Raw genomic sequence first — 72089 nt, forward strand, 5'->3', positions numbered from 1 at the left:
GGGGAGTGAGGCTCACGGGGGGGGGGGGAGTGACTCGCGGCGCGTCAGAACAGAGTTATAGTAATATTGGGAGAGAGGAGGTATTATTAATTCAAACTTAATATTTTCTAACAGCAAACGGGTTTTGACAATTGATTCTATTTCTCGTTTACGTTCACGCTAGCTGCTGGGAGAAGATTTGTAAAGAGAGGGAATGACACTGGGAATTCAGTGTGTTTACGGTAATACAAGTGGGAAAGTATTATTAACACTTTCTCTACTGTTTTCTTATAACAAGAGACATTAGAGTATTTCACTACAGAAGATTTCTCGGAAGGAATAGTCTCACTGGATTTCTGCAAGGGCGTCACTCGTGAGTCTGATTCACCAGAACTTTCTGCACTCGTCCTTACTCATCCACCCGTGCTTTCACTTGCCCCGATATTCAACACACATTAAGTCACTGTATCATTGTTATACTAGTTTGGGACAACGTCACACTTAACCTAAGTCAATTCACTAGTTCTGGGGCAACACCACACTTATCATGTTTCACTCATATGGTGGGGGCGGCGGGGAGACACGCCGGCGACAACTCGGCCGGGATAGGGGCACCGCCAAGGGGGGGCGTGGCGAGAGGGCACGGGACGACTCGCAGGGGCGTCCTCTCGCGTCCAGGGCTGCAGGTGGCGAAGGGGCCCGCAGTCTCCGGGCTAGGCTCAGGGGTGTGGCCTTCAGGAATGGGGCCGAACAGGTCCAGAAATCTCTGGCTCAGGTCTCGGCCGGAGGTGGAGGTCTTACGCCGCCTTGTAGGCGTGGAGAGATCACGCCCGGACGTCCTAGGGAGGGCCTGGAGTGACTGAGGACTGCGGTCCCCAGAGTCGAGGGGCGCCGTCAGGGAGGGGCTGCGGCACTGACCTGAACTAGGGTCCGTCAGGTGGGTCTTCTCTAAGGCCAGGCGTAGGGAGCGGAGGCCAGGGGAGACCGTAAGGCCTTGCTGCGGTTCTCCGGTACTGGAGGTCCGGGCTCTTGTCTCACGCTGGGGCGTTGACACTATCAACACCTCCCTTTGGCCGTGGGGCCCGGCATTTGGCCGTGGCTGCCCAGGGGCACGACTAATCGGTCCCAAGGCCCGGCAATCGGCTGTGGCCTGGGTAGGGAAGTCAGCGCGCCTCTGGTCACCTCCTGAGCAGGAGTAGGCCGTCTACTTCTGCAGGAAGGAGGAGCAGCAGTAGGCCGTCTCAGGGGCAGTGCCTTCGGAGCGGCAATTGGCCGTCTGGCGAAGGTGGGAGTGGCAGTAGGCCGTCTCCTTCTGCGGGAGGGGGGGCGGCAGTAGGCCGTCTCAGGGGCAGTGCCTTCAGAGCGGCAGTAGGCCATCTCCTTCGGCAGGAGGGAGGAGCGGCAGTAGGCCGTCTCAGGGGCAGTGCCTTCAGAGCGGCAGTAGGCCGTCTCCTTCAGCAGGAGGGAGGAGCGGCAGTAGGCCGTCTCCTTCGGCAGGAGGGAGGAGCAGCAGTAGGCCGTCTCAGGGGCAGCACCTTCAGAGTGGCAGTAGGCCATCTCCTTCGGCAGGAGGGAGGAGCGGCAATAGCCCGTCTCAGAGGCAGCGCCTTCAGAGCAGCAGTAGGCCATCTCCTTCGGCAGGAGGGAGGAGCGGCAATAGCCTGTCTCAGAGGCAGCACCTTCAGAGCAGCAGTAGGCCATCTCCTTCGGCAGGAGGGAGGAGCGGCAATCGGCCGTCTAAGGGGCAGCACCTTCAGAGCGGCAGTAGGCCGTCTCCTTCGGTGAGAGGGAGGAGCGGCAATAGGCCGTCTCAGGGGCAGTACCTTCAGAGCAGCAGTAGGCCGTCTCCTTCGGCAGGAGGGAGGAGCGGCAATCAGCCGTCTCAGGGGCAGCGCCTTCAGAGCCGCAGTAGGCCGTCTCAGGGGCAGCACCTTCAGAGCGGAAGTAGGCCGTCTCCTTTGGCAGAAGAGAAGAGCGACAGTAGGCTGTCTCAGGGGAAACACCTTCAGTGCGACGCTTGGCCAACTGATGAAGGCGGGAGCGGCAGTAGGCCGTCTCCAGAGGGGCGCTGTCAGGAGCTGAAATATCAGCTCCACCCCGGGCTGACTTGGTGACCCCCCTTTCCGAAGGTAGTGTCTTTTTCCTCCTAGGGCGACGGTGGGGCGGCTGGGTGTTATAGGGGCGCATGGCCCGGGCTGACGTGTTGTTGTTACATGGAGTTTTGGGGTTCGGCTGTGGCTACTCTGTGGGGTCCGTGTGGGGGTGTTGGTGGTTTCCCGGGGGCACTGTGCTCTAAATCACGCATTTCAATATCCAACTGATAAGTCGCCTCCTGACCTCATTCCCTGCAACCCAGCAAATCAACGTGGTAAAGAAGTTTCCCACAAATGCTCCAGCTCCCCCAGTCAAGCCAAGCCCACCCATGCCCTACACCAGCCCCACTCCAGCACCCAGCCTACCTAGAGCACACCCCACCCACCGATGCCCCAGTCACATGGAGAACCCCAACCTCATCCTAGTCAACCCTTGGGAGTTCTCTGCCTGCAGCTCCCGATGCCCCCTGCATGACATCAGGGACCAGCTAAAGGCTGCCAGATGGAAAATCACCACCCCGGGCAGGCATAAAGTCTCTTCTCTAGATAATGAGAAGCTGGACAACGAACCTGGCCCCGTGGAGGAAGCCGAACCCAGGGAGCAGGAGTCGGAGGAAGAAGAAGGAAGTCCCCAACAGTTGGATTTTTAGGACCGCCCCCGCACCTTCCCACAGTGCCGGGGACCACTTCCCCCAAATAACCACCACCCAGTTTACCACAAAATGAAGCTGAACAGGGTAAAAGCCATATTGCTGGTCGACATGGAAGCGGCCAGATCCTGTTTGTATAGCCACCACTTCTCCCGTCACACATCGACCTTTGGCCCGCTATTCCCGATGGCTACTAACCCGGTGGATGCAGAGGGTGGCCCCCTGCCGATCCGTAGGGAAACACAGGCCCTGCGCGTTGACACCCATCAGCTTGCATCGGTGATGCACAAATTTCTTGTGTTCGACTCTTCCTGCCGAAATCATGACAGCTATCTGAGGGTTGGACGACCTGCTGCAGAAGCTGGGCGCCACCATCGACTGCCAGAATAGACAGCTCCAGTTCCGGAAATCCCCCGGCCCCCCCCCCTCCCACGAGGGCCGTCTGCATTTGCACGCCACGGCCCTGGCAGGAAGACTCCCCGCTCCCCCTCTCCCCCCCTCTTGCCCCCCTTCCCCCTCCCTCTACCCCCTCCCTCCTCCCCTCCTTCCCTGCCGCCGCCTCCTCGGCTGTCACTATCCCCCCTCATCACGAGGCTTGGGTGCCCCTTAACCGGCCCTCAGGTACCTCCGTTCTGTTCTCCCCCCTCCTTCTGCCCAGAACCGTCTCGGCCTGCCTCCTGCCCCCAACCTTCCTTCCCCCTCATCACTCGACAGTCCGGATTGCAAATCTTGCTCCCTTGCCCCTCACCCTCCTGAAAAGGCTCGTAATCGGAGAGATGGAAGAAACCGAGCCGTGTGCCCCTTCCCCATCCCGCTCCCCAGCCCCTCTGCCCCCTATCCCCAACCATCTCTCCGCCCACCAATCCGACACCCTCCGCCGCCTTCTCCTGGACTTCCAGGACCTATTTGTGGCAGAACCTGCCAACACTGGACATACCACCTACCTAGCTCAAGAGATCCATATGATGGGCCCACCGATCTGACAGCCATCCCAGTGGAAAAACCCCAAGCAACAGGAAGAGGAAGAGTACCAGGTGCAGATGATTGAAACTGGAGTCGTCTCCCCCTCTACCAGCCCTTGGTCCTCCGACATCATCCTCGTGAAGAAAAAGGATGGCACAATGCAGTTCTGCGTCGATTACCGCCAGCTAAATGACGTCACTATCAAGGACGCAACTCCATTCCTGCAAATAGGCGACTCCCTAGACTCCCTATACGGCGTCTCCTGGTTCTCCACCCTCGACTTCCAGTCAGGGTACTGGCAGGTCGTGGTGCAACCAGAAGACAGAGGCAAAATTGCGTTTTCCACCAGCAACGGGAAACATTATGAATTTTAATGTTTACCTTTCGGCCTCTGTAATGCCCCTGCCACCTTTTCCAGACTCATGGAATCCGTCCTCAGTGGCCTTATGTGGGAGATCTGTCTGGCATACTTGGATGACGTCATCGTGTTCAGCCAGACCTGGGCCGACCACCTGCAATGCCTCCGCCGGGTTTTTTCCCAAATGCGACAGGCAGGCCTCAAACTCCAGCCCTCCAAGTGCGATCTGGCCGCCAGAACCGTCTCATTCCTACGGCGTCATCTCCCAGGCTGGCATATCTCCTGACCCCAACAAACTCCGTGCCATGATGGACACTCCCGCACCCAATGATGTCCATGGAATCCAAGCATTCCTCGGCCTGACTTCCTACTACCGCCATTTCGTGAAGGGATTCACACACATCACCAAGCCCCTCCACGAGCTGACCCGAAAGGGAGAGCCATTCATCTGGACAGACAAGAGATGAGCCGCCTTCCAACAACTTAACCCGTCATGTCCCGAGGTTTTCCGCACCTCCGACATTCCCCAGCCCCGAGGTATTTTCGAAATAATTTTTTTGGGCTTAAACCTCCGCTTTTGGTGAGAAACATCGAAAATTCATAGAGAAATCACTCACCTGAGGTTTAAAAAACTCAATCCAGGTAGGAGTTCCTCCTTACCTGACTGGGTTTTCTAACATGCTGGCACCAAAGAAATCGAGTTCTATGGCAGGGTAACTATTTTATCCACTCATAATCGGTATTTATTTATTTACTTGGTACGAATTTATATGTAGTATGAGAGTATATTGGTTTTCAAGCAGTAATATAGGCATTATAAGCATTGTTTCACTCACTAACTAATCACCATTCATGACCTTTGTTTCCCACATTACCTGATCATCATTTCTGACTGTTTCTTCCTGTAATGCTATGTAAACCTTGTCCTCCACATTGTCATCGATTGGGGAATCACTCTGGCCTTGAATGTCTATTGGCCAGGTCACTGATAACAGGTGAATTGCCGAGACAATGGCGTGAGGGGGAGAGGGGGGAGGTTATGCGGTGTAAGGCATTGTCCCTGCTTGTCATCTTGTAGAGGAATAGAGGAAGGTGTCCCGTGTATAAATACGAAAAATCACTTGTGAAAATTGAAAATTGTGCCAATTAGGGACCTTTCAATTGCACAACGTACTGGTACATCGCCTGGACTGGCAAATGCAAATCGTTGTAACGTACCCATACGTCAACGAGATGGGGCGGGATAAGGATAAGTTCGTATCCGCCCCTGTCGTTGCTTTCCCCGACTACACCCTTCCATTTCGGCTCTACACAGACATCTCCCTCATTGCAATCGGGGCTGTGCTGGTGCAAGTCCAAGAGGGCAGCAAACACATCATCGCCTGTGCCAGTCGTACCTTAAATCAGGCGGAGAAGAATTACGCCGCCACCAAGAGGGAGTGCCTAGGTATTGTCTGAACACTCGAGCACTTCTGGGTGTACTATCAGGGACCCAGATCACCATCATCAATGATCACCAGTCCCTCCTGTGGTTGCAACAGTTCGACACCCACAACGCACAGCTCATCACGTGGCGCGAAACTCTGGAGGAGTTTAACTGTGAAATCTCGTACCGCCCCGGCAAACTCCACATCAACGTGGATGCCCTTTCCCAACGCCCTATCAATGCCGCCCAGCCGGGGGCCGACCTCCTCCAACAATGGCATTGGAAGGAAAGGCCACCCTGGATTCCTCAGCCCTTCTTCAAAAAGTTGTACCGCCAAGGCGGCTATCTGCTAACTCCATCTAGGCATATCATCTTGGCCCCCGACGCTGCCTTAGACGCCCATCAACACCTGCACACCCACAACGGCATTCACCTGGGCACGAAGAAACTCCTACAGATTAGGTGAGCCATAAAAAACTGCAAGCAATTATGGGAAGGGAACGAGGGTCACTGGAGTGTTTACACGACCCTACTCTACCACCTCAAGCAGTCTGGCGTTCACAGTTCCCTTCATCCCAGACGTTTTCGCTGATGTTTACATGCTAATGCAACACGCATCCTACTTTTGTTAATTCTTACACGAATCATAGCAAATCACAGGATGGGTTTAGGGGAAAAAATAATAATAATAATAAAAAAATAAAAATAAAAATAAAGCCAGGTGAGCCAGACAAGTCTTTTCATATATGTAAGAAAAAGAAATTGATTTTAGAACTTTGAAAAAATGGTCCCAATGCCGACCATGGGAGCATGCAAATGTCTGAACCCACAGCCACTAAGGGAGCTAAACATATGTTTTACTTTAAGCAGTAAAAGCACCTTACCAGATCAGTTCTTCCTGATAGTCTGTTATATTTCTCAGATTATTTCTGGGTTGGTAAATACAGTAATGTTTCTTATTAAATCTGTTTCCCCATCGTTTTTAGCTGTTCTGGTGTGGCAACTCTAGTTTCTTTCGTTAACATAGTGGCGCAAAGGACTGTTCTTCCCTAAGTGTTTAACTAAACCTGGCCTAATTGAGCTTATCTGTACCCAATAATTTAACCTAACCTAACCTCCAGTTGGGAAATTGGGAAACGATATCCACCTCTGAACACGTTGAGTTTCTTCCACTGAGCTGGAAACGTTCATAGAGGAAAGTGACGATAATAACAGGGAGGAAATTTTTCTGCAAGAAAAAGTAATTTGCTAAACTGAAAATTGTCGGAAAATTACAGAAACAAGCTGGAGGATTATGAATTGAATTGGTAAGGTCTTCCTGCTGCTTAAAGTGTACAATGAAAGACACAAGTATCTTCCCATAGTCTGACGAATATAGTGTGGAAAAATCGAACCATTTGAAACACACATTTATAGTAGAAACAGGGTTTTCATTGTATTTCGCCTGGTGTAAATTTTCTTCAGACTGAACTGTAAAGATAGTTTTGTCTTTCAATCTGACAGTTTTTGTTTCCACCAGATTAATCGTGATTACAGACTATTCAGGCACCTCTTCACACCATAGAGTCTGGATAATCGGGCTATCTCTGTATTTCCTTTCATATTGAGTATCAATTTTTGTATCAACGAGACAGATATTTTCGTACTGTGGAATTTGTCCTATATTCATCGCTTTTGTACCATCAAAAATTTGTACTTCGGGTTTTCGTATTTTGAAGACTCACTGTACGCAATAACCAAAGGATCACCACATATCTATCTATCTATATAGACAGAGAGATATACAGTGATCCCTTGGTTATCTCACTCAAGGCTATAGTGGTTTTTGTTATCACTGCTAGATGAAAATCTGCACTCCTTCTCTTATCATGCATTCCTCAGCTAAAAATGCAAAATTATCAAACAACTGAGCTGGTTTTTGCCGACAATGATGATGTGGCATCTGTGGTTTTTGATGGCTTTGAAGGATTCAGAGATGAGGCCTTACTTGAGGAGTTAATTCCAGGAGGTGAAGACCACTATCTCTCCACCCCTAGCCTCATTTCCATCTCAAGTCTCTATGGTAATGGACCCCAGCTATTCACAAGGGTTACGTACCAGAACCCTCCACGTATGGGTGACACAGATAATCCGTACCTTCTGCAAAAATAACTGGTTTCACTGTTTTACCTATTCCCATTACCTACAGACCCACTATAAGACCTGTAAATTCATTTTATGGCACATTAATAGTTCCTAAAAAGACAGTACAGGATGATACACAAGCCCATCTGCATACAGTGTACTGCACTCACCCATGTAATGATGATGATGATCTGAGTTTGCCATGCAGTACATGATGGACAAAATCATGAGCATTCTGTACTGCACAGTAGGATGACAGTAGTTCTTACCGAAAATATGCAAAAAAAATCACTTATGAACCAACAGGAACACCTGTTGGTGTGGAAAAAAGCAGGAAATATCTTCCTATGAATTTTTGAAATAATTTCTCAATCTGTGAATACGAGAACCTGCAAATAACAGGGGTTGACTGTAGTTGTATGTGTTTCTTCCTTATTGTGCCCTCTTCATCACTTTCTATTACTCTAAGTATGCCTACATTATGTGTGTCTTTTATTCTAAGGCCCCGTCCACACGAGCAGGCAGTGCCCAATGGGCATAGCCCACTGAATGGATATCCCTTGCTTTTTTAGCAGTGTTTCCAGATCAAGCAGTCCCCGGTGGCCACTGGCTACAACCGGGCACACCTGTGTTGTTGTCCACACAGCAGATCGGGCTGTGGTGAAGTAGTGGTTGTCCAATAGACATCGGGCAGGGGCATTTCGATGGTTTGCCTGTGGTTTCCCTGCTTATGAAGGCATCTACACTCGTGCCCACCACCCACCCTCTAAACATGAATTGGAACATGATTTAGTAACAATGTTTGCCCGTCGGGCACTGCCCGCTCGTGTGGTCGGGGCCTTACCATAACAATATGTGTGTACAGTAACTCCTCACTTATACGGACATAATAGAGCCAAAGGCATGTCCGGGCAGTGGCAACATCCGGATAATGAACACTACAGTATTCCACTACCATACCCAGACCCTACCTATACCCAACCTCCAACCTATACCTAACCTATTTGTACAGCACCTATGCTTAATACAACAGTGTTTTTCAATCATTCAGGCATATTTAAACATCAAAACACACAAAGGAATATCCAAAGTAATGCTAAACACCAAGAAAACCATGCAGAAAAACCAATGCAAAACAAAAAACACCCTACCTAATCACTACTGTATGTACATAAAGCCTCCTTATTTAGACAGTGTTTTCCAGTTATTCTGCCGTATTTTGACATCAAAACATAAATAGGATTATCCAAAATAATTTTAAACACCAAGAAAACTATTTTTTTAAAAATGAAAACCAAAAAACACCCTGCCTATACACCACTGTCAGTACCCCTCCTAATTTTGGCACTGTTTTCTGGTCAATCTGCCATATTTAGACAGGATAACACACATAGGAATACCCAAAGTAATGCTAAACACCAAGAAAACCATTAAAAAAAAACACTGAAAACCAAAAAACACCCAACCTATACACTACTGTATGTACTGTACCCCTCCAAAGTTTAGCACTGTTTTCCAGTCATTCTGTCATATTGAGACATCAAAACACACATAGGCTTATCCATATTAATGCTAAACACCAAGAAAACCATTAAAAAAAAAAAACTGAAAGGCAAAAAACACCCAGCCTATACACTACTGTATGTACAGTACAGTACCCCTCCTAATTTTGGCACTGTTTTCCAGTCACTCTGCCATATTGAGATATCAAAACTCACACAGGATTACCCATATTAATGCTAAACATCAAGAAAACAATGCATAACCAACAAAAAACCTGAAGACGGTTTGAAAATTAGTTATCTGTGACGAGTGATTGCTCCCAGGGCTCAAAAAAAAATTCCACAGCCAAATATGCAACCGGAAAAGTGGAGGGGTTCACCATCCACTCAATTAATGTAGTGCTGCTTTGGGTGTCTGCCCTTTCCTCTCTTCTACCTTTCCTCTTTTGTCATTCTTTCCTCTTTCTTCTGCCTATGGGTGACTTTACATTCCCTCTTCTGTCATTCTTTCCTTCATTCTTTCCTCTTCCTTCTGCCTATGGGTGACTCTACACTAAGTGACAAGCCAAGTGGTTTCCTGTACACCAGGAAACTATTTACTATGCCGAGTGCCTTGTGGTTTAGTGGTGATTTAGTGGGTAATTAAGGTGCTCCAATCCGACTGAGCCTGTGTAGGCTTATATCCAAGGGGTGATTGGGGTTTATTGCTCACGTAATGCCACTCAGGGATGAGTGAACCTTGTCGCTCTCATCTTAAATGTCAGGACCAACTTGCCCTGCCCCAGGCTCCTATGCTTCTCATGGGGTGACATAGGATTAGATGATGGATGGATGGATGGTATAAATGGTAAACCATCATCTTTGCTGGTGTTTATAGTATAAGAAAAGCTAATAAAAACACATAAAACTGATAAGTAAAAGTACAGAAATGCAGAAAGAATAGTGTTCAGGAGTAAAGCTTATCTTCATATAAATTCCCACCATCCTAGTGCAAAACTTTGCCAGCACCTTCCAAGAGTTAAGCATATGTCTAGATGCAGAATTTCATGAGCTTTCTCATGGATTTTGCGGAATTTCAATACGACCAACTGAGGCAAAAAACTCTGAAAACTCATGAGTCAGTCTGACCACCAAGGAGGAGGGTAGGGACTGAGGGAGTGAGGGGGCAGCCAGGAGGGTATGGAAGAGGGACAGGATAGAGGGAGAAGCAAGGCTGTGGGCAGGATTCTCCCCCTTCTGTCAACAGGCGGACGGGCACTTTTACCATACAGTTACTTGTGGCTTGTAATCTGTTAAACGTCAAGTGACCATGCAGAGACACAACTCATGGTGACCCGGAGACTTTCGACGTTCGGTAGAGGGGCAGATGGCTGCTGTCACCGAACATGTACTCGTGGCTTGTGGTCTGTCTTCGATGGTGGTGGTGGTTGGGAAAGACTTTGCGCGATACTGGATGTTTGGTTGGGATGCATATGGACATTTTGACACCGCTTGCGGGTTACAGTCATATTACTTGGGTGCTGGAGGTTCGTAGGAAGTGATCGGACGAATGCGTGGCTTTGACCATTCAGTACAGGGGCAGACAGACATTTTAGTTCTGGTTGTGGGGTACAGACTATGGTAATCCCTGTACTTTTCGGATGCCCACTTTCCGGAAACCCCACTTACCAGACATTGTGGGCCTGGCTCTTCGGAACCCAAAAATGGCCAAAAAAAGAAAAAAATCCCTCCAAAATCCGAATTTTTTTCCCACCCGTAATTTGAAATTGCCACGCGACGCCGAACAGCTGTTACACCATGGACCCTTCACCCCTTCCTTCCTCCCCCCTTCCCCCTCCCCTGTCAGCGTTGCCATTTGGTATTTTTCATTACCAAATGTGGGCCAATTTGGTAAAGAAAAATTCGTTTGGTAATGAATCAGAATAATGCAATACCAAAAGGATTTTTCACATGTGTGAGGATACACAGGATGGAGATGGTGGATTGTTTGCTCTCTCTGATTAATCTGCTAGCCTATACAGCATGAAAATAATCAACATGCTGTTAATTATACGAAGAGTGATTACATGAATTTTCACTTGTATATATAATTAGTGAAGAATAAATGCTAGCTTTACAAATTTGGTAATGAAAAGTTAAATTTGGTAATGAAAATTGAGGAGTTTGGTAATGTGGCCATTGCGATCTGGCAACTCTGTTACCCTAACATCAACAGTCACAGCCTAACTCCGATCGAGAGCAGAAGCTCATCGTAATGGAAGCCACATGTGCTCATTTTTTGTGAATAAACAGTGAATAAACTGCAAATCGTTTGCACTCTAAATTCTAATTTCTTAACACTGCACAACACTGTAAATTCCCGTGTGGTCTAGTGGCGAGGTTATTTTATTAAAAAATAATAATAACCTCGCCACTAGACCACACGGAAATTTACAGTGTTGTGCAGTGTTAAGAAATTAGAATTTAGAGTGCAAAGGATTACCGTAACTGTGGAGTGCACACTGGCAGTTGAAACTGGCGGTTGAAACTAGTGTGCTGCAATTAACAATGTGCAACAATTATAACTCACAGTGCAAAGAATTATGGTAAGTGCAGCACAACACTGGATTACTGTATGTGCTTCAAGAGCATTTTCACCACTGCCAAAACTAGAGAAGGCAGCCACAGACATGCTGTAAGTACCCTGGCTTCCTTTTCATTTATTTCATGCTTTATGTCCATTATTGGTGTGAATAGGGTCTTAAATAGGTTTAAATATGTGCTATGCATGTCCGGCAGGGAGTTATTTAGGTGGCTTTCAAAGTTAGGCTGGGTTAGGGTCCTTAAGTACCAGTCCAGGAGCCAGGGACTTGTTGTAAGTACCCAGAATGTTTAATATTGTATAAATTCAACTCTAAAACCTCATTCTCTGGTTCTTTTGCATTTATTTCAGTCTTTTATGTCCCTTATTGGTGTGATTTGGGTCTTAAATAGGTGCTATGCATGTCCAGTAGGGAGTTGTATAAGTGTTTTTCTGAGTCAGGGTAGGTTAGGGTCCATAAGTACAAGTCCAGGAGGCGGGGGCCCACTTTCCGGATGGGACCACTTTCCGGACATGCTTTTGGCTCTATTACATCAGAAAGTGGAGGGATTACTGTACTTCCTGCTCACGGTTCGAGCCCAGTGGCCGCGATACCGAATGTTTGAACGTGTCGGCTGTCCGGCCAAAGTTCACAGGGACTTTTACGTCCAGATAATAGCAAGTAAATTTAGATAATGGTTTAACAGAGCCAAGGTCCAGCATCTGGCTGAATCGGTAGAGAGGCGGTCTGCAGTTCCAGTGGACCCAGGTTCGAATCCCGACTGGGGCAGGGAACAGTTTAACCCGCCCCATCCCGACGTTTTCTGGGCAGTGGTACGCCCCAGTCCCGACATTTTTGGACCTTTTTTTTTTTTACTCAAACATCCGCTTTTGGTGAGAAACATTGAAAATTCATAGAGAAATCGCTCACCTGAGGTTTAAAATACTCAATTTAGGTACGAGTACTTCCTTACCTGACTGGGTTTTCCAACAGGCTGGCACCAAAGAAAACGAGTTCTATGGGAGGGTAACTATTTTATCCACTCATAAACAGTATTTATTTATTTACTTGGTACGAATTTATATGTAGTACAAGAGTATATTGGTTTTCAAACAGTAATATAGGCATTATAAGCATTGTTTCACTCACTAACTCATCACCATTCATGACCTTTTTTTTCCCACATTACCTGATCATCATTTCTGACTGTTTCTTCCTATAATGCTATGTAAACTTTGTCCTCCACATTGTCATCGATTGGGGAATCACTCTGGCCCTGAATGTCTTTATTGGCCAGGTCACTGGTAACAGGTGAATTGCCAAGACAATGGCGTGCAGGGGGGGGGGGAGAGGTTATGCGGTGTAAGGCATTGTCCATGCTTGGCATCTTGTAGAGGAATAGAGGAAGGTGTCCCATGTATACGTGCCAAAAATCACTCGCGAAATTACTCGCGAAAATTGAAAATTGTGCAAATTAGGGACCTTGCAATGTTGCCGCGTTAATTCACGTCGCCGGGACATGAGTGCACATCATGTGCGGACGTTAATTCACGTCGCCGGGACAGCGCAGGTTAAGGATTTGAATTTCATTAAAAAAAAAAAAAAAAAAAAAAAAAAAAAAATGCAGACTTTATTGATCTACCAGAAGACCCGCCAACATGTCGTAAAAGTACCCCCGCTAATACCTGTACACCAGTCCTGCATGAGACAGCCCTAGCATGTATTCAGTATGGACAGTGGTTGTTAGCGCCGAAGTGATGACATGTGGTGTAAGAGGACTACTGGGCCTTGGGATAGGCAACTGCCCCTGAGAAATGGGCCCTGAAGCCTTTGCCCAGAGTCGAAAAAAAAAAAAAAAAAAAAAAAAAAAAAAAAAAAGCAGACTTTATTGATCTACCAGAAGACCCGCCAACATGTCGTAAAAGTACCCCCGCTAATACCTGTACACCAGTCCTGCATGAGACAGCCCTAGCATGTATTCAGTATGGACAGTGGTTGTTAGCGCCGAAGTGATGACATGTGGTGTAAGAGGACTACTGGGCCTTGGGATAGGCAACTGCCCCTGAGAAATGGGCCCTGAAGCCTTTGCCCAGAGTCGGAAAAAAAAAAAAAAAAAAAAAAAAAAAAAAGGATACTGAGCATCTGGATAAATGAGGGACTACTGTGTATTTAGTTGGCATAAACTGTTGTAAAAGTGAAAATTTAGGTTTATGAGTGGGGTGTCCAGTACCAATTAAGGTAAATCTCACAGGTTCTGTGCTTTCATTATTGTGCAGTTTCATTATGACCCATTAGGCTCAGTACCAATTATGTGCAATAACCAATGGACACTGTACAGTATGTATATATATTATATATATATATATATATATATATATATATATCTATCTATCTATCAATCTATTTATCCACATCTATATACAGTAATCCCTGGCTTATAGCTTCTTCGTTATCATGGTTTTTGTTATCATGGCCAAATTAAATCTGTACTCCCACTCATTAGCATTCGAACAGTCAGACAGCACCTGACTGACTGTGACATGGTTCTCTTTTCACTCACCTGTCAGCTGACACAGCACAAATTTTGTAGCAACACAATGAATTTTCAGTTTTCGGTTAAAATTGTGTGGCACAAACTTTTACAGATGCATTTTTATTCAGAAACATCATGGGCAATCAGGCGACACTTATCAACAATCACAGCATGCACCTTCTCAACGTGATCATTGTCTCTTTACATGGAAGGCTGTCTAGATTTGGGATCATGTTCGGTGGACGTTCTTCTTAATTTGAACCACTGGAAACGCTTGTGACATTGCATATGGCTCAAACAATCCTCCCTGTAAGCCTCTTGCAACATTTTAAAAGTCTCCATAAAAATTTTCCTTAATTTGAAACAAAATTTCACATAAACATGTTGTTCTTCAGGTTCCTTCATTGTTCATCTTGCAACAAATTGCCAATTGCACTAAACACATGTTCACTCAAGCGTGTGTACCCTGATGACAAAGTGATGCGTGTGAAACAGCTATGGTACGTCTATTTTATGCAAAGCGTTTGCGCATTGTCCCTCCTGGGGAGTCCCCATCCCACAGTGTTGCCATACTCTGTACTGGGCAACTTAATCGCATTAGAAACAAGGCATAAATGACAACTCTCCCTCACAGCACATGACTCTCTGTCTCTCTCTCTCACTCTGCATATAGAAATTGCATTTTTTGTAATTTATTTCTATAAAAAGTCTATACAGTTTTATGAATTATTAGAATTTGAGGAAAAATCTCCTGACTGACTGTCTCTCTCCCTCTAACATTATTTTTTATTAAGACTTTGATTTTCTCCTAAAGTATGATGTTTTATTTGTGGTTTATAATTTTGATTTATTTTCCACACCACCTCTGAGGCTGAGGAAAAGCCTCCTGATGGTCTTGTTGCGCTCCTATTCAATTTTCACCACATTCCCTCCCTCCCTCCCTCCGTCTTGTCTTTTCTCCCTTATCTCCGGCCTCTCCAACCTCCCTCCCTCGCTGTCCACCTATCCCCCTTATCTCCATTCCCTTTCCCTCCTCTCTATCTCTCTGTTACTGTCTGTCTGTCAACATCATGTTTTTCTTATGAATGTGATACTTTCCAAGAATGATGTTTTATTTGTTCTCTATAATTTCAACTTTTTTTTCCACACCACCTTTTAGGTAAAAGTCAAGGCGCATTTTTTTTTATAGAGGTTTTCCCCAGGAGGCCTAATCAACAGCTTTTGAGGGAACAATTATAGGTCTTCTGTTTGCCTTCTCTTCTAAAAATACTTATTTACATTGTAAATAAGCTCTTTTTCTCTACTGTGGAGCACACGAGAGCGAGTAGCAGGAGTAAGAGCATCCATCTCAGGTGGCGGCCACAGTGGAAATGACCTGGATTAACACAGTGACTCTACCCTTTTGTGCGTGGCAACGTTGGAAAGCAACGTTGCCAAGTGTTGTGGTATTTTTAAAAAGTCATTGTTATTATTAGAAAAAAAAAAAAAAAAGAGACATTTATAACACTATATAGCCTTATTAGAGAATTAAATATATATATATATATACTGGAAATAAACTTCATTTAAAAGTAGTATATAGCTGACATGAGACAGAGAGGTGTACACGTTTGGCAGAGAGGTGGCCTAGGAAATTCCCAAGAGGGACAAAGCCTAAATGCGCTTCATAAAATAGACAGACCATAGTGTTAGACGAAAGCTTAAAGTCACTGCTATAATGCACTCCTGTCGTGATCACACAAAGCCACCTAGTTCGTGCGCTGTTTCAGAAGTTAGGCTCCTTTTTGGGCAAACCTCATGTGATGAGGCCCTACTCAAGGAGTGTCGCTGGTGAATGGGACCACTCGCTCTCCACCCCCTAGCCCAGGAATCCCTTACCTCAAGTTCATCTTGTCCATTCAAGATATGTGTACCCTGTACACTAACAGATTAGATATTCTTACTGTGTCCTTTTTCTAACCATGCCTATGTGTATTTCTGGTACAGAGATAGCCCGATTATCTGGGCTATATGGTGTGAAGGGGTGCCCAAATAGTCCAAAATCATGATTAATTCAGCAGAAACAAAACACAGGTACTTTTAGACTGATTTATTTACCAGTAAATGTACACTTTAAACAGCAAAAAGACCTTACCAATTCAATTCATATTTCTCCAGCTTGTTTCTGTATTTTTCTGACTATTTTCAGTTTGGCAAATTATTTTTTTCTGCTGAAAAACTTCCTCCCTGTTACTATTGTCACATTTCTTACGCCGTACTGTACCTACGACTATTTCCAGCGCAATGGAAGAAACTCAACATACTCAAAGGTGGATTTTGTTTCCCAATTTCCCAACTGGAGGTTAGGTTAGGTTAAATTACAGTATTAGGCACAGTTTCTGGTAGGTGGGGGTGCTCACCATCCACTCACTCGATGTAATGCCGCTCTCAGGGGTCTGTCCTTTCCTCTCCTCCATCCTTCTTTCCTTCCATCATCTGTCTTTCTTTCCTTCAGTCTTTTCTCGTCCTTCTGCCTACGGAAGACTTTACATTCCCTCTTCTGTCTTTCCTTCCTTCATTCTTTACTCTTCCTTCTGCCTATGGGTGACTCTAAACTGAGTGACAAGCCAAATGGTTTCCTGTACACCAGGAAACCATTTACTACACTGGATGGTAACCACATAACCAAATTTTGGCACCTGGTGGTTTAGTGGGTAATTATTGTGCTCGAATCGGATTTGAGCTGGTGAAGGTTTACATCCAAGGGATGGTTGGAGTTTACTGTCCACGTAATGCCACTCAGGGATGAGTGAGGCTGATCACTCTCATCTTAAATGTCAGGACCAAGTACCTAGCCCCAGGCTCCTATGCTCCTCATGAGGCAATGTAGGACTGGATGATGGATGGATGGTTAGGCACAGTTAAGCTAGGTTGGGTCAGGTAGATCAGCTAAAAACAATGGGGAAATAGATTTAACATGCAACAGATATTTATGGATATTAAACGGTTATTAAATGGATGAGAAACAGGGATGTGGAGGAAGATGAGAGATGGAAGAGAGAGTTATATGTAGAGAGGGAGAGAGAGGTGAAAAGATTAGTAAGAGAGAGTAAGAAGAGAGTCGATGACAAATTTTGAAGGAATTTTAATGTAAAGTGGAGGGAATGTAAGAAAATGTTCTGGAAAGAGGTAAAGAGAGTTAGACTGGGTGTTAAGGAAGTAAGTTGGTGTGTGAAAGATAAAAATGGTGGATTACTAGTGGAGAAAGGAGAAAAAGTGAGCAGATGAATAGAACACTTTACAAAATGCTGAACATACAGAATGAAGGCAATGTGAGTATAAGTGGCTGGGGAATGGCTGGGAGAAGGAGGGAGATAAGAAAGGAAGAAATTAGTAGGATAGAAGTTGTGGAAGCAATGAAGAAAGTCAAATTGGGGAAAGCCCCAGGAATTGATAGAGTGTGTCGTGAAATTCTGATGCATGGGGGAGAGATAGTAGTAGAATGAATGTGGAAGATGTGCAGATTGGCCTGGAGGAAGGTAAAGTCTTGGAGGATTGGAAGTCAGGTATAATTATTCCCTTGTCCAAAGAAAAAGGGGAAAAGGATGTGTGTGGTAATCATAAGGGAATCTGTCTTCTTAGCGTAATAAGAAAAGTATATGGTATGGTATTTACTGACAGAGTTAGGGAAATAACAGAGGAGTTAGCTGAAGAAGAACAGGGAAATTTTAGGAAGGGAAGAGGTTGTGTAGATCAGATACTCATTCTTTGCTCTTTTGTGTAAAAGTTTCTAGAGACGGGAATGAAGCTGTATGCGGCCTTCATGGACTTGGAGAAAGCATATGACAGGGTGGATAGAAAAGGATTGTGGTAAATTAAGAATGTGGAAGTTACTGAATGCCATGAAGAGTATGTATGAGAGTGCTAAGGCTGCAGTGCATGTGGATAGTGAACTGAGTGAATTTTTCTATTTGATGGTTGGATTGAAACAGGGATGTGTCATGTCTCCAGGGATGTTCAATCTTTATATGGACAGGATTATAAAAGAGATACAAGGTAGGGCAGTGGATGCTGAAGCTGCCCTCGTTCGAGAAAGCTGTGTCTGGAAACTCCCTATACTGTTGTTTGCAGATGATACTGTGTTGTTAAATGAAGATGAAGGCGGGGGGGACCTGCAAGGCTTGGTGAATGAGTTTGGGAGAATGTGTAAGAAATGGAATCTAAAGGTAAATGTTGAGAAGAGTAAAGTTATGGTCTTTGAGAGAAGTGAAACCACTGAATGTACAGTGAGGCTGGATGAGGAGGAAATGGAAAATGTGAGTGCATTTAAGTACTTTGGTAGTGTGATGAGTAAGGATGGAAGTTTAGAGGGTGAAGTGCTTGAAACGGTACAGCAAGGAAGAAAGGTTGCTGGTTCTTTAAAAACAGTGATAAGAAACAGGGAAGTGAGCACGAAAGTGAAAAAGTTACTGCATGACAGTATTGTGATACCAACTCTAATGTACGGAAGTGAAGCTTGGACCTTGTTGGAGGGACAGAAGTCAAGAGTGAGAGCTGTGGAAATGAGTTATTTGAGAGGAGCATATGGAGTCACAATGAGAGACAGACTGGCAAACAAAAGATGTGAAGGAGAATTGTGGTGTGCATGTGGATGTGATAGGAAGCATTAGGAGAAATACATTGAGGTGGTCAGGCCATGTAGAGAGGATGGAGAGCAAGAGACTGACAAAGAGAGTGTGTGTGAAGTGAGATGGAGAGGGGGAGAGGCCAAGGATGAGATGGAGGGATGGAGTGGAGAGGTATATGAGTCAGGTGGATGTGGGCTGGGAGTAGGGCAGTGAAAGGGCGGGGGACGGGGGGACATGGAGGCGATTTTCTTGTGGCCACCCTTTACAAGATTAAGGCATCTGGCAACAGATAGATAAATTGACATGTTATTTACCAATCCAGAAATAATAAGAAAAATACAAGAGACTATCAGGAAGAACTGATTTGGTAAGGTGCTTTTACTGCTTAAAGTAAAGCATATATTTAGCCCCCTCAAGGGCCGTGAGTTCAGAAATTTGTGTGCTCCCGTGGCTGGCCTCGGGACCATTTTTTTCAAAGTTTTAAAATCAATTTCTTTTTCTTACAGATGTGAAAAGATTTGTCTTGTACACCTGGCTTTTTTTTCCCCCTAAACCCATCCTGTGATTTGCTATGATTCATGGAAGAATTAATAAAATTAGGGCGCATGTTATATTAGCATGTAAACATATAGGCGAAAACACCTGGGATGAAGTGACAGCCTGGATGCTTGGGATGGTAGAGTAGGGCCGTGTAAACATTCCAATAACCTTCGTTCCCTTCCCATAATTGTTCGCAGTTTTTATAGCTCGCCCTAACTTAACATCACTGACACCAGTGCAATAAAGCATTGTTCAAGGCCAGTAGCTGTGAAGGGGCTATTGGAATACATTATTGTTTGTCTCACTACTCTCTCTTTCACACATACACATAGGAACAACAACAGAATGAGCAGTAAATGAACACTTAACTTGAAGGAGCAGAAATAACTGTATGTTCAGTCCGTCCGAAATGTGTTGGGAAGGGCGATATCAAACGAAGACTGTGGAAGTGAATGCTGATTTATGAGAACAAGTGGGACGAAGAAGCAATTTTTTTGTGATTTGCACATTTTTGTTCCATTTTGTCCCCTAAATTTGTGAAACTCATAAATTTTCATCTAAACATACAGTCTAAAGACCTTACCAATTCAGTTCACATTCCTCTAGTTTGTTTTCTGTATTTTTCTGACTATTTTGAGGGTGGTCAATTACCTTCTCTTGCTAAAAGATTTCCTCCCTCTCATTACCATCACGTTCCTTAAACCGTACCTACGACTGTTTCCAGCATAATGGAAGAAACTTACTCAATGTACTTTTAGGTGTATTTCATTTCCCAATTTCCCAACTGGAGCCCAGGTAAGGTAAGGTTAAGTTAAATTATTTGTTGGTTATGCTAGGTTAGGTTAGGTTAAATTATTAGGTAGTTAAGCTAGGTTAGGTTAAATTATTAGGTAGCTGAGCTAGGTTAGGTTAGGTTATCAGTTGCCTCACCAAATTCCACCCCAACACCCTTGTGATCAAGTTGTGAGCAGGAGGTGTGGGTCGGGGGTAGACTCATGCTTGTTTAGGTTACCCGTGGCTCACTCACTAGCAACCGGATGCTTGCTGTTTAAACTGGAGCTATCGTACAGATAATTTTATGTATTACTGTACCACTGAACCATTCAGTCACGGCCTGGATATATTGAAACCTGGATAATCAAGCTTTCACTGTACTTACTGTAACATTATGTATGTATATAGAGGTCTAAATTGTCATAAAAGAGAAAATTGGGGTTGAATATTGGGAGCTTATGACCTGTAAAGATAAATCCCACAAGGTCATTATTGTGAGTTTTTGTTATTCCATCCACGTTCAATACCATTTATGCGTGACAACCAAGGGATGACTGTCTCTCTCTACTTATATCTGCATCTATCTATCTACTTATTTATCTATCTATCTATCGATATACGATATTAAAACTTCATTCCCAAAACACCTAACTTTCCTCTCTGACATGTCCCTCTGCTTCAGTTTCTACATTTTCTTTTATATCTGGTTTGTCATGCTGTGACTTCTCTTTGCGTGGTGCAATGTAGAACTTGACGTCGTTGAATTTCTCTCTTTGCTGCAATATACGACCTTGGTGCTTATCAACTTCCTTTTCTATTGCCATGAAGATATTTTTCTGGAAAAAAAAAAAAAAAAAAAAAAAAAAAAAAAAAAAGCCAATTAATTATTGTGCATTTTGAACAGGTTACTGGCATGATTCTGACATTATATTCAACAAAAACTGCTAGGCTACACACAATGTCTGGCTCACAGTACCACTGTCCCATTGTTTAATTATTTTATATCACCAGCTTCAGGTATAAAACATTTTGTGCTCTTTGTGAAATATAAAAATTTTAAAGGATCTTACAACATTACATGATTCTCAGGAACCATGGGAAATCCAAACAAAGTGTCAACAGTGGCTCACCTGACAAGTACATACTCACAACAATAACAGAGTTTTGGTCCTGCACAAATGTCCTGTATTTTGCTTCCCAAACTATGACAGTATAGCTTAATAACATTCCCACATGAATTTCAACACACTGTTCCAGAAAACTTTTCACCATGTCTTCCGGTGTTCCTTTAGAAGTGATGGTTGCTTTAATCTGGAATCCTTTCTTCAGCCACTTGCCAATGCTGACCATCTTGGCATTATAATCCTTGGATGCAATAGTGCTGCTGATCTGCAACACCTTCTCTCCCTGCAGTGCAACAATACCTTTAAATGGAGTTGCTCCTAAACAGCATGCATTAGATATGAACTATACTACTATACTACCTTTAAGAACTTTAAATGGAAGTGCTATACAGTAGTGTTCTAGGGAGTACAGTACACAGTATGGCTATAATATGTTAAATTACAGTAAACTCAAATTTAGTTATGAATGAATGATTCCAGTAATGACTTTAGTATAATCTGTTCTTAATATCCTTGGCTTACTTATCTACAGTAAAAGTCCTGTAATCCGAATGGCAGGGAACCAAGAGTATTTCGAACTACCGTTTTTTTTTTAACTATGAGGAGGGACTTCCGAAAACAATTAGAAATATGTACATGATCATTAACACTTTCCAGTTCGGTGATACTATTTTCACTCATGGGAAAATTTGAAAAAGTGACCAAACAACGTTCAGAAAAAAAATGGGATAAATATATTTATGCGCTCTTTCAACTTGTACTCATCACTATCATTTTACTTTATGCAATATCATTTTCGTTTTTCTTTCGTCTTATTCTTCAAAGCCTCAGCTTTCTAACTTTAAAAACAAATCCATTAATCCAAATATTTTGAGGTGAGAAAAAGATCAGGAAAAAAAAAAAAAAATCAGCACGTGACAGGGTAGGAGGGAAGGAAAGCGTGGAGAGGGGGGAAAGTGGGAGGGTTCTGCCGGGTGGAGGAGGGTCAGACCCTGGGTTTCTCACTTGTTGTGTCACATGCTTTCGTTTAGCAGTTTTCTTTCCACCATGACTAATTGGTGTGGGAGCCATTGCTACTTTGTTTTAGTCACTTATTGCTCCAAAAATTGAGCAGAATTATCACAAGAGCATCAGACTGGGCACAGGTATAAACTGAACATGGCCATCCTCCCTACTTGCTGCCACTTTCCGCTGCTAGCTGGATTTCAACCCCACCTAGAAACATTCAGAGTACTGTGATATTCCGAGTACTGGTGGTCAAACTGAAGGACTTTTAATGTACTGGTGGTCAAACTGAAGGACTTTTAATGTACTGGTGGTCAAACTGAAGGACTTTTACTGTAGTACACTGAAATGAATGATTCCAGTAATGATTTAAGTCTATTTTTTTTCAGTATTCTTAACTTCACTTGATGTAGTACTGCCGTCTTCTTCCTTCATCATTATCCACCTTTTTGTGTCCGCATCTCTCTTTCCATTTCTCCCATCTTTCTTGCCACGTATTATTACTCCTCACTCCTTTTTAGGTGGCCTACATTGAGTGACACGCCAAACAGTTTCCTATAAGACTGGAAACCATTTCCAGCGCTGGACGGTAACCACATAACCAATCCATACATGTTCCTTACATGTCAGCAAGTGGGTTGGTGGGGGGTAAGTGCCCCTCCCCATAAAACAACTAACTCAAAGACAAATGACCATCCCTTTCGGGATGATGTGTCTGGCTACAGATAGATAGACTTATTTTTTTTTTTTTTTATGTGAGGAAGAAGGAACCAAAGGCAATGAGCCTGCAAAACTGTTCCTTCCAAGAGAAAAATAAAATACAAGAGAGAGCCAAATTCAAGATCTGATCATTTCGAGATGCCTGGACACACTGCATTTAAAAGACTGAAGATCATAGGAAGCAGGAAATACAGACAGAGGGAGACAGTTCCAGAGCTGACCTGTTGCATAAATCAAGGACTGGGAGTAACGGTTAACTCTTGCATTAGAGAGTTGGACAGAAAAGGGATGAGAGTTTGCTCCTAGACGGGTGCTACGCGCCGTCGTACAGGTGGAGGAATGCATGCAGACAGTTCAGAGGAGCGTGACCATTGAAGTAGCAATAGAAACGAGATAAAGATGCAACAGTGCGGCGAAGAGACAGAGGATGAAGGGAGTGAGTAAGAGGAGGAGAGTTCATGAGGCAAATAGCCTTTGACTCCATCCTATTGATAAGAGCTGTATGTGGGGAGGCCCCCCCCACACATGAGAGTTGTACTCCACACAGGGACGGATAAAACCCCTGTACAGAGTCAACAATTGTGCAGGGGTAAAGAAGGAACGGAGTCGGCTTAGCACACCCAATCTCTTGCAAGAAGGTTTTACAAGTGCTGTAATATGATCTTTCCAAGACAAGTCCCGAGTAAATGAAACCCCAAGTATGTTCAAGGATGATGCAGGATTAAGCTTAATATTATTAAACATTAGTGGGTATAACTGTGGAAGATTCTGTCGAGCTGATAGGTGCAAAAACTGAGTCTTTGAATCATTAAAAACAACCAAATTATTTTTACCCCAGTTAGAGATACGAGCCAAGTCAGACATTAGGTGCGCCATCTAGTAAAATACACTAAAATGAAGGTATCAGTTTATCTAATTTACTGACTTAATGGTAAATGGTTTAAAGGCTGGAATGCCTCAGTATAATAATGGCCCAACCATGTACACAGTATGGGTTTGAACTCCTATGGGTGTCAGCAGTGTTTTTGATCTTGTTAGGTTAGTGATGACCAACTGATTTCTCACTCTTGAATGTTATGAACTACATTAGCCTAATTTCCAGCCCCAACACCTCAAAGGGGGTAATATGAGTTTAGCTAACAGTAATTTTACTGAGTGGTGATTCCATGTAAAGTATACTATAAATGAAACTGAACATGTCTCTACAGTGGAAATAATACAACTAGTCATGTATCTCATCAGTTTAACTGATCACATTACCAAAAAGTTACAAATTTACATAAAATGAAAAACCGACAGGCTATTGGAGTTTAATCAGGAAAAGATAAGTCCCAGGTATAACAAATTTAATTTATGTGGCATCAATTAGAATGAATCACTCAGGGTCAACACAGCATGCAGTGAAATGTACTGCAGTAGTTTAATCAGGAAAAGATAAGTCCCAGGTATAACAAATTTAATTTATGTGGCATCAATTAGAATGAATCACTCAGGGTCAACACAGCATGCAGTGAAATGTACTGCAGTAAAGTATGATTTTTATAATCATAATTGTACACACCCTGTTCCCTACTGGAACAACACCAAAGGATTGCCATAATAATGTTTGAATACTTTTTTTTTTTCTAATGCACATCTTTCATGCACTGATCACCATCCTCATCTTCCTTCCTTCTTTGTGATGTGCAGTCCTATCATATAAAGTAATAATACCATTTCCTTTGTATAACTTCTGGAGACTCTTCCAGGCACTCTCTCTGTATCCATTGAATATTTTCATATCACTTGTTGTTACGGCTCAGCTGAGCATGAACCTGGTGGACTGCAGGCTGAAGCCTTTTCCTATAGACAATCATCCAGCAGTCATATTATCCATATTATAACTCTTATATGGTAGTGTTCTGAAACTTAAATTATTTATCCTGTATATGCTTGATAATTTTTAACAGATTTAATCTCACTCACTGAAAGTCCTCATTTCACATATAAATCAAAATCTTATACTCTGGTTGGGAAAATGTGTTGGTGATGGATAACCGTCCTGTATACATATTGGTAGGTACAGTATTATGCAGATGTATGCTCAGTATCAAAAGTTACTGCAGTGCTAATACTCAATCTCCAAACTCTCAAAACTATTATATACACTTCCCCACCCATAAACATTTTAAGGTCTGACCTTAGATGAGGAAGAAGATTTTGAGCTCATTCTGTTCTTCCTATTTAGTTCAAAGTACTGTCTTCCAGACATCAGTTTGTACGTGGCCCTGTCACTGGTCTTTACTGCAGGGTCTTCAATCTGTACCAGCTTTAGGTCTCTCTGCTTGGCAAATTTTCCTGCCTGCATAAGTGTTGTGGCTGACACCTTACCTGAAGAAAAAAATTACATAAATGTTCTAAATACAGTATTAGCAGTTCAGAAAGGGGTGGTAGATTTGAAATTGGCTCCTAATCTTTGGTGGACTTGAGAGTGACATCAGGATCTGACTGGCCATTGCAGTACAAGAGACTAAACATAAGCATGCAGAAACTTAGACAAAGGAAACAAGCTGTGTAGACTACGATGTAGACTACGATGTCTGAAAAGATTAAGACTAGAGGAGGAACCATAAACAAGAACAAAAATGGCCACTCTCAAAACAACAACAAACTTCAAACAGCATGGAAGGATACAGGTGAGACTGAATGAACTGAAAATGCTCGGACATGTAACATCTGTGATGCAGAAATGCTTGCTGAGTCTGCACAAGCAATGGAATGTGAGATATGTGAATGTCATTTTAGCATATCTTGTATCAACATCGATGAGATGCAGTGTAAAATTTGGAAATCGCTACCATCAGCCCCCTGGTATTGTGCAGAATGTAATCCCCAAATCATCAGATGCAATAATGCTGCTGAAAAACTGATAGTCAACAGATATATGGAATTTGAAAGCAGATCTTTACAGAGATTCAATATCAAAGGAAAGGCCTAGCACAGAGGAAGTTTGGGTGATAACTGAGCAAGAGTTAGGAGAAAAGCCTGGCAAAGAGGAAGTCAGGTCAATGAGTGGGAAAGAACTGAGGGAAAAGCCTAGCAAGGAGGATGTTACACTAATGACTGAGCAACAGTTAGGAGAGAAACTTAGCACAGTGGAAGTCAGGACTCTGATATAGCAGGAGTTGGGAGAGAAGCCTTGCACTAAGGTAATCAGGTAACTATGCAGTAACTGGGAAAGTGTAAGGATATGAACAATGACAGTGCAAAAATTGAGGAAGTGAAGGATGCTCCTAGAGAAAATCAGAAACCCATTCATGATAAAGAGCATGAGAAAAGGAAAAGGAATTTGGTAATATTTCATTTACCAGAACCTGATGTAGTGATAAAAGAGCATGACCAACTGAAAAAGGATAAGGAAAATGTAAAAAGGACAGTAAGGCTATGTATTTAAAAAAAAAAAAAAAAAAAAAAAAAAAAAGACAAGGATCCAAAGCCATGCTGACCGTACTGGATGACAGTTATCTAGAAAAAAATATTTGCAAAGCCCGAAAAGATTAGAGGACATGATATATGGTCACATTCTGTGACATTAAAACACCACAGAAAAAAAAAAAAAAAGACCAAAAAATGTTCAAAGATTTTTCCTTCAGGATATTAGGACCACCAGCAACCAAAAGGATGGTGAAAGTAGAGAAATTCCATTTGTAATGACAGTAGATAACAAACAGAAAAGGAACAGGTCAGAGGAAAAAGACCATAACAGGAGGGGAGCAATAAGAGTAAGCATTTATTGGCCTAGTAGTAACACACCATATGTCTATCTATTTGCCTACTGTCAGATGCCTTAATCCTGTAAGGGGTGGCCACAAACAAATCGCCTCCATGTTGCCCTGTCCCCCGTCATTTTACTGCCCTCCCCCCAGCTCACACGTCTCTATCTCATACACCTCTCCACTCCATCCTTCCATCTCATCCTCAGCTTCCCTCTCCCTCTCCCCCCCCTCCACCTCACTCACATACACTCTCCTTGTTAGTCTTTCGCTCTCCATCCTTTCCACATGGCCAAACCACCTCTATATATTTCTCCTAATACCTTCTATTGCATTCACATCCCCACCACAACGCTCCTTCACTTCCTCATTTGTCAGCCTGTCTCTCCATGTAACTCTACATGTTCCTCTCAAATAACTCATTTCCACTGCGCACACTCATGTGTCCTTCCAACAATGTACAAGTTTCACTTCCATATGTTGGAGTTGGTATCACAATACTTTCACACAGAAACTTTTTACTTCCATTCTCACTTCTCTACTTGTTATCAATGCTTTTAAAGCACCAGCAACCTTTCTTGTGGGGCTGATCACTCTCATCTTAAATGTCAAGACCAACATGCCTAGCCCTGGGCTCCTATGCTCCTCATGGGGCAACACAGGATTAGATGATGTATGTATGTATGTACCCTCTCAAGCACTTCATCGTCCAAACTTCCATCCTTACTCATCACACTACCCAAGTACTCAAATGAACTCATATTTTCCATTTAGGCAACTTGTGATGGATTGTAGGTCAAATGACATCATGATGCCCAAGTCTTTCTCCTGTACTGATTTCTACATTGTTCTTCCATCAAGCTTGTAGTCTGCATGTGGGTTGTTTGAACAATGTGCACTGATTTGCATTTTTTGATAATAAAAGTCAACAGCCATTTCTCACTCCATTCGTCTAGTCTCTTCATATCTCTCCTGAGGGTCTCAGTATCTGCCTTTGTCCAAATACAAAACTGTAGTGTTATAAACTTTGGCTTCATCCACAGCCTGGCTGGCTGGTGGCTCTAGGTTGACCACAGTGTCATTTGTGTAGACCAGAAACACTGGTTAAAAGCAGCAATCCAACCTAATACTGAATTACATATGATGACTTGGTGCAACCTGTCCGAGAGGAAGCACTGTATCCATCGCAGCAGGCTTCCTTCTATTATCATTGCCTCTGGTTATTAATTAGCCTTTGATGGGGAACTCTGTCAAAAGCCTTCTCACAAACACATACGGTAATTTATGTCTACACAGTATCCTATCTATCTATCTATCTATTGCCAGACGCCATAATCCCGTACGGGGTGGCCATTTGACTGAGTTATTTGTTTTACAGGGAGGGGCACTAACCCTCCACCAACCCACTTGACAAGTAGGGAGCACGTATGGTTTGGTTATATGGTTACCACCCAGCGTCGTAAATGGTTTCTTGGCTTACAGGAAACCATTTGGCTTGTCACTCAATGTAAAGCCACCTGTAACAGAAAGAAAAGCAATAAGTTGTGACAGGAAAGATTGGAGAAATAGGAAGAGAGGAGGGCAGGCACAGAAAAAAAAATGATATAGGCTAAGGAAGAAGTAGGCAGCACTACATCAAGTGAGTGGATGATGGTCACCACCACCTACTGTCTGATAATAAATTCATCCAGGTAACAGAACATATTAAGGGGGCAGCTCCTCTTCTTTCTGAAACGATATAAGGTTGTTCCTGGCCAAATGGGTTATAATTTCCTGGATAATCTTGCATTCTAGTGACTCTGACACAATGCTAGTAAAGCCCCAGGCCAGTAGTTCAAGGGTTCAGTCTTGTTACCTTTCACGTACATGGGTTATATACCGGCCGTCCTCCAGTTGCTTTGAACATCACCAATTACAAGACAGGTCTGAAAGACATCATGGAGTGGTCTGCAAATGATTTCCATACATTCCATTAGTATCACTAACAATACTGTAATCTGTTTGGCCCTGGTGCCTTTTTTTTTTTTCTTTCTTTCTTTTTTTAATGTGTCTGACTCTGGGCAAAGGCTTTAGGGCCTACCCCAAGGCCCAGTAGTCCTCCTACACATCTCCACATGTCACCACTTCGGTGCTAACACCCACCATCCATACTGAATACAAGCTAGGGCTGTCTCATAAAGGACTGGTGTACTGGTATTTGCAGAGATATTTTTACAAGTCAGCGGGTCTTCTTGTAGATCAGTACGGCCTGCTTTTATGAAATTCAAATACTTAAACTGTTCCCTGCCCTAGCCGGGATTCAATCCTGGGTCCATTAGGACTGCAGGCCACCTCTCTACCAATTCAGCCTTGCCGCAACTGATTTCCTTTAGTTGTTTAATTACTTCATCCCTGGTTATTGTCATGATATTTAGTCTGGACCCTTAAAACACATCATCTAGGACTGGGGTTGGTTGGACTGTGTGTTCTGTGACAAAAACCCCATTGAAAGCTTTATTAATTTTTTAATAATTTCTTCATCTGTTTTGGTACAATCTCCATTATGGTAATAGTTTTCAGCTGGCTGATGGTTTTCTTTGCAATAATTTTGGTGAGAACATGGGCCCAAAAATGCATGGCATTGGTCAATGATTCTATTACTACTTTCTCTTTGTAGTTATACTTAGCTGCCCTTATTTCCCAGGTCACTAAATTCTTTGCACTGTTGTACTGGTCGTGCCTTGATGCATTTTTTTCCAAGTTCTGTATTTCTTCCATGAGCCTTGTTTATTTTTCATCAGCATCTGTAGTCACCTGGTCATCCATATGGGTTTGTGGGGCATCATACTTTTCCTGTAGACTGATGCACATGATCTTACAGCTCTTTCATACTTTTCGAGGCATGCATTTCACTCCTTGTCCACTGTTTTGTCAGAAGGCAGACCCTTCCAGTCAACCTCTCTAAACAGGTTCCTTATTTTCCCTAAATCTGCCCTGTGGTAGTTGAACTTCACACAGTTTCATGCTCCTCTGGCTTGTGAAGTGCAAATGTGATGCACAAGTGCATTCTTGCACTTGCCCACTGGTGCTGTGTATCTTAAGTCATCAATCCCACAGCAAGTTTTGGTGAAGATGAGGTCTAATCCTAACTGGCTCCAGTTTCCCACATTTTGGATCCAGAAATTACCATTATCTGTTTCTATAAAGCTGAGGGCTTGGCCATACCACTGGGAACCAATCACTACCAGTACTCTGTTCTCTTTCCAGACAATACTGTACAGTAATCCTCCACTATCCGACGTAACAGAGCCAAAGGTATGTCCGGAAAGTGGTCCCATCCGGATAGTGGGCCCCAGCCTCCTGGACTTGTATTTAAGGACCCTAACCCAGCCTAACTTTGAAAGCCACCTAAATAACTCCCTATCGGACATGCATAGCACCTATTTAAAGCTATTTAAGACCCTGTTCACACCAATAATGGACATAAAGCATGAAATAAATGAAAAGGAACCATAGAATGAGGAATCAGAAGTGACTGTACCTCAGCCAGGGTACTTACAGCATGTCTGTGGCCGCCTTCTCTAAGGCTTTGGCAGAGGTGAAAATGCTCTTGAAGCACATACAGTAATCCAGTGTTGTGCTGCACTTACAGTAATTCTTTGCACTGTGAGTTATAATTGTTTAACCCCTTATGCGCGGGCATGTCGGAGGCGGTCCGTGCACCTCGAGGGAATATTCGCGTTTCGACTGACTTTTTAAAAATATTTGCCAAAAATCAGTTATTAGTCCTAGAGTATTATAATTAAATATGCACATGGCACATACCTTCAGCTTTCCCCTGGAATGTTTGTTGAGCTTTCGTCGACTACCGTAGGACTTGTGGAGACTTCTGAAGTTGGGTAACAAAGTCTCCACTTTACACTTCCCGACACTCCGTAATATGGTTACCACTGCCTGATATTATAACTACAAACACTATTCTATGAATTTCAAGTAGTTTGGAATCCATACTCCAAAAAAAAAACAGTGAAAGCAATGTAAATTAAAATCGCATACGAGCTTTCCTCCCGGGCTGGTTCCCCAATGGTATTCTGAGGCGAAGCTGTCATTTATTATTTATAAACACACACACTTTCTATTCCTAGTACTTTATTACACTTATTTACATATACAATATTTATCCATAAGTTTCTTTCAGTACTAGTAGTTTATTTTCACTCCAGGCATTCACTTTCTCGTGTATACTAGCTTAGAGAGCGAAGCTGTCACTTTCATTTTCATTACTTTCACTTTCATTACTCCTAGTATATATACTCGTATTCTTATATTACTACTTTACAATATGTATCTATAAGTTTCTTTCAGTACTAGTAGTTTATTTTCACTCCAGGCATTCACTTTCTTGTGTATACTAGCTTAGAGAGCGAAGCTGTCACTTTCATTTTCATTACTCCTAGTATATATACTCGTATTCTTATATTACTACTTTACAATATTTATCTATAAGTTTCTTTCAGTACTAGTAGTTTATTTTCACTCCAGGCATTCACTTTCTTGTGTTTACTAGCATAGAGAACGAAGCTGTCACTTTCATTTTCATTATTTTCACTTTCACTTTCACTGTCATTACTTCTAGTATATATACTCGTATTCTTATTTTACTACTTATTTACATTTCTATTCACATTCTCTATTTCATTTACATTATTTACATTTCTATTTTACTTACACTTTTATACACTGTCACTTCCAGTAACTTATAAAACTATTTTCCACTGTTCAGTTACATTTACATTCATTGCTTTCACTTGCTGTTTACACATAATTTACATTTTCACTTGCAATGTTTTAGAGACCAGAAAGATCGTAGTCACTGTCCATCATTATCATTGATAAATTAGCTAGTTCATGTTCCACAGCAGAGTCACTTAGCCTTTACCCCTTCCCACACAAGCTTTAGTAGGAGTAGAGGTCACAGGGACCTTTGCATGGGGCTAAAAAGCAGCAGAATGGGACAGGCGCGAATCCGACTGATTTCACCTTGAAAGACGAGAGTAAACTGACTGCTGGGTCTAGGGGCAGTGAAGGGTTGCCAACGTCAGCGTGGTGAAAGCTGCTAATATATACGCTATGAAATGATTGGCAGGAAATCTAGACAATACATAATAAACTAGGTAGTTCCAGGTGAATGTAAATATCACTTAGGCTTCCCCCTTCCTTTCTTATATATATTTTTATTATGAGAACAGGTCATACAGCATATTTCAAGCGGAAATAAACAGGGAAAATTAGCGAACGAGTGCATGTGGGGTATAGCCAGGTGATAATTAGCCAATTCCAGGTGCATGGCACTATCAATTACCTTTTTTCTTTTTTATATATATTATTTTGTATGAGAATAAGGCATAGGGCTCATTCCAATGGATGAAATGAGTGGAAAAATCCGGGCAAGATTTGCCTTGCGCTGCGCAGCTGGGGCAGGCGGGAGAAGAGGGTAATGGAGGGGAGGTAGGGAGGGGAGTCAAGAATGGGGAGAAATGGCTAAATTGTCAACAGTGGATGGGAGAACAGATGACAATAGCAGCAATGACTATTGTTAAACACTGGCAGTACTGACAGATGATACAAGCGACCACTTCAAAGCCCGGGCGAATTCAAAATAACACAGAATTGCAAAAGTAATGCCCTGCGGTATGATCCATTGCACCAGAGCGTCACAAAAGTGACGCCCCGTGGTTAAGGGGTTAACAATGCACATTCTGTTAATTGCACCATGCCAGTTTCAACCGCCAGTTTGCACTCCACAGTTAATCCTTTGCACTCTAAATTCTAATTTCTTAACACTGCACAATGCTGTAAATTCCTGTGTGGTCTAGTGGCGAGGTATTGCAGTTTATTTACTGTTTATTCACAAAAACCAAGCATGTGTGGCATCCATTGCGATAAGCATCTACTTGCGACTGAAGTTAGGCAGTAACTGTTGGTAAAAGGGAAGCAGGGTTGCCAGATCGCAACTCGGCCACATTACCAAACTCCTCAATTTTCATTACCAAATTTAACTTTTCATTACTAAATCCGTAAAGCTAGCATTTATTCTTCACTAATTATATATACAAGTGGAAATACATGTAATCACTCTCCTTATAATTAACAGCATATTGATTATTTTCACACTATGTAGGCTAGCAGATTAATCAGAGAGAGCAGACAATCCACCATCTCCATCCTGTGTATCCTCATACATGTGAAAAATCTGTCTGGTAATGCATTATTCTGATTCATTGCCAAACGAATTTTTCATTACCAAATTGGCCCACATTTGGTAATGAAAAATACCAAATGGCAATGCTGACAGCGGAGGGGGGAGGGGGAAGGAAGCAAGGGGTGAAGGAGCTGTGGTGTAAACAGCTGTTCGGCACTGCGCTGCAATTTCAAATTACGGGTGGGAAAAAATTCAGATTTTGGGGGGATTTTTTTCTTTTTTTGGCCATTTTTGGGTAACGAAGGTCCAGGCCTACAATGTCCAGTAAGTGGGGTGTCCGGAAAGTGGGCGTCCGGATAGTACAGGGATTACTGTATTACCATAATGAAAGTCGTCACAGACTAGATAGAATTTGTCTGTCCTTTGTACTGTTTTCACTTAATCTAATGAAATCACTTATCATTTCATTTTTTTCTACTGAGGAAGAAGGGGATCTGTACCAAAAAATAAATTTTTTCCCATCTCACTACTCACCTCACACCCGGCTATCTCTTGCGCTTCAAGGCTTTTTAGTTTTCTTACAAATGTCTCATCCACTACAAAGTCCTTCCTTGCTAAAACACAACTCCACCTCCAAGAGCATTCAGATTAATGTTCTATCTTTTCTAATAACTGAGTAATGTCTATCTATCTATATATAGGCAGACACCCTAATCCCACTGGGGGTGGCCACAAGCAAACCGCCTCCATGTCGTCCTGCCTCCTGCCATTTCGATGTCCTCCCCCCCAACTTACATCCTCCTTTCTCATATACCTCTCCATTCCAACCCTTCATCTCATCCTTGGTTTCTCCCTCCTTTTCCCCCCATCCACCTCATTCACATACAATCTCCTCATTAGTCTCTCTCTCTCCATCCACTCCACATGGCCAAATCACCTAAATGTATTTCTAACGATTTCTGTCACATCCACATCTACATCACAATGCTTCACCACTTCCTCATTTGTCATATTGTCTCTCCATGTAACTCCACATGCTCCTCTCAAACACCTCATTTCCACTGCTCTCACTCTTGACTTACAAGTGTCCTTCCAACAAGGTCCAAACCTCACTTCCATACATCAGAGTGAGGATCACAATACTATCATGTGCTGACTTTTTTATTTTCATGCTCACTTCCCTATTTCTTATCACTGCTTTCAATGAACCTGCCACCTTTCTTCCCTGTTGTACCCTTAGATGTCTTTCATCTTCTAAACTTCCGTCCTTACTCACCACACTACCTAAGTGCTTAAATGCACTCACATTTTCCATTTTCTCAACATTCAGGCTCAATGTGCAATCTTCATTTCTCTCAAAGACTTTACTCTTCCCTACATTCACCTTTAGATTCCATTTCCTACATACTTTCTCAAACTCATCCACCAAGCCTTGCAGTTCCCCTTCGTCTTCACTTAACAATACAGTATCATCTGCAAACAACAGAACTGGAAGTTTCCAAACGCTTCCCTCTCATTAGGGCCACTCCAACATCCACTGACCTACCTTGTATCTTTTTTATAACTCAATCCATATACAAACTGAATAACCATGGAGGCATGATATATCCTTGTTTTATCCAACATTCAGACAGAAACAGTTTACCACCCACATGCACTGCAACCATAGCACCATCATACATATAGCATTCAATAGTTTCCTATTTACTCCATATATTTTTAATATTTTCCACATTCCTTGTCTAACTTATGTTAAAAAGAATGGTATTCATCATTTCATGTTGCACTTTTGAATCAGTAAGGAAGATTAAATGCAGGATCTTCTCATTTATAGGTGGTTCACATTCGGCAGTCTCTTGTTGCTTAATCCACCCAGATTTGTATAAAGGCAGTTGTAGGTATGATGTGACTGGCACTGTGACTTATCTGTATTTTCTCTGGTGAAACGAAATCTGCCACTGATCTTTGCATGGCCCTCTGAGTACCTCATAATCCTTGTAGTCTGCAGTCCAACTGAAATCTTTTTTACCCTCCTCCTCATTCTTTACAGTGGCCAATTTTCTTTAGCTTCTTTCTTTCCTCTCATTCCATCTATGTTTTATCCCTGAAGATCCTAATCTTGGCAGCTGGGTATGTTGCATGGTGTTGCCCTTCCTACTGATCCAACCATTTCTTCAGTCTCAGATCTTAACCTGAGCAGCTGACCTCTCCTGGTATCTGTGCACCTCTGGCTGATGGGTTTCTTGTTTGGCATCTTTGCCTCTGTGTAGTTTTAAGGTACCTGTGATCTTGCTTGTATTCTTTCTTGTTTAGTTTCACATGACTAGTAAAAAAAGTTGGAAACATATTGAAGGTTCCATGCCATTTTTATCTCCAGATCACCTGTGTCTGGTTCAACTAGTCTGTATGTGATCCTTACCATAGTGATGGCTCAGTAACTTCAGGTACCGGTACGTGCTTATCTAGCTCCCCAAACGTTCACTTAGCCTAATTTTCCTAAACCACGAAAACATTCAGGACTTTATTCTGGTAACAGGCAGAAAAAATAAAAGCTACATTTACCCTGCTAAATTATTACTGATATATATAAATTAAACCCCTACCATTAAAGAAAGCATTATACTGCAACTTTCCAAAGTTTATTTTTGATAATGCGAATAATTACCAACTTCAATCTCCCACACATAATATGGAGTAATTGCACAAATGAAATGAGCATACCGGTATATGACCTCAGTATGGTACCTTATTCACTGAGAAGGTGCAAGATTGCTATCTCACTCAGCACATAAGAAAATTTCACCAGGATATGAAGAGACAGCGCCAATGCAATGGACTTGCTGCTTAGTAATGACGACTCTACACCGGAAGACACAAGAGTCGACAATCCACTGGAGGTAGGGGGATTTTCAAGAATACTCCCCCAGTATCTCTGCTTGTCATATGAGGTGACTAAAAGGGTTGGAGGAGGGTTAGTGCCCCTCCCCGGAAAACAGCTAACTAAAAAGACGAACAAGAAGCCTCGGACAAGGACTGACCAAATGATGATGACCAAGGACCAGACAAAGGACATGGTACGGATCGTGATGTGGAAAGTAAGGGGTGCAAATGATGAGGTGAAAGAGAGAGAGTTTGCCCAGGTGTTTGAGGGTGTGAAAGTGGATGTATGTGGAGTAACTGAAACTAAATGGAGGGGAGGGAGTGTGACAGAATGGGAGTATGGATGGGGTATATGTGCAGGAGTAGGTGAGAATGAGAGGGCAAAAGAAGGAATGTGTATTGTTGTGAGTAAAAGATGGAAGAAGACCATAAGAGAGTATGGATCAGTTGGCTCAAGGATTGTGTTGGTAAGACTGAAAGTTGGAATACAAATGTGGGCGATTGTGCACGTGTATGCGCCAACGCACGATCGTGCAAGCAGAGTGAGAGAAGAGTTCTGGACAAATGTGGAAGTGTGCATGGAAAAGTTTGGAAGGAATAAGAGAGTGTTTTTGATTGGTGATATGAATGGTAGAGTAGGGAATGTGAAGGTGGATGGAATAGTTGGTGAGTGGGGTGTGCCTGCTGAGACACATAAGAATGGCAATGCGTTAGTGGACATTTGTGCTGGGAGGGGGTTGGTGATAGCCAATACCCTCTTCAGGCACAAAATGATCCACAGGTATACATGGCAAGTGATGAGAAGGGTGGGTGGTGAACTGAATGAAAGGATGGCAATGATTGATTATGTGTGTGTGGATGAAAGGATGCGAAGATGTGTAATGGATGCAAGAGCTTATGGAGGTTGGGGGAGTGAACTTTCTGACCACTACTTGGTGGTGGCCAGAATCAAGATCCAAGAAAGATGGAGAAATAGAAGAAGGGAAGGACAGGAGGAAGGAGTAGTTGCAAGGAGAGTGGAAAGGTTACAAAAAAAATGAGAAAAAGGCAGAATACATGAGAGAAGTGGAGGAACGATTGGGTAAATATGAATTGGAGCAGATAGGGGACATGGAAGGTGTGTGCAAGACATTCACAGAAGAAATACCGTATTTCGCGGCATGTAAGACGCAGCATTGTGAAAGACGCACCCTAATTCTGGCAGGGTAGTTCTGTGGAAAAAAAGTTTGCCCTAACCAAGACTGCAGTAAGGTTTCTTGATAAGAGCCATTACCACACAGATACACACTCACCTTTCAGAATCTATTCATTACTGATCATCAGCCTTGGTTTCTTTTTTTTATATACAAAGAATGGTACAGGAAAAGAAAGCAATGCCCCTTCTTGACAAAACGTAACTGATATGAGCCACTATCACTTAGATACACACTCACCTTTCAGAATCTATTCAGTACTGCTCATCATCCTTTAGTTACTTCTTTTATGTACAAAGAACTATACAGGAAAAGAGAAAAGAAAACAATACCCCGTCTTAACAAAACGTGACTTCAAACCACGAGGCCATCTCAACTTTGTTGATAAATATGTATCAGTAAACTGATATAAACACTGTTTTTAATATTTTATGAATTTAAAACCACAAATGAAGTCAAGAAACTCTGTTCTTTCATTCACTGACGAAAACATAAAGTACAATGAATGTTCACGTCAGTTCATTTATCCTAAAAGAACCCGGTCATATTCCACACCTGTTACGGAATTTCCTCACATTGCCTTGACTCAAGCACAATATCAGACTACTACCATCATTAATCATGCACTCTAACTAACCTGTAATTACCTCCACAAATAATATAAAAAGGTAGCACTTGTAAATACACAAATTACAATGTTTCACAACGAAAGTTCAATATAGCAAGGCTGCTTGGGAACAGGATAGACAGCTGTTTGTACTCTCTTCTCTCAGTATCACTCCTTCACTGTCAGCTATGTTTGCCTTGCAGCATCAACAATTAAAAATGCATGCTTCACTGATCATAATTTACTATAAACATTCATTTCAAAACATACTGAGTATGGTGAAAACATCCATTGTTACACCTTAGTAACACTGCTGTCTCCTAGTCGCTAGACAGCAGTCTCTACCCCTTCCTCTCAGTATCACTTCCTCACTGTCTGCGATGTTTCCCTTGCAGCATCAACAGTTAAAAATACGTTCTTCACTTATCACAATTTACCAAAAACAGACATTCATCTCAAAACATGTCGAGAATGGTGAAACTATCCCTTAGCAACAATGCTGCACACCAAGGGCTAGACAACTGTCTCTACCCTCTTCTCCCAGTATCACTCCCTTACTGTCAGCTGTTTTCCTTGCAGCATCAACAATTAAAAATGCATATTTCTCTTATCAGAATTTGTTAAAAACAGACATCCATCTCAAAACATTCGAGTACTGTGAAAACATCCATTTGTGGTCTTAACACTGCTGCCTCCTAGTCACTATGGTACACACACACACACGCACACACGTACACACCACATGCAACATTCGCTCGCCTCTGAAACATTTACACCAGTCAGTTTTGGAGTACCCAGTGGCTTTATTATATGTCAAAAACATCAAAATGTATTTGGTTGTTCAATATAAATATCATCACTTACGGACATGAAACATCTCAAACAATTTATTCATCCAAACATCGTCAGTGCAAGACTAAAGGTGTACAGCACCATTGATCCTAAATTTTCCTTGGTTGCATCTGTCATGATCACCTAAAACCTATATTCACTTCATATTACTGACATGGTGAAAATTTCACTCGTCTTCAAATCCTGAGAATTCATCACTACTTTCCCCAAGTCCTGAAGCATCACTGGAAGTCATCACCACGGTCATCATCACTGTTTCACTGTCACTCTCATACAGTAAATGGTCCTCAGTACCATCCACTGCATTGCTTATACCACACTTCATACGACTTTAACTTGGCAATCGTTTTAACTGAGCACAGGCGATATTCAGACTTGGGGCATTTGATACAGCCCACATTAACTTCCTCAGTACATGTTTCCTGAACTGAATAAAATCATATGGCGAGCATGAATAAACTACCCTATAAAATACATTGCTGGGCTGAAGGGGTTATAATAAGCGGATTATCAGTTCCCTAGCCTGACTCTACCCACTCCTACTTCCTTAACTACACCCACACCAAACTCTCACCCACACCTTAGGATTCTGGTCGTTTCGGCCGTAACGTCCAAAATGGCAAACGACTTTACAACCTAACCTAACCTAACCTAACCAATTTGGACGTTACGGCCTAAATGATCGCCATTGCCGATCATGAGAGCTTTGCTTAGGCAGCAGAGATGCAGAGAGTGAACGTTGTCAATCATTCTGATCGCTTCGTCTGCCAAGAATACAGCAGAAATGGCGGACGCTGATATGAATGCCTGTTCAGGCACGCTATTTCAGATATTGTATCAGTTATGCTACTCAGTGAATTTTATCCTATTTTCATAACAAAATACTGTAATTGGGTGTGCCCTGAGTTGCATAGACATTGCTGAAGTACTTCACTTGGCTGAAAAAGTGAAACTGTAACTTCAGGCAGTAGCCTACTGTTTAAAATTACAACTGTTTTTCTTGTTTTTCGCTATTGGTATAATAAGACTGTTCACTTCTATGATACTCTTGTCAGACATGAAACAAAATGTCACTAAGAGAAGCCAACCATATGAGGGTGATTGAATTTCCATATGCGACAAAAATCAATTCTGATGACTTGTCAGGTTCGCTTGCCAGCATCGCTTCAGTATGACTGCTTTGCTAGTTAGTAAGTGGATGGCAAGCAAAGTGGTTATGATTGCCTTTCAGAAGGTTAGCAGACAGTTCACCAATGAGCATGTTAGCTTGCTAGAGTAGGGTGTACGCTAGACGCTAACCTGCTAAGTTGCTAAACCCCTTGACGGTATTGAACAGTTGAGCTGAAAACAAACAGTGAATGCTTTGTGTTCTTGATCTTGGGTGCTTTAATATCTGCTGCATATATACACTCATAAAATGTCACAAAAGTAACTGACCTAATTAGGGTTACTGAATTTCCATACGTGACGAAAGTCTGTTTTGATGACTTGGCAGTTTCACTAGCCAGCATCTCTCCAGTATGACTGCTTTGCTAGTTAGTAAGTGGATGGCAAGCAAAGTGGTTATGATTGCCTTTCAGAAGGTTAGCAGACAGTTCACCAGTGAGCATGTTAGCTTGCTAGAGGAGGGTGTACGCTAGACGCTAACCTGCTAAGTTGCTAAACCGCTAAACCCCTTGATGATATTGGCCATTTGAGCTGAAAACAAACAGTGAATGCTTTGTGTTCTTGAACTTGCGTGTTTTAATATCTGCTGCATATATACACTCACAAAATGTCACAGAAGTAACTGACCTAATTAGGGTTACTGAATTTCCATACGTGGCGAAAGTCTGTTTTGATGACTTGGCAGTTTCACTAGCCAGCATCTCTCCAGTATGATTGCTTTGCTAGTTAGTGAATGGATGGCAAGCAAAGTGGTCATGATTGCCTTTCAGAACGTTAGCAGACAGTTCACCAGTGATCATGTACGTTAGCTTGCTGGAATAGTGTGGATGCTAAACTGCTAAATCGCTAAATATCTTCACGATGTTAGCCAGTTGAGCTGTAAACAAACCCGCGAAAGTTTTGTGTGTTTCTGATCTCGTGTGTTTCTTAAATCTGCTGCATATACACACTAGTGTATATTATTTTTAAAAATCAAATCAAATCTGTATACTGTAGAAAACTCCTGTGGTTGCTAAGCAGTGAGATGATCATCTTTATAAGAGTTTCTTCTCAATGGAGCCAAACTAGCCTGCCTCAGTCTAGCGTGCAGGACGCATGGGGATATTTTAATGTAACTTTGAGACAAAAAAGTGCGTCTTACATGCCGCGAAATACGGGTATGTGCAGCATGTGATGTGGAGTGTGGGGTGAAGCAAAGATGGAAGAGGGTACAAGGAACAGCATTGTGAAATGAAGAGGTGAGACAGGCTGTGGCACAAAAGAAGAAAGCATACAATGAATGGATGAGAAATAGGGGTGTGGAAGAAGTTGAGAGGCGGAAGAGAGAGTTATACATAGAAAGGAAGAGAGAGGTGAAAAGTTTAGTTAGAGAGAATAAGAAGAGAGTGGATGAGGAATTTGGAAGGAATTTGAGTGTAAAGTGGAGGGACTGTAAGAAAATGTTCTGGAAAGAGGTGAAGAGAGTAAGACAAGGTGGCATTGAAGCTAGTAGTGGAGTGAAAGATAAAAATGGTACATTACTAGTGGAGATGGGAGAAAAAGTGAGCAGATGGAGAGAACACTTTAAGGAATTGTTGAACATAGAGAATGGAAGTAATGTGAGTATAAGTGGCTGGGGAATGGCTGGGAGAAGGAGGGAGGTGAGAAGACAGGAAGAAATCAGTAGGATAGAAGTTGTGGAAGCAATGAAGAAAGTCAAATTGGGGAAAGTCCCGGGAATTGATGGAATATGTGGTGAAATGCTGAAGCATGGGGGAGAGAGAGTAGTAGAATGGATGTGGAAGATGTGCAGATTGGCCTGGGAGGAAGGTAGAGTCCCAGAGGATTGGAAGTCAGGTATAATTATTCCCTTGTACAAAGGAAAAGGGGAAAAAGATGTGTGTGGTAATCATAGAGGCATTTGTCTTCTTAGTGTAACAGGAAAACTGTATGGTAGGATACTTACTGACAGAGGTAGAGAAATAACAGAGGAATTAGTTGGAGAACAACAGGGTGGCTTTAGGAAGGGAAGAGGTTGTGTAGATCAGATATTCATTCTTAGATCATTAGTGGAAAAGTTTCTAGAGAAGGGAAAGAAGTTGTATGCAGCCTTCATGAATATGTAGAAAGCATATGGCAGGGTGGATAGACAAGGATTGTGGAAAGAATTAAGAATATATGGAGTAGATGAGAAGTTGTTGAATGCTGTGAAGGGTATGTACGAGGGTGCTAAGGCTGCAGTGCGTGTGGATGGTGAACTGAGTGAATTTTTCTCTTTGATGGTTGGGTTGAAACAGGGATATGTCATGTCTCCACGGTTGTTCAATCTGTACATGGATGGGGTAATAAAAGAGGTACAAGGTAGGGCAGTGGATGCTGAAGTGGCCCTAGTGAGAGAGGTTAGTGTTTGGAAACTCCCTGTACTGTTGTTTGCAGATGATACTGTGTTGTTAAGTGAAGACAAAGGGGAACTTCAAGGCTTGGTGGATGAGTTTGGGAGAGTGTGTAAGAAACGGAATCTAATGGTGAATGTAGGGAAGAGTAAAGTGATGGCCTTTGAGAGAGGTGAAGTCAGTGAATGTACAGTGAGGTTGGATGGTGAGAAAATGGAAAATGTGAGTACGTTTAAGTACTTGGGTAGTGTGATGAGTAAGGATGGAAGTTTGGAGGGTGAAGTGCTTGAAAGGGTACAACAAGGAAGAAAGGTTGCTGGTTCCTTGAAAGCATTGATAAGAAAAAGGGAACTGAGCATGAAAGTGAAAAAGTTACTACATGACAATATTGTGATACCAACTCTAACATATTGAAGTGAAGAAGTTGTTAGAAGGATACAAGTCAAGAGTGAGGGCAGTGGAAATGAGTTATTTAAGTGGAATCACATGGAGAGACAGGCTGACAAATGAAGATATAAAGGAGCGTTGTGGTGTGGATGTGGATGTGATAGGAAGTGTTAGGAGGAACACACTGAGGTGGTTTGGCCATGTGGAGAGGATGGAGGGTGAGAGACTGACAAGGAGTGTATGTAAGTAAGGTGGAAGGGGGGAGAGGGAGGGGGAGGCCGAGGATGAAATGGAGGGATGGAGTTGACAGGTATATGAAAGAGGGGAGTGTGAGTTGGGAGCAGGGCAGTGAAATGGCGGGGGACAGGGTGATGAGGAGGCGATTTGTTTGTGGCCACCCAGTACGGGATTGAGGCGTCTGGCAATAGATAGATAGACATTCAAGAAATGGAGGCTGTGAGTAAGAAGCAGGTGTATACATATGAAGAAGCAGATTTTGGCCTGATGAGACAAAGACTTGATATGGATTGGCAGTACTCGTCTTCTGAACTGTGCATCAAAGACAAATGGAAGAACTTTAAAGTGAGGACCTGGACCGGTGGCGTCTTCGTCGTGGAACTACCCCCCAGAGGCTGTCGAAGAGAAGAGGAGGACAGCATGGGGGCCAAACCACCGCAAACTCCCCCAGCCCCTCATGAGGCCTGAGTACCTGGGAGTGGCTTCGGTCACCCGGTCTAGTACCACATCTCCCAACACAACACACACAACAACACCATTTTTTCTACACCGAGAAATGACTCCCGGCAGCCATTTCTCGACAACTTCTTCTAGCCAGGGACACTGAAAGCAATCCAGGACCCACAAACAAATACATATGTCCAACATGCTCAAAACCTATCACGTCGAGCCAACAGACAAAGCGTTCAGTTCAGTGCAATTCCTGCAAGAACTGGACCCATTACACCTGCACAACACTTGCATCCAGAAAACATTATACAAACACCTGGACCTGCTCCTTATGCTCCTTCCCCCCACCCACTAACCCCCCCACCAACCCTACTCCTACTTCCTTCACACCTCCACAGCCAAACCTACCGATCCTTCCCACACCATCCAATCCCCCAACTCCTCCCATTCCAACCCATCCTAATCCACCCCAACCCTTACCACCATCACAACCTCCTCCTACCCCTTCCCCTCCACCCACACCACCACCTCCCCCCCGTGCTGCAGCAGCCAACACACATCGCACACACAACATAAACATCCTTCAGTTAAACATAGATGGCAAAAACACCAAAAAACAAGAACTCACATGATTCATCAAACAACAGAACATACACACTGCCATCTTACAAGAAACAAAACTACACAGAGCACAGAAAACACCGACATTTCATAACTCACCACCATTCGAGAAGACCGGGCCGACGGCGGTGGCAGTGGACTCATCATCCTGGTACATAAATCTATCAACTTTGCAGACGCCAGTGGACACACAAAGTCACTTCTGCCCCCACATGACACCACAACAGAAATACAATCAATTAAAATATGCACTGGTAACAAATCACACATAACAATTGATAACACAAACATTCCCCCCCAGTCGTCCTCCACAGTACCACACAATTACTCTCCACAGATACACCACATCACTAACATACCGAACATCATCCTGGGTGGTGATTTCAGTGCCATGTCGTCAGCCTGGCATGTCAACAACCCTGACACAGACAGAGGGCTGGTACTACAATCCCAAACAGATCATCTTTTCATACTGAACAATCTAGACCAACATACCCATATCCCACACCAAGCCCTCTTCCTCCCATCATCCCTAGACATCACCTTCTGCTCCCCAAACCTCGCCCCCACTACATCCTGGAGAGTGGTCAAAACCCCAGGTTCTGTTCACCTCCCAATCATCATCACTACCAAAATCAGAATCACCCTAGCTGGCTACAGACACACATACACTAATTATAAGAAAGCCAACTGGGAGGCCTTTGCAACTGAAACAGAACAACATTTTGAAACACTAAACAGTACCGTACACCCATCACAAACATCAACACTGCTGTGCACTTTCATAATACAATTATACAAAACGCAGACAAAAAACACAGCCCTAGAGGCAACAGAAAGAGACATAACCCCAACTTCACACCAGAAATTCAATGCCTCATCAGACAATGGAACACACCGCAACACTCCCCAACACCCCATATACAAGACACCGTACAACAAATACAAGAACTATCTATCTATCTATCTATTGCCAGACGCCTCAATCCCGTTTGGGGTGGCCACAAACAAATCGCCTCCAAGTCGCCCTGTCCCCCACCATTCACTGCCCTGCTCCCAACTCACACCCCCCTCTCTCATATACCTCTCCACCCCATCCCTCCATCTCATCCTCGGCCTCCACCTCACTCACATACACTCTCTTCGTCAGTCTTTCACCCTCCATCCTCTCCACATGGCCAAACCACCTCAGTGTGTTCCTCATAACGCTTCCTATCACATCCACATCCACACCACAACGCTCCTTTATATCCTCATTCGTCAGCCTGTCTCTCCACGTGACTCCACAGGCTCCTCTTAAATAACTCATTTCCACTGCTCTCACTCTTGACTTGTGTCCTTCCAACAATGTCCAAGCTTCACTTCCGTACGTTAGAGTTGGTATCACAATACTGTCATGTAGTAACTTTTTCACTTCCATGCTCACTTCCCTGTTTCTTATCACTGCTTTCAAAGAACCAGCAACCTTTCTTCCCTGCTGTACCCTTTCAAGCACTTCACCCTCCAAACCTCCATCCTTACTCATCACACTACCCAAGTACTTAAACATACTCACATTTTCCAATTCCTCACCATCCAACCTCGCTGTACATTCACTAACTTCACCTCTCTCAAAGACCATCACTTTACTCTTCCCTACATTCACCTTTAGATTCCGTTTCTTACACACTCTCTCAAACTCATCCACCAAGCCTTGCAGCTCCCCTTCGTCTTCACTCAACAACACGGTATCATCTGCAAACAACAGTACAGGGAGTTTCCAAACACTATCCTCTCTCACCAGGGCCACTCCAACATCCACTACCCTACCTTGTACCTCTTTTATTACTCCATCCATGTACAGATTGAACAACCATGGTGACATGACACATCCCTGTTTCAAACTAACTTTCAAAGAGAAAAATTTGAGTGTTGAGTTCTTGTGAACTCAACACTCAAATAAACAATAAAATATCAGAACAGCAAACACTAAACTGGAAAAATTATCTCCAAACACTTGACCACAAAACAAACACCAGTAAACTCTACAAAACACTAAACAGCATCACACTCTCCAACAGCAACCCTACACACTCACATGCCGCCATCACAACAATAGACACCATACCTTCAAACAAACAACAAGCAAACACTCTCATCAATCACTTTTCACATGTCAGCCATTTAAACCCTCATCCCAAGGACTGACGTATCATTCGACGTAGGAGACAGTTCCCCACAGACCCAGGCTACGCACCTTTCACTTACAACCAGACGAAGCACATCATCAGCAACTTCAAGCACTCAGCTGCCTGTGGACCAGACAACATAAGCAACATTCACCTTAAATACCTTGGACTACAAGGCATACAAGCACTTGCCAACATATCAAACTACAGCTACTTACACAACATAATACCCAACATCTGGAAGCATGGCATTATCATCACTATCCCTAAACCCAACAAAGACACCACATTACCCTCCTCACACCGCCCCATCACACTCCTCTGCACCCCCTTTAAAGTCACTGAATGACTGATACTACAACTAGTCACACCTCACATTCCCCTAGCCCAATCACAACATAGCTTTAGGCCACTACACTCCACAAACACCCTTCTTACAGACCTTATGCAAAGAGTTTTCGATGGCATGAATTCAGCTAGGTCACCACACAGAACACTCCTAGTCACACTAGACAACAGCAAAGCTTTTGATGCCATCCCCCACCACAGCCTCACAAACAAAATACTCAACACAAACATGCACAGTAACACAAAAAGATGGTTGGCAAACTACTTAGCAGGTAGATGTGCACACATAACATTTGCCGGTCGGTCTTCTAACATCAGAAACTTCACAAATGGTGTCCCCAAGGATCTGTTTTGTCCCCTACACTCTTTAACCTATACATGCATGACATATCCACACTCCACACACCACAGATACACATAGCTTCCTATGCAGATGATATAACATGTGTATGCACCAAAACGCAAACACAGCTGCACACATCCTCCAACCTTACCTCAACACACTACATGAATGGTTCACCACAAACTGGCTTAAAATAGCCCCTGCCAAATCTACAGCGACCCTTCTCACAAACTGGACAGCAGAACACAGTCACATCCCACACCTCACCATAAAGAACACTCCCCTACCCCCCCCCCAAATCCTTGGTGTAACATACACCAATGTTATTTAAACAACACATCACAAACATTAAAAACAAAATAACACCAAGACTCAATGCCTTGAGGTCACTTGCCCATACAACATTCGGACACAGCAAAGAAACCAACACCACAGTATACAAACAATATATACGTTCAGTGATGAATTATGTAAGCCCTGTCTGGACTCCTAACCTCACCAAAACACACTACAACACTCTACAGACCATACAGAACAAGGCCCTAAAAATAATCACAGGCAGCACAGCTACTACACCCACAGACCACCTACATCAAGAAACCAAAGTCCTCAAAGTCAAGGATCACCTAGACATGAGAGGCACCCAGATTCTTGCTGCAGCCTCCACAAACCCACAACATCCACTACATTACATGGCAGCACATCCACCCACACCTAGGAACATGAAAACAACACCCAGCACATGATATCATACACAAATACTGTCATCTCTCCCCCCTCGCCCACCTCAGACCAGCTTCCAGAAGCATATCCACACTCAAATCACTCGCCGCTCCATTCGGTCACTTAAAGACAACACACAGCTGCATGCACGGACTCCTGACATCCACCCTTCTGAATCTTATCTCCCTCGTGAGGACAGGGTCCACCTGGCCAGGCTGAGATGTGGGCACCATCCAGCCCTCTTCAGCTACCAGAAAAGGCTGGATGGCTCCGTTGCTGATGCCTGTCCAGGATGTAACACAGCACTCCATACTGTTAAGCACATTATGGAAGACTGCACTGCACACAATCATCTATGCCAACAACACAACATACACTCTTTGAGAGCTCTGTGGGAAAGCCCAGTCTCGGCCATGGCCTTCCTAAGGGGCTTGGGGCTGTTCAGCCAGACTGCCTAGGGAACAACTACTACTACTTTAAAGTGAAATTACAGGAGGGTATTGATGAGTGCATTCCAAGGAAGCAAGCCAGAGGAGTCAGAAACAACAGGAAATACTTACCTATGAACAGGAAACTAGAGTCTCAAGTAAAGAGAAAACAAAGACTGTGGGAAAACTGAGAAATCTAAAAAACTGGAAATAAAGTCAGAGCACGTGCAGGTAAGATCTATGTACAAGTTGATAAAGAGTAAAGGAAACTGAATAGCCAGTTAATGAAAGAAATAACATATGAAATAAAGAAGCAAGAGATAGCAAAGAATGTCAAGGCAAATCCAACAGTGTTCTGGAAGAATAGTATGCGTAATCAAAGACAAGTAAGAAATCGAGAACAGCTGACCTGTACAAGGATGAGGAAAAAATTCCAAAGACTACTATTTCATTCATTTTTTAATTCATCATCCAATCCTACGTTGCCCCATGAAGAGCGTAGGAGCCCAGGGCTAGGCAGTTGGTCCTGACATTTAAGATGAGAGTGACCAACCTCACTCATCCCTAAGTGGCACTATATTAATGACAAGGAAAAGGCCAAGGTACTTTCTGAACAGTTTGTAAGTCTTCATCAAGGAGTTTGAAGAGGAGGTACCTACTTCAGTTATAAGGGATGTGCTGGCTCTTCAATACCTGGAGCTAACTAAAGACAAGGTTAGAAGGGTTATTACAAGCATGAAGAGAAATAAAACCCCAGATCTAGATGAGCTACATCCACTGATAATTAAAGAGATGATGGAGGAACAACTTGAACCCAGAAAGATAATATCTGACAGTTCATTCCATGAACAGGAAATCCAGGAAGACTGGCATATCACGTACATCACAGCCATCTACAAAATAAGGAGCAAGAGTGATCTAGGCAACAAAAGGCCTGTAAGTCTAACCAGCATTGTTTGTAAAATAATGGAGTCAGTCTTGCTAGAGGAAATAACATCACACATGGAGAAACACAATTTATTCAGTAAAAAAAAGTTTTAATTCATCTCTGGCAGGTCAACTTTGCTGCTGTAACTTAAGGTGCTGGACAACTGGACTGATGCTGTTGACAGTGGTCACACAGTGGATGTGGTGTACAGTACAGTGATTTCATGAGGGTATTCAATCGGGTACTACAAAAAAAAAAAAAAAAAAAAAAAAAAAAAAAAAAATACTGGAGAAAATAACAAGCTATGGTATTAAAGGAAAATATCTAGAATGGTTTAGGGGCTTCCTCTCACAAAGAATGCAACAAGTGCCGGCAAATGGTAATGCTTCTGACTCATTTCGTTTTGTTTATACAGGCTCCAACATGCTTGCATGCATCAGCCTTGGTCACCTAATGGCAGCTCTCCATGCTACTTGATCTCTGGCTGCCTCCCTATTCAGTCCCTTATCCCTGAGGTCACACTCAATGACCTTGTCCCATATCTTTTTTCGGTCTGCCTCTCGTAACTCTACCCCCAGCATTAACACTTCTTACTTTCTGCACCCAGTTGTTATCCCTCATCATTTTCACATGCTCAACCCAATGTACTCCAATCCCATCCTTCCTCTTAACTCTTCCACTGTAAACCTAGCCCCTCCAGGCCTCGCATTCAAGCATGCACTGCTTATCTGCCTAACCACTGTCATTTCTGTACATATGAGCCTGCAAATATCCCCTTCATTTACTGCCCAGGTCTCACTACCATACAGCATTACACTCCCAACACATGCCACATACAATGATCCTTTAGCACAGTGGGAGAGCCCTCTCAAAATCAGGAGAGGAAACAGCTCCCTTAACTTCTTCCAACCACTCCTCACTCTAGCCACAGAGCTAGCTCTGGCCCCACCTCTAGCACATATCTCCCAAGTAATAAAACTCTTCCACACACTTGAGACTCACCAGCAAGACCAATCCTTTCACACCTGACAGTCTCCTTATGCACATGTCCACTCTCCTCCTTCTTTGACAGTGCCACCACCAACCCTAGATACCATCACCTTTGTTTTATCTGCATTTACTCTCAAACTCTTGTGGCCCACACCATCTCTCCACTTCCTGAATCTTTCCTCCTTCTTCCTCTCATTCTCTGCAGTCAACACCAAATCATTGGCATACAACACTTCCCTTGGGAGTCCATTTCTCAAGCCACATGACAGGGCTTCAAGCACCATATTAAACAACAACTGAGCTCAAGACTTGTCCCTGTACACCAATATTCACAGAAAACTCGTCACCCAAATCTCTATTCACTCCCACCTGGGTGCGAGCACCTATATACACGGCCATTACCACTCTAACTAGCCATTCCTCGATCCCTAGCTTTCCCATTGCCCACTTCACTACCTCCCTAAGGATTCTTCCAAAGGCCTTCTCCAAATCAACAAAAACAAAGTACAGATCCCTTTTCTTTCCTCTATATTTTTTTTTCCAGACGCTGTCAAACAATGAATATGGCATCAGTGGTCCCTTTGTCTGGCATAAACCCAAACTGCATCTCATCAACATTCACTCTTTCTATAGTCATACCTTTTAGAACTCTCTCCATTACCTTCATTATCTGGTCCAAAAGTTTTATGCCTCTATATTTTCCTCTTTCTTGATTGGAAGGAAGTTACAAGTGGTGTCCCCCAGGGTTCTGGCTTGGGACCCCTGTTGTTTGTCCTGTTAATCAATGACCTGCCAGAAATGGTCACATAAGACAGTGAAGTTTATCTGTACACTAATGACACCATGATCTTCAGGTGAATTAGGGGGGCGCGGTAGCACAGTGGTAGCGCGCTGGACTTGTGATCGGGGGATTGCAAGTTCGAGCCACACCCGGGCTGCCGTGCCGGGAGGGGTAGCTCCCTCCTGTAACCCTAGCGGGGCTATATAGTCCAATACAGGGCTTAGCTCGGGGGAATTCCATTTCTCCCATTTTTTTTTCAGGTGAATTATGAGTCAGGAGGACTGTGAAAAGCTGCAAAGTGACCTGGATGAGGTCAGAGGATGGACAGAAAAATGGATGCTGTACTGTACTTTCACCCAGAAAAAAATCAAGTACTGTACCAGTATATAACGATCGGCAAGTCTGAGGCTGAAGATCAGGATTACCTCTTGTATGACAGAATCAACAGGACCATGACATAAAAAGATACAGAAGTACTATACTGTGATCACTGATGACAAAATGCCATTTACTGACCACCTAATAGAGATCAACAAAGCCAACAAAATAATAGGACTGATAAAAGGAACCTTTGTCCACCTGGATACTGCAATATTCAAGCCCTGTACAAAGCCCTATGCAGACCACACTTTAAGTATGCCAACCAAATCTGGTGCACATTGGTAATAGACAAAAAAGCGGTGCAGAATGTGCAATGCAGGACCACCAAGCTCATCCCCCAGATTATGGACCTGTCATACAAGCAAAGGTTTTGGAAAGTGGAATTACAGTACCAACATTAGCATACACTTGATCAAGGGGAGACCAAACAGAAACCTACAAGATCATTCCAGCAAAAAATGACCAGGCATGTACTGAAGGACTATTCCAGATGAGAGATGTCAACTCTACCCAAGAAAATACAAGAAAATGTTCAAGACCACGACAAATCTCACCCTCAGGAAATACTCATTCTCAAACACCAATTAACAACTGGGGCAGTCTGCCAGAATTGGTAACACAGGCTGAGTCACTAGAAAATTTTTAGGCAAAACTAGACAAATTTTGGAAGTACCAAGAACAGAGATATGATGGTAATCTTTATGGAGACATGGGACCACCTCCAAAACAATAAAAAAATAAAAATCTATCTAATTTTGAATTGGTTCAGTGACTTTGTAGAGATGTATATTGGTGCATTTTCAAGTATAAAATGGATCCATCAATAAACTAGGAAAATATGATTACATATGGGATAGGTTAGCATAAGACAGGCTAAATTAGAAAACAGGGTTAAGTTAAAAAAAATTTAGCCTACGTTAGATCTGGACAAGCAGACACTGATAAGGGTAATTCTGCTCAAAAACAGCATTCTAAGATGGAGTCCATCTGTCACTGTACTGGACACCATACGATAACATCCATTTGTAAACAAATACCACACTTTGAAATGGTTTTCACCACTTTTAAAAGAAATAAAAAACACTGAAACCTGAAAACACAATTAGAAAAAATTAAAGAACCCCATGAGAAGCTAAAGTAAGGAAAAAAACTGAAGAAATCTGAAAAACAGGGAGGTCGTATGTCTCCTTAAGGATTACCGTACCAATTTCATTACAAGGCACAAATATCCACTAACCAAAGCCACTGTCCAACTAGAGGGGCCAATGAGCTGGAGTTACAGGCATAACAGCCTCTTCTACAACATCTATGTGAATCATACACCAGTAATCTGTAAGGACATACAGGACCACCTTATTTTGCAGTTTTCTTATATTCTGACTGCTTTTTCATGTTTTTTTTTTTTTATGCTATAAAAAGAAATAAGTGATGTTTGTTTACACTTCTTAACAGCATCGAAGTCAGATGTGCCATCTCAAGGTGCATAAAGACAGATGGAACATGATTTTTGATTGAAATTACCCTTATCAGTGCCTACCAGTACTTATCCAAACCTGACCTAAATTTTCATATAACAACCCACCCATAGTTATTCTAAACTACCGTAACCAAACTTAATCTGAACCATATCCCTTATCTAGCCTAATCATATTTTCCTTGTTTATTGATGGATCTTCTTTACATCAATAAATGCACTTCTGTATACTTTTACAGTCATTGAGTCAATTACCGGTAAGCAATTTTTGGTGGTGGTTCTGTCTCCTTGGTAAGAATTACCCATACACAGTATGACACTTGCATATGCAGTAAGTGGTGAATGGTTACCTCTACCATGGCTCCTCCTTACCTTCAGTGTCAATAAGTATAATCTTGGGGGAATCATCAGTCTTTGAGTTGTCCTTGGCTTGCCCTGGATCATCATCTTTAGTCCGTATCTTAAAGACTACGGTTGCTGTGCTGACTAATCGTACAGAATCGTGTTTGGCCCAGTTCCCTGCTTTTAGTGGAAGCAGTCTTCCACAGTTTGGGTAAAAAGTGGTATAATCCAATTTTTCACGCCAATAAAAACTCTCTGAACATAGTGACTGATACATATTTGGGTTGAAGACCCTGCTGCTTGGTTTTATATCCATCAAGACGCGGTGTAACTTCAACATATGAAAATTCATGACTACCCAATTCAGCCGATAAACGTAGTGTTTCAATGCTCTGGAGCTATATTTATAGTCCCCCCCTTATGGATTTTTTCCTTCTTTATTTTCGACAGTGTACCTAGTATATACACCCTCTTACTTCATAGTACTTCTTAAAAGTGAAAATTCCTCTCGGTGCGAGGATTGCTCTGTTCTCTGCTGATGGTTTGTTTACCGTACAAGACAACCAAACCGTATGTATACGAACATTACCATTCTTTTAGGTTTATGATGTCTAAAACCTCGCCTTCGATTCTTTTAGGGTAATGCAACTCTAGGGTGAAGCTTTAAAAGAAAACTGACTCAGGAATTATATAATTCATCGGTATTTAAGACACTTGTTCAAGGTACAACTTTGGTACAGTTTTTGTAAACACTACAGACACTGACACTCTGACAGTGAGTTAAGAGCAGCGGGGATGTGAGCATATTTCAAGGGAATGCGATGACCCAGAGAATTTGAGAAATGACCTGAATAAGTGTGTATTTACCAACTTGTACAGTACACTGTACAGGAAATGAACTAAGTGCGTGTTGCCCTGGCTCGGTATCTTTATCCAGTCTACTTTTAAACTTTTTTTTTTTTCCGCCTCGTCCAAACTATCCCAAATAATTATACCTGGACTTCCTTTCGGAAAAGAATTTTTCAACATTTAAACATCTACTCTTAATTAATATTCAAATCATATTTTCCTTCCATCATCATTCACAAACAGATCTCTATCCACTTTTCTAGTTTTCTGACTCCTTTAAACATTATATCTAATCAAAATATCTCCTTCCGTACTGAGTGTTTGAAACTTCAGCTTCGTCCCTCTTCTTAAAACAATTCTATCAAACTTGGTAGCATCCTAGTCACCATCCTCTGTTCCTTTTACAGTTTTCTTACATGCTTCTTCAAATGCTGTGGCCGTAGGGGAGGGTGGTGATGGTTCGGACATTTTTTTAAAAAATATAAAAAATCAGGTTTAAGCAGTAGTGTAATCTGGTTTATGTTAAAATGTTGCCACATCATTTGGCTCTTTAGGCTGATAATATGAAATTCTTAGCTTTTTTCAGGTTTAAGCTATAGTTAACGAAACAAAAGTGACTAAATCGTCCGAACCATCCTTGCCAGTGGTGATGGTTCGGACAGTAGGGTGGGATGGTTGTATATTTCATTTTCCTAAAGTACAGTATTAAACATCAGAATCCAAATAAACTACTTGATATCTGCTAAAAAAACAAAAATATTTTAATAACTGAAATAACCTTCACCAGATGCATTAATAAATGACTTAACCTCTTACTTTCTGCTACAAAATTATGCATAATTAGCCTTCTCTCTCTCTCTCTCTCTCTCTCTCTCTCTCTCTCTCTCTCTGGAATATTGACTTCACTTTCACTTTGTAGGCCTTATTTCAGACAGACTAACTTAAGACGTTTAATGCATATTTGCAGCCTGCAAAACTGAAATAGAAGTTATATTACCCCTTCCTTCTTTTAACACTTTGAGGAATAGGTTTAATAAACAAAACTATTAATATATATTCCTCGATAACTATTACGAACGGTGTTTCACTATGTGTTCAAATATAAATAATCAAAAGTAGCGTTATCATTTGATAAGGTTATGACTTGGTAGTAGTGGAGAGATAGTTCGGACTGTCCGAACCATCCCCCTCCTCAACTGTCCGAATCATCCTGAATCTATGTAATTAATTGACGGGTACTCTCAAGTTTCACACGAGAGTTTAACATTCGTTTTTCATATCAATATGTTCTACATGCAAAACAGATTCACCCTGATAATGCACAGTTTGATGCTTGGCATATTCATAAAGGTACAGCTTACGATATACACTCAAATTATTATACTGTATATGAGATGCAAAAAAACATAAAATCTGACCTGCACAAAAAAGTGAGGCGTTTATAGCTTGGAGGTTCTGTGTGGGCGAAGTAAACAAACTCTCCTACTTTCACGCAAGATCACATGGCCCTAGTTCCCATACATCTCTCAGGGAATGCACTGTTTGAACCATCACCGCCCTCCCCTGTCTATCTATCTGTCCATAGCCAGATGCCATAATCCCTAATGGGCTGGCAGTTTGACTTGAGTTAGTTGTTTTACAGGGAGGGGCACTAACCCTCTGCCAATCCACTTGTTGACATTAAGGAACACGTATGGGTTAATTGCTGGCCTGGTATATGGTTACCGCCCAGTACTGTAAATGGCTTCCTGGCAATGCACACACCGGGGACGACCAACTACCAAATTGGCGGTTGTTTACCAAATCGGCACTATTGATTTGAAAATCTGGGAGGCCAGATAAACTAAGATGGAGTGGCTTGAGGCTCTACTGTGTCTGTACCCATTTCAAACCTTCACGCATGTTTACTTTCGGGGGCATGATGGCATAGTGGCAGAGCGCCTGACTTGACAGTGAAGAGTTGTGAGTTTGGGTTATGCCTGGGGAAGCTGCCTTAATGGGAGAGGTAGTGCTTTCCTGTCACCTAGCTGGTTGTAACAGCAGTGGCTCAGTGGGCTAGAGCGCTCTTAACGAAGGGTTGGAGGTTCAAATCCACCCAGGGGTCATTGGTAGACATCATGAAGAGCGTCCGGTTACAAAGTGTCACACGCTCCTAAACCAAAGTCCTCTACCCAGGGGCAATGCCTTAGCCCTTATCAAGAGAAAGGGGACACGGAATTAAAATATATATATATATATATATATATATATATATATATATATATATATGACTGCTGGACTGGTACTTATGACCCTAACCTAGCAAAACTTTGAAAGCCATCTAAATAACTCCCTACTGGACATGCATAGCACTTATTTAAACCTATTAAAGACCCTATTCACATTAATAATGGACATTGAGCATGAAATAAATGAAAAGAAACCAGAGAATGAGGAATTAGAAGTATGGAAAATACTTGGGCCTAGCAATGTACAGGGTACTGTACTTACAGCACGTCTGTGGCTGCCTCCTCGAACTCTCTAAGGCTCTGTTAGTTGTGAAAATGCACTTGAAGCACATACAGTAATCCAGTGTTGTGCTACACTTAATTCTTTGCAATGTGCGTTATAATTGTTTAACACTGTACATGCCTCTTAACTGAGCCACGCTAGTTTCAACCGCCACTTTGCACTCCACACTCACTCCACACTCAATCCTTTGCACTCTAAATTCTAATTTCTTAACACTGCACAACACTGTAAATTCCCATGTGGTATAGTGGCTAGGTATTGCAGTTTTTTCACTGTTTATTTGTAAAAAAACTAGCACGTGCAGCATCCATTACGATGGACTTCTTCCCTGAACGAAGGTTAGGCAGTAACTGGGGACAGTGTTGCCAGATATTACCAAACTTCTCAACTTTCGTTACCAAATTCTTAAAGGAAGCATATATTCTTCACTAATTATATGTACAAATGGAAATAATCACTCTCCATATAATCAGCAGCATGTTTATTTTTGTACTGTGTGTGCTAGCAGATTAATGAAAGAAAGCAGACAGTCCACCATCTCCATTCTCTATATCTTTATACATGTGAAAAATCTGTTTGGTAATGGATCATACTGATTCACTGAAAAACAAACTTTTCAGTACCAAATTGGCCCACATTTGGTAATGAAAAATACCAAATGGCAACTGTGACTGGGGAGGGGGGGAAGGGGGAGGAAGGAAGGGGTGAAGGGGCCATGGTGTAAACAGCTGTTTGGCTCCGTGCAGCAATTTCAAATTATGGGTGGGAAAAAATTAGGATTTTAGGGGGATCTTTTTTTTTTGGGGGGGGGCCATTTTTGGGTTCTGAAGGTCCAGGCGCACAATGTCTGGTAAGTGGGGAGTCCAGAAAGTGGGCGTCCGGAAAGTACAGGGATTACTGTATACAGTTTATATATACCATAAAACCGCCTAACTTTGGACATGGAGTTCAACTTCGGACAGTTGAGGAAAAAAATGTCTATCTATCTATCTATTGTCAGATGCCTCAATCCCGTTCGGGGTGGCCACAAACAAATCGCCTCCATGTCACCATGTCCCCCGCCATTTCACTGCCCCGCTCCCAACTCACACCCCCCCTCTCTAGAGGCCTATACCTCTCCACCCCATCCCTCCATCTCATCCTCGGCCTCCCCCCTCCCTCTTCCCCCCTCCACCTCACTCACATACACTCTCTTCGTCAGTCTTTCACCCTCCATCCTCTCCACATGGCCAAACCACCTCAGTGTATTCCTCCTAACACTTCCTATCTCATCGACATCCACACCACACCGCTCCTTTATATCCTCATTTGTCAGCCTGTCTCTCCATGTAACTCCACAGGCTCCTCTTAAATAACTCATTTCCACTGCTCTCACTCTTGACTTGTGTCCTTCCAGCAGTGTCTAAGCTTCACTTACATATGTTAGAGTTGGTATCACAACACTGTCATGTAGTAACCTTTTCACTTCCATGCTCACTTCCTGCTTCTTATCACTGCTCTCAAGGAACCAGCAGCCTTTCTTCCCTGCTGCACCCTTTCAAGCACTTCACCCTCCAAACCTCCATCCTTACTCATCACACTACCCAAGTACTTAAACGTACTCACAGTTTTGGCGCTATTTTTTTTCATTGCTTGGTTTCAACTGCCACATCCCTGGACTATATATGGGTACCAACAGGGATTAGATAATGCAACTCTACCTGAAGTTATATGCAAGAAACCCTCAAAAATGTCCAAAGTTAGGCAGTTTTAGTGTATATATATATATATATATATATATATATATATATATATATATATATATATATATATATACATATGTATACAATATATATATATATATATATATATATATATATGTATACAATATATATATATATATATATATATATATATATATATATATATATATATATATATATATATATGTATAGATGTATACAATATATATATGTATATAGGTTGAGTCACACCTGATTATTTGAAATCCAGTCAAAATTTTGTGTTTAACCCAATACAAAAATCAGGATTCAGAGCAAAAACTTCCTAAAGATAGTGAAAGTGTTTTGCCTTTAGCTTGACAACTTGCTGTTGCAGACTGCTAGTTTGTATAAATATTGATTTAACCTGGAAACACATTTATTTGCACTGTAATTCAGTATTTCTGCAAAATAGAAGTCTGTGAAGGTGTGTTGGCGATTTAAAGGGGAAATACCCTCTAACTTTAGCATGTTTTCACTCTGAAGCCTGATTTTTTATAAACAAATACCTTAAGCACAATTTTTTGACCGGATTTCAGATAATTAGGCATGTATGAACCAATATAGTGATAAGAATTACAATATTTTCCAATCAATAGTGCCAAGTTGGTAAATGACCGCTGATCAGGTATTTCATCATAACAGACACACACCTGCTGAGACAATTGCCAGGTAGACTTTCAAGGGTCATAAGAAGAGTGATTGCTTAAGAAAATATGATAGAAACATGCTGTAGCAAAGTATAAGTCACATATACAAAGAGGGAGAGAGAAAGCACCAGACAGGTGAAAAAGTCTTTCCAGCTTTGATAGTACTCTTGCACTGGTCACCACATGGACCTCCAACTTCACCTAGCCACATCCCATACCACCACCAACCAATCACACACATTCAGGAGAGAATAGAGTGGGTTGAGCTTCTCTTCCACATCTCACTGTTGCAGGAATAGGTAGTGGGTCGTGGTGGTCAGTCAAAATTGTTCAGTGAAATTCATGTAGTGGAATTGTTCCCAGCTCCAGTGTAGGATGGAACTAGAATCGTTTTGAAGTTTTTTTTTTCTTAGGGGAACGGCAAATGAAGGACAAGACAGTTAAAGAAAATTTTTGTAATATGACCAGTATCTCAGACTTTGAAGGTTTACCCTTGAAGAACAGTGAATTCAGCATCTCTCCCGTACAACTGGTAGTCTGGCAGGGTACCCTTATAAGTAGCAATGGTACCTTATTACTTTGCTGCAGACTTAAAAAGAAATATATATATATATATATATATATATATATATATATATATATATATATATATATGTATATAATAGCACTTACAAGGAACTTACCTTATTTTTTGATGGATAATTTCATACTGCATTTCTTTTTTTTTCCCAGGCCTTTCTGCAACTTTGTGCTTGAGACTGATTAGCTACCAGGTCTGGGAAGGATGAGTGGTGTTCAAGGTATCGTCGTCAGTGGTGAGGCGTCAGAGTCAGATGAGGAGGAGGAGTTTTGTGCTGCATTAGCCAAAGGACAGTTGGGTATGTTCTGGGTGTATTTTGTGTGTGTGTATTTAGCTAGTTGTATTTACCTAGTTGTGATATGCAGGAAATTAGCTGTGCTTGTGGGGTCCCATCTCTGTGTCTCAATAAGTAATTTTTTGCTTTGATCCCGTGTGAGTTTTTAGACTGGACGATCTCTTTGTCCAGGTATTCCACAGGTTGATGCATCTATCCTTTGAAAAAAAAAAAAAAAAAAAAAAGAGGTTTAATCACACTTGTTCTAATGCTGTCCACAACAAGGAGAATGCCTATAAAAGGTACCCGGTCCAACTCACCCCTGAGTCACATCATTTTTATGTTTCTGGCTGGGATTGTGCTAAGTCTGTTTTTCGCTTTGCTAAAATTAATTTCATCTGTACTCAATGCTTTCAACTCCCCAACTCAATTCCTGCTTTGTTTGGTACCGTGCCAAAAACCTTGCCAACAACTTTACTTCATCATCTTTCCCTCCTGTTTTCTACTCTGATGCCTTTGTAGCTATTTCTAGCTACTGATAAAGCAGATCTCTTTGCTCAGATTTTCTCCTCCAATTCCACCTTAGACAATTCCGGTGCTGTTCCTCCATCACTTCCCCCCTCTGACTTCCTCATGGCTGGCATTAAAATTTCCTCAACTGATGTATTTTCTGCCATCACTGGTCTCAGTACTAAAAAGGCATATGGGCTTGATGGGGTAGGTCCCTCCTGTTGTCCTCAAGAACTGTGCTTCTGTGCTTACACCGTGCCTAGGTAAACTCTTTCACCTTTGTCTATCAACTTGTATGTTTCCTTCTTGCTGGAATTTTGCTCACAGTCAGTAAATCCCAAAGAAGGGTGACCATTCCCAGCTTTCTAACTATTGCTCATTTGCTTTAACATCCTGTCTCAAAAGTTTTCAAGTCTGTTCTTAACAGAAAAATTTTAAAGCATCCTTCCATCTTAACCTTCTTTCTGATCGTCAATATGGGTTCTGGCAGGGATGCTCCACTGGCGAAATCACCTACCTTTCGAACTCCTGGTCCCCAACACTCTTTAACTTATACATGCACAACATACCCACACCCCACACACCACAGATACACATAGCTTCCAGTGCAGACAACATAACACTTACATGCACACACTAAAACACAAACACAGCCACACACATCCTCCAACCTTACCTCAACACACTACATGAATGGTTCACCACAAACAGGCTCAAAATAGCCCCAGCCAAATCTACAGTGACCCTTCTCACAAACTGGACAGCAGAACATAGTCACATTCCACACCTCACCATAAACAACACTTCCCTGCCACACACACCCATACACCCAAAATCTTTGGTGTAACATACAATACATCAGTGTCATTTAAATAACACATCGCAAACATTAAAGATAAATTAACACCAAGACTCATTGCCTTGAGGTCACTTGCCCATACAACATTTGGACACAACAAAGAAACCACCACCACAGTATACAAACAATATATACGTTCAGTGATGAATTATGCAAGCCCTGCTTGGGCTTCTAACCACACTAAAACACACTACAACACTCAACAGACTATACAGAACAAGGACCTAAAGACAATCACAGGCTGCACAACTACTACACCCATAGATCACCTACCTACACCAGGCTGTGAAGCCTATGCCCAGAGTATTAAAAAAAAAAAAAAAAAAAAAAAAAAAAAAAACACTCAAAGTCAAGGATCATCTAAACCTGAGAGGCACCCAGATTCTCACCTCAGCCTCCACAAACCCAGACCATCCACTACACTACATGGCAGCATATCTACACACATCAAGGAACATCAAAACAACACCCAGCACACAATATCATACACAAATACTGTCATCTCTCCCCCCTTCGCCCGCCTCAGACCAGCTTCCAGAAGCACATCCATACTCAAATCACTCACCGCTCCATTCAATCACTTAAACTCAACAGACAGCTGCATGCACGGCCTCCCGATATCCACCCTGCTGAATCCTATCTCCCTCGTGAGGACAGGGTCCACCTGGCCAGGCTGAGATGTGGGCATTATCTAGCCCTCTTAAGTTATCAGAAGAGTCTGGATGACTCTGTCGCTGATGCCTGTCCAGGATGCAGCACAGCGCCCCATAATGTTAAGCACATTATGGAAGATTGCATTGCACACAATCACCTATGCCAACAACACAACAAACACCCCTTGAGACCTCTGTGGGAAAGTCTGGTCTTGGCTGTGGCCTTCCTTAGGGACTCGGGGCTGTTCAGCCAGACTGCCCAGGGAACAACCACTACGACAACTACTACTATTACTACTACTCCTGGTCATCCTTCTTTTGGGACTTTGATGAAAACTTTGCCATTGCACTCGACATCTCATAGACTTTCAGTCGAGTCTGGCATAAATCTTTAATTTCCGAACTGCCCTCTTACGGTTTCTATCCTTCTATCTGTGCCTTCATCTATAGCTTCCTTTCTGTTTGTTCTATAACTGTTGTTGTAGACAACCACCATTCTTCTCCTAGATCTGTCAACAATGGTGTTCCTTAGGGCTCTGTCCTGTTACCAACTCTCTTCCTTTTATTCATCTTTGACCATCTAAGCTGTATATTTAACCCTATCCACTCATAGGCTGATGATTCCACTCTTCACCATTCCATTTGGTTCCTGCAACGTTCATCTCAGCAGCTACTTCAGCAGACAAGGGAATAGCCTACAATGCACCTAATGTTTGGCATGGCTCTTATCTCTGACTGGGGTAAAAGTAATCTTGTTGTTTTTAATGCATCAAGGACTCAGTTCTTACACTTATTAACTCTACAAAATCTTCCACAGGAGCACCCACTAATGTTTAATAATATCCAGCTCAGTCCTGCATCATCCTTAAACATACTTGGGGTTTCATTTTCTCGGGACTTATCTTGGAAAGATCATATTACATCTCATGTTAAATCTGCTTCCAAGAGATTACGTGTGCTAAGCCAACTTCGTACCTTTTTACCCCTGCCCTGTTGTTGACTTTATACATGGGCGTTATTTGCCCCTGTATAGAGTACAACTCTCATGTGTGAGGAACTCCCCATATACAGCTCCTCTCAAAAGATTGGAGTCAAAGGCTTTTCGTATCATTAACTCTCCTCCTCTTACTGGCTCCCTTCAGTCTCTGTCTCTTTGCCACGCTGTTGCATCTTTATCTCTTTTCTATCGCTACTTCAATGGTCATTGCTTCTCTGAACTGTTTGCTTGCATCCCTCCACCTCAACGACGGGCACGTAGGACCCGTCTAGCAACAAACTCTAATCCCTTTTCTGTCCAGCTATCTAATGCAGGAGTTAACCGTTACTCCCAGTCCTTCATTTATGCAACAGGTCAGCTCTGGAACCGTCTCCCTCTGTTTTTCCTACTTTCTGTGATCTCCAGTCTTTCAAATGCATTGTGTCCAGGCATCTTGAAATGAACGGATCTTGAATTAGACTCTCTTTTGTATTTTTTATTTATTTATTTATTTTTTGGAAGGAATGGTTTGTGGGCTTCTGATCTTTGGTTCCTACTTCCTTGCATTTAAAAAAAAAATGGAAAACTATATTTCTTGATATCATTCAAGCAGCTTGGCTTTTTTAGTTTCATTCCGTGTTCTCTTGTTACTCTCCCATCTCATACACACAGATCTTCTCTTGTTTTTATTTTTGAAGACTCCAGCATGTTTCCATGCGTTGGCCTTGGTCACCTAACAGCGGCTTTTCATGTTGCTCGATCTCTGGCAGCCTCCCTGTTCAGTCCCTTAACCCTGAAGTTACACTTAATGACCTTGTCCCAGGTCTTTTTTGGTCTTCCCTTCACAACCCCATCCCTAATATTAATGCTTCTCACTTTCTGCAACCAGTTATCATCCCCCATCCTCTCCACATGCCCAAACCACCTCAATCTACCTCTTCTAATCACAGCACCAATGCACTCCAGTCCCATCCTACCTCTCGACTCTTCCATCATAAACCTAGCCCCCCCCCTCCCACGGCCCTGCACTCAGGAACACACTGCACATCCACCTAATCATTGCCATTTCTGTAGCTATGTTTGGGCCTGTGAATATCCTCTTCCTCTACTGCCCAGGTCTCACAGGTATACAGCATTACACTTCAAACACATGCTGCATACAAAGGTCCCTTGCATGGAGGGAAAACCCTCTCAGTGTCAGGAGAGGCAATGGCTCCCTTAACTTCTAACCATTTCTCACCCTAGCCACAGAGCTAGCTCCAGTCCCACCTCCAGCACATAACATGTCTCCCAAATTTTTTCTACTCCCATCCTGGCCCTGAACACTGCAACCATGTTACCTCTCTCTCTCTCTCTCTCTCTCTCTCTCTCCTGTCCTCTTAGGAAGGCAGGTCTAGTTTTTCCAGCCTTTCTGTGTATGACAGATCTGCCAGACTAGGAACCATCTTGGTTGCTGTTCTTTGTATTCTTTCGATCTTGTTTATATCTTTCTTTTTATGTGGGGACCACACTTCTGCCACATATTCCAACTAGGGGCAGATCATGGCTACTATCAGTTTTTTCATCATCTCCTCATCCATGTAATGAAATGCTACTCTTTTGTTAGTCAAGCTATTATACACATCTCTAACTGTCATGTTAATGTGTTTTTCAGGTGACATACTATCCTGGACCAGCACTCCCAAGTCCTTCTCTTCTCTTGCTTTTGTAATTAGTTCATTACCCATCACATAGTCCAGTGATGACCTCATGGTACTTTTACTCATTTCCAATATTTTACATTTTATTGCGTTGAATTTCATTTCATTCCTTTGGCTCCAATCATGAATCCTATCCAGGTCCTCCTGCAGCGTTTTACAGTCTTCTTCAACTTCTGCTCTCCTCATGATCTTCGCATCATCAGCAAACATACTTGAATAACTGTTCATTCCATCTACCATATTGTTTACATAAATTAGGAACATTACGGGCAGTAACACTGAGCCCTGTGGGACTCCACTTGTTACTTCCCTCCATCCAGACTTCCTGTCTGTTATTACTGTCCCCATCTGCCTGTCTCAAGAAGTCTCTCATCCACTCCAAGAGGTTTCCCTTCAGTCCTCCTGTGTGTTCCAATTTCCATATTAATCACTTGTGGGGTACCTTGTCATAGGCTTTCTCCAAATCTAAATATACACAATCCACCCAACTATCCCCCTCCTGTAGCATGTCTGTCACCCTTGAGTAGAAGCTTAACAAGTTGGAAACACATGACCTTCCACTTCTGAATCCAAACTGACATTCTGCCATAATGTTCATCTCCTCCAGATATTTTACTCATCTGTCTTTCAGGATTCTCTCGCACAATTTTGCGACCATGCCGGTCAGGGACACTGGTCTGTAATTCAGGGGTTCTTCCTTGTTCACTCCCTTTTAAATTGGTACCACATTGGCCCATTTTCGTTCCTGAGGCACTTTCCCTTCTTCCAGAGAACACAATTAAACCGTGAATCTTATCTGCCAGTTGTTCTTTGCATTCCTTTAGTATCCAGTTAGAGATTCCATCTGGTCCTGGGGCCTTCCTCACATCTTGAGTTTCGAGTAATTTGTATACTTCTTGCACTTCAACTTGTACATCCTTCAACACTACATTTCTAATCATTCCCTCCTCCTCCACAAAATCACTTTCTCCAGTGAAGACTGATTAGAAGCATTTGTTCATTATTTCAGCTTGCATAGCTGCATCTCTGTAGACATCTCCCTTTTCTTTCAGCTTATTGATTCCTTCCTTTTGTTTCAGTTTGCCATTAACAAACCTGTAAAACAATTTAGGTTCTTCTTTACGTTTGTCAACTGTACCTTTTTTGGAGTTTCTTCCTCTCTACATATTGTTGTATATTCATTTCTAGTTCTTTTATATTCTTTCTTTTTTCTGTTATTACCTCTGTTTCACCATTTGTTCCATGCCTTATCCCTTTATTTTTTTGCTGTCATACACCTTTTGTTGAACCAGTCATTTCTCCAGTTCTCTTTCCCACTAACTTTTGGCACATACTTTTCCACACCCATCTAATAGAAGTCTAGAAAGATATCCCACTTCTTCTGTATCTCTCTTGTTTCCCATAACTCTCGCCAATCCACTTCAAAAAATTTTCTCAGTCCTGTAAAGTTTGCATTCCCAAAGTTGTATCTTCCATGCCTATATAGCTCATCTCTTGTCTCCCATTTCCTTCTGTCATTTGGAATTCTGTCACAACATGATCACTTTTTCATATAGGACACAGATACTTAAGAGATTCAGTTGCATCTGGTTCTTTGATTAGAATTAAATCTAATCTTGGTGGTGTGTCATCACCTCTACATCGTGTCTCCTCCTTGACCCACTGGGCCATTACATTATCCATTGCTAAATTTAACAGTATACCTCCCCACGAATCTTCACTACTTCCTGAGTCCTACTCCTCCCAGTTTACCTCTTTACAGTTAACATCCCCCATCAGGATTATGTTGTTGCCTTTCTCATTCACTTTCTGTAGGTATCTAACCATGTCCAACAACATCTCCTGATATTCCACGCCCATGTCTTGGGGAAGACATATGCTACTGTGATGTCTCTCTTGCCTTTGCCTCTGGTTTCTGTTACCATGTTTATTTCTTCAGCCATACCTTCTCTCAGTTCCACACTATCCACATTTAGGCTGTTTTTCACTGCTATCATCACTCCTCCCATTTTTTCTTTTTTATTTCTTCTCCATAGTTTGTATTTCCCGTCTCCCATTTGGATTTCAGTAATCTCTCCCAGCTTGGTCTCTACGAAGCACATAATGTCTGGTTCATTTACCCTCAAGAAGTTGTATATTTCTAGCCTTGCTGAGATTAGACCATCTACATTAGCATACCAGTATGCCATTTTCAGTCTTTTTACATATACTCCCTCCTTATCAGCAAATTTCCAAGTCTTGTTGATTATTTTTTCCATTCTCTATTGTTCTAAAATCTCCTTAAGACTTATTTTATCTTCCTGTTGAGTTTTCATCCACCTTTCATGGTGTTCTTGGATTTCCTTGATATGTTCCTTGTGCATATTAGTTTTAGACTTATGCTCATCAGGTGTACATTTTATCTTGTCCCTTTCCTCCTTCAGCCCCTTATTTTCCCATTTAACCTCTACGTGCCATTTGACGCGTATAGCCATCGTGATTTTGGGTGCTTAGCAACACCAGTTGACGTGTATAGCCGCAAGCGACTTCCCGCCACCCTTTGAACTTTAACTTCTACTTACTCATCGATGGGACCACCTGGAGATGTGGGGATACTTGGTAAAATCCTAGTTACCATCCTCTATGCCTTTTCCACTTTTAGTACATGTTTCTTCAAATATGGTGACCATATCACTGCTGCATATTCTGATTTTAGTTTTATCATGAACACAGTTATCTTTGTCAACATTTTCTCATCTAGATAGCTGAAAGCCACTCTCATACTGGCCATCAGTTCATATGCTTCTCTGGTGATAGATTATCCTGTATAGTCACTTCTAAATATTTCTCTTCCTTTGTTTTGCTGCACCTCTCTGATCCCATATTACAGTTATAACTAAGTCTTTTGCCACATTTATATTTCATGAAATAAGGCATTTTTTTCATTAAACACCATTTTCCAAGGCAGGCTCCAACTGTATGAAATATCCTAATCATCTACAGCTCCTCACATCTGTCACTGTTCTGGATTCACTTCATAATTTGTGCTTCATCTGCAAACACTTTTATACACACATAACTGCTTTAGCCATCTGGCATATCATTTACATATACAGTGTCAGAGATACATGCTGGGAGCCAAAACTGAACCTTGTGGCACTCCAGTAGTCATGCACTTCCATTAAGGATACCCGGTACATGTTTCTTATAACTGTTCTCATTTGTTGTCCCATTAAATAATTTCCCACATATTTTAGCAATTTCATATTCTCTCCAATAGTTTTCAATTCCCTAGCAATCTTTTTTGTGGCACCATACCATATGCCTTCATCAAATCCAAATAGACACAGTCTACCCAGGTGTCTCATTCCTGTATGATGTCCACCAATTTGCTGTCAAAATTCAGCATGTTTGTGACACATGATATGCCTTCCCAAATCCAGATTGTTTTGTTGTTATTATCTCATTTACTTCTAGGAACTTAAGCCACCTTTTTCTGATAATTTTTTCACGCTATTTGCCGACAGTGCTGGTGATAGATACTAGTCTGTAATTAAGTGGGTCTTCTCTATTACCTCCTTCATAAATTGGCTCTGTATTTAGCCTTTTCCTCTGTATTGGGAACTCTTCTGCATTCAGTGAACATTTAAGAGTATCATAAATTAACTGCACCAGTTGATTTGCACATTCTTTTAATATCCAACTAGCAGTTCCATCTGGCCCCATAGCCTTTTTCACGTGTTATTCCCTCATCAGTTACAGTGGAACCTCAGTCCTCGAACGTCTCACACGACGAACAAATCGGACCTCGACCAAAAATTTCAAGAAATTTTTGCTCCAGAGGTCGACCAAAATATCGGACCTCGACCAACCTGAACGTAGCCAAACGAAGGGAAGCTGGCCGACCGACAGTCATGCGTCCACCTTTGTTGTTCGTCAACGTGGTTGTCCTGCTGTGCTTCACATTTTTCTTGATTCAGTGCAGTATTAGCCCCCAATAATGGCTCCAAAGAAAGCAAGTTCATCCAGTATGGCTACTGGCAGTGAAAAGAGGAAAGTAGTGCAGAAAATAATTGAAGAAGTGGAAAAATTATTGCTTATCTTCATCAATGAGAAACAGTTAGCAGGAGACAGTGTTAGTGAGTATATAATTTGTGAAAAGGCAAGAGTAATATACAGTCACCTCGTAAAGGAAAGCACTGGTACCGGTGCTGAAACTTAAATAGGTAAGCATCTGGGGTCTTGGAACGGATTAAAATGATTTACATTATTTCTTAAGGGGAAAATTAGTTTGGTCCTCGACCAATTCGGTCCTGGAACACCCTTCCAGAACGGATTGTGTTCGAGGACCGAGGTTCTACTGTATAACATTTCATATCTGTCAGCTACTGTCTCAGACAACAGCTCACCCCTTCCTTCTTCACCTGATCCTATAAATTAACCTTCATTTACAAAGAATGAAGTCTCTTGTTCAGTATCTCACTCACATCCTCATCTGCATCATATATTACTTTCTCATCTCTGTCTCCCTGTTTTTTCCCTTACTTTCATCTTGCCATTAACAAATATGTATGGCATTTGGTTCCTACTTAATTTTTGTTACGAGTCATCTCATATTTCATTTCTTCTTGTCCGCATATCTTTAAAGAGTAGTTTCTTGTCTCCTTGTATTCATTCCACACTCTCTCACTATATCTACATCATAACCAATTCCATACAGTATTTCTTTTTTCCTGTGCCTTTGTACATCTGTAATTAAACCATTCCTCTTTACTTTCCATTGGAATAGCAAATTTGGGGATATGTCCACTGGTACCCTCTTCATATATGTTCATCATAAGTTCATATTTTTCATGGATGTTTTCTGTCATTGTCATTTTGCTCCATTCTACATTACCAAAATAATGTGTTATGGAGTTTGCATTTCCATAGTTTCATCTGTCCTGTTCATGTTTTTCTTCTTTCACTCCTATACCTCTCATCAGTACGTGCATTTGAATGACCAGATGGTAAATTTTTCCCCAGGGGGACACTGGTATCTTAAATTAAATGCACTATTGGGATCATTTGTAAAAATGAAATCCAACATCAGGGGTTCATTGCCTCCTGTAATTCTTGTATTTTCTCTGACATGTTGAGTTAGTGTATTTTCTACCGATAGGCCCATTACTGTATATCCCCAAGATTCTTCATTTGTCTCTGCTTCCAGTCCTTCCCAGTATATTGTACCTTCATACAATTAAATTTTCCAGTTAACACTAAGCTATTGCTTCATCTAATCACTTTTGCTAACACATTTAGAGACTCACTTGTAAGACTGTGTATGTGTGTGTGTGTGTGTGTGTGTGTGTGTGTGTGTGTGTGTGTGTGAGAGAGAGAGAGAGAGAGAGAGAGAGAGAGAGACTTGGCATAGGCGTGACTTAAGATCCAGCAGTTGTTCTGCATGTAACACTTTGTCACATGTTAAACACTGTAGCATTAATACCAACCATCTGTGTTGGATACATGCTGGAACTGTCTTGTTCAGGATTTGTGTGATGGTGTAAATACTGTTTGGATGTATTTTACAACATGTCAGTGAGTTGTGTAGAGGATAATAGAAGCTTGTTTTAACTAAATTCAAACTATTTATCTGTTCCCAGCCCCAGCCTGTGATCAAACTTGGCTCCTTTCAGTCAACAGACCACCTCTTTGGCATCATGACCACTAGCTACTGTACATGCTTGGTAGGAGGTTTCAGAAATGACTGTTATTTACTGTACTCATAGTTGTGCTGAAAATTTTAGTGTGTGAGGGGAGCTTGGTATAGTGGCAGGATCTATCCATTTTACTTTTATATTTGTTTTTAAGTACTCTACATTATTTATGGTTAAATAGGATCTATGAAATTGTGTGCTTAAGATGGTTGAGTTTGGTTGAACTGGGTTAAAAGTACAGTGATCATTTTCAATTAATTTCATTATAAAGGCTCAAACATGTTTGCATGCATTAGGGCTGTAGAGTCAGGAGTTGTGGAGTCGGAGTTGGAGTCGGAAGCAATTATGGTGATGCTGGAGTTGGAGTTGGTAAAAAAGTTTTGACTCCGACCCCTAGTAAACATAATATAGATGTAATGTGGAGCTAGGGCCTTTCAAATGACAGCTCCTTCGGTTTTATTTCTTGTTGCTACTGCAGCTCATTTTTTCATTTCTCTTGTTTTCCAAATTTTATTTAGGACTTATCTGTCGTTCTGTCTGTCGACAGAATGACAAGAACAGAATGTAAACAGACACCGCGATCAGGAGATTTCTCACTGAATGAATGTGTCTGGATAATTTCTTGTCTCTAGAATCTGGAGGTGAGTTTCTTTAACCCCTTAACCGCGGTGCGTCACTTTCGTGACGCTTGGGAGCAAGGGATCATACCGCGGGGCGTCACTTTTGCGATTCTGTGTTATTTTGAATTCCCCCGGGCTTTCAAGTGGTAGCTTGTATCATCTATCAGTACTGCCAATGTCCAACACTAGTCAGCACTCCTAATCTCATCTGTACTCCCATCCATTGTTGACAATTTAGCCATTTCTCCCCGTTCTTGACTCCCCTCCCTACCTTCCCTCCATTACCCTCTTCTCTCGCCTGCCCGGCCGTGCTACGCCAAGTAAATCTTCCCTGGAATTTTCCACTGATTTCATCCATTGAAATAAGCTCTATTCCCTATTCTTATACCAAATAATATATACCAAAAAGAAATAAGGTAAGTGAGAGTGCCATACACCTGGAATTGGCTAATTATCACCTGACAACACCTCACGTGCACTCGTTCGCTAATTTTCGCTGTTTATTTCCCCTTGAAATATGCCGTATAATCTATTCTTGTACTAAAAATATATATAAGGAGGGAAGGGAGAAGCCTAAGTGATATTTACATTCACCTGGAACTACCTAATTTATAATGTATTGTCTAGATTTCCTGCCAATCATTTCACTGCTATATATTAGCAGCTGTCAAGAGGCTGACGTTGGCAGTAGTGCATTTCCCTAGGTAGGCCACCCCGGCCCACCCCTATCAGTTCACTGTCATCTTCGAAAGTGAAGGTACGTCTGTTTGCTCCTGCTAACCCCCCCCGGGCTTTTTAGCCCCATGCAAAGGGCCCTGTGACCTTTACCCCCTACTAAACCTCATGTGGAAAGAGGTAAAGGGCTGACAATTGAAAGAGAGTGACTACGATCTTTCTGTTCAGTAAAACAGTGCAAGTGAAATTGTAAATAATGTGTAAACCGCAAGTGAAAGCAATGAATATAAATATAAGTGAACAGTGGAAAATAGTTTTATAAGTTACTTCAAGTGGCAGTGCATAACACAGTGTAAATAAAATAGAAATGTAAATAATGTAAATAAAATAGAGAACGTAAATAGAAATGTAAATGAGTAGTATTATAAGAATACGAGTATATATACTTGGAGTAATGAAAGTGAAAGTTTCACTCTAGCATGTATGAATACTATGAGTTATGAGAGTGAAGGTGAAAGTGACATTCACTCTCAATGCTAGTATACAGGATGAGAAAGTGAATGCTACGTATTTTACTGAAAGAAATTGAATGCCTACAGTGACAATAAACTATTATTACTGAAGGAAACTTATGGATAAAGACTGTAGATATATATAAGTGTTATATAGTAACAGAAATATAAACTGTGAGTGTTTTTATGAATAAAATGACAACACCAGTGGCGAAGTAGCGCAAGTGGGAAGGTCATACGCCCTCGTAATTTTCATTGCTTTCACAGTGTTTTTTTTTTTGGAATATGGATTCCAAACTATCTGAGAATCATAGAATGGTGTTTCTAGTGATAATATCAGGCTGTGGTAATCATATTACGGGTTGTCGGGAAGTGTAAAGTGGAGACTTCGTTACCCAACTTCAGAGGTCTCCACAATTCCTACGGTACTCGACGAAGGTTCAACAAACACCCCAGGAGAAAGCTGAAGGTATGTGCCATAAGCATATGTGATTTTAATATTCTAGGACTAATAACTGATTTTTGGCAAATATTTTTAGAGAGTCTGTCGGAGCTCGAATATGTCCGCGGGTGCCTCAAGAAAAAGCAAATCAAGCCCGTGGTTAAAGGGTTAATATGAAATTACTAGGAACGAAATGGTATAATATAAAGTGACATGGAGGCATCTGCCAGTGCCTGTAAGCTGTGAGGTGGGAATATTGAGCATCTGCAAGTCAGTGAA

The 72089-nt window shown here is 42.2% G+C and overlaps 2 protein-coding genes across 2 annotated transcripts in view; one reads left to right on the forward strand and one right to left on the reverse strand.

The window, feature by feature from the left end:
- Window positions 1-20726: 20726 nt before the first annotated feature.
- Window positions 20727-52973, reverse strand: mIF3 (mitochondrial translation initiation factor 3). Its single transcript, XM_080286039.1, has 4 exons — window positions 52595-52973; window positions 25139-25329; window positions 21380-21517; window positions 20727-20946 (listed from the first exon to the last, which is right to left on the reverse strand). Exons 1-4 carry the CDS (start codon window positions 52914-52916, stop codon window positions 20758-20760), a joined length of 840 nt encoding a protein of 279 aa, XP_080142165.1. The 5' UTR covers window positions 52917-52973; the 3' UTR covers window positions 20727-20757.
- A 6098-nt stretch (window positions 52974-59071) lies between these two features.
- The window catches only part of Blos3 (Biogenesis of lysosome-related organelles complex 1, subunit 3), a 63071-nt gene continuing 50053 nt past the window's right edge, over window positions 59072-72089 (forward strand). Inside the window, exon 1 of the mRNA XM_080285983.1 lies at window positions 59072-59212. Within this exon, the coding sequence (XP_080142109.1) occupies window positions 59119-59212 (94 nt within the window). The 5' untranslated portion in view covers window positions 59072-59118. The remainder of the gene's footprint in view (window positions 59213-72089) is intronic.

Source organism: Coenobita brevimanus, chromosome 110, assembly GCF_032717465.1.
Source record: "Coenobita brevimanus isolate Jiangsu-jjx chromosome 110, ASM3271746v2, whole genome shotgun sequence".
Lineage (NCBI taxonomy): Eukaryota > Metazoa > Arthropoda > Malacostraca > Decapoda > Coenobitidae > Coenobita > Coenobita brevimanus.

Bases quoted from the DNA above. Each gene is read 5' to 3' on its own strand.
- mIF3 (XM_080286039.1), bottom strand. From the start codon at position 52,916: ATGAATTTTCATATGTTGAAGTTACACCGCGTCTTGATGGATATAAAA. The intron at 21,518-25,138 runs GTCAGACCTTAA...GTTGCACTGCAG, and splicing joins AATCTTCTTCCTCATCTAAG to GGAGAGAAGGTGTTGCAGAT. The intron at 20,947-21,379 runs GTGAAAAGTTTT...TTTTTTTTCCAG, and splicing joins AAGGAACACCGGAAGACATG to AAAAATATCTTCATGGCAAT.